General features: G+C 42.7%; 3 protein-coding genes across 4 annotated transcripts in view; 1 reads left to right on the top strand and 2 right to left on the bottom strand.

The window, feature by feature from the left end:
- Positions 1-5,949: 5,949 nt before the first annotated feature.
- On the bottom strand, positions 5,950-23,816 carry LOC139176417 (PRAME family member 12-like). Of its 2 annotated transcripts, none has more exons than XM_070768474.1 (5): positions 23,753-23,816; positions 22,497-22,723; positions 20,857-21,176; positions 19,848-20,423; positions 5,950-6,819 (listed from the first exon to the last, which is right to left on the bottom strand). In XM_070768474.1, exons 3-5 carry the CDS (start codon positions 21,141-21,143, stop codon positions 6,246-6,248), a joined length of 1,437 nt encoding a protein of 478 aa, XP_070624575.1. In that variant the 5' UTR covers positions 21,144-21,176; positions 22,497-22,723; positions 23,753-23,816; the 3' UTR covers positions 5,950-6,245. The 2 variants fall into 2 exon arrangements, with proteins under 2 accessions (XP_070624575.1, XP_070624576.1); XM_070768475.1 differs by having other exon boundaries at positions 22,670-22,723; positions 23,753-23,810.
- Positions 23,817-39,053: 15,237 nt separating this feature from the next.
- On the bottom strand, positions 39,054-53,861 carry LOC139176282 (PRAME family member 6-like). The gene is given in 8 exon segments (XM_070767685.1): positions 39,054-39,491; positions 47,064-47,343; positions 48,326-48,580; positions 48,625-48,810; positions 49,389-49,560; positions 49,563-49,684; positions 52,118-52,263; positions 53,832-53,861. Coding segments are annotated over 8 exon segments (1,629 nt in total).
- Positions 53,862-69,504: 15,643 nt separating this feature from the next.
- LOC139176259 (PRAME family member 27-like) overlaps positions 69,505-72,089 on the top strand; it is a 2,627-nt gene continuing 42 nt past the window's right edge. Inside the window, exons 1-4 of the mRNA XM_070767664.1 lie at positions 69,505-69,791; positions 70,234-70,307; positions 70,343-70,820; positions 71,801-72,089. The exon at positions 71,801-72,089 is cut by the window's right edge and continues 42 nt beyond it. Coding sequence (XP_070623765.1) covers positions 69,505-69,791; positions 70,234-70,307; positions 70,343-70,820; positions 71,801-72,089 — 1,128 coding nt within the window. The remainder of the gene's footprint in view (positions 69,792-70,233; positions 70,308-70,342; positions 70,821-71,800) is intronic.

The following is a 72,089-nucleotide window of genomic DNA, read 5'->3' on the forward strand; positions in this document are numbered from 1 at the left end:
CTTGGGTCTGCACACCAGCATGCAATGAAGCCAGTATTCTGACACTAGGATTGGTGAAGGAACGTGCAGGATTTATTGCAGATGCCAAGCAAAGATCAGAGACAACTATTGCTCAGAAGACCTAAATTCCTGGATAGCTATCAGGGAAAGACTTTAAAAGACAGGATGAGGGAGAGGCTTGTGGGGTGTGTGCTCATGGCCATCCTTCTGATTGGTTGTGCTTGTGCTCAGTCACTCGGTGGTGTCTGACTCTTTGTGGCCGCATTGACTGGAGCCCACCAGGCTCTTCTGTTCATGGAATTTTCCAGGCAAGAATACTGGAGTGGGTTGCCACTTCCTACTACAGGGGTTCTTCCCGACCCAGGGATCAAAACCCCATCTCTCGCATCTCCTGCCTTGGCCAGGAGACTCTTCACCACTAGTGCCACCTGGGAAGGTGGTGTTTAATTGAGAGTCAACATCATCAACTTTCTGCTTTCAACTGGCCTTTGGTCTACTTGCCAGTGGTCCGCATAAAATTAACTTCTCCCACCTGGTAGGGATTTCAATATCTGTAAAACATGTCATGATATTATCTATAGCCCCTGAAGATGTTTTTGTTTCTGATTTCTTTTTGTTAGGCAAAGAACTTTTGATTCTTTTTTTCTTTTTACTGGAGTATAGCTGGTTTACAATGTTGTATTAGTTTCAGCTGTACAACAAAGTGAATGAATAACACATATACATATATCCCTTCTTTTTAGATTCTTTTCCCACACAGATCATCACAGAGTATTGACTGGAGTTCCCTGTGCTATACAGTAAGTCCTTATTCATTATCTATTTTAATATAGTGTGTATATATCAATACCAAACTCCCAATTTATTCATCCCCCTTTCTTTCTGGTAACTATAAGCTTATTTTCTACATCTGCGACTCTACTTCTGTTTTGTAAATAACTTCATTTATACCCTTTTATAAGATTCCACATATAAACAATATCATATGATATGTCTTTTTCTGTCTGACTTAGTATGGCAATTTCTAGGTCCATCAACATTGTTGCAACTGGTATTATTTCATCCTTTTTATGATTGACTAATATTCCATCAAATATATGTACTACATCTTCTTTATCCATTCCTCTGTAGATGGACATTTAGGTTGTTTCTGTGTCCTGGCTATGGTAAAGAGCACTGCTATGAAGAGTTGGGTGGATGTAGCTTTTTGAATTATATAACAATCTTCTCCAGGACATGCACAGGCAGACTGTTGGATCATATTGTTGTTGTTTTTCAGTTACTCAGTTGTGTCCAATTCTTTGTGACCCCATGGACTGCAGCACGCCAGACTTCTTGTCATTCACTATCTCCCGGAGTTTGCTCAAACACATATCCATTGAGTCAGTGGTGCTATCTAACCATCTCATCCTTTGCCACCCACTTCTCCTCCTGCCCTCAATCTTTCCCAGCATATGGGTATTTCGATATGGTAGCTCTATTTTGAGTTTTTAAAGAAACTTCCATACTGTTCCACAGTGGTTGTACCAATTTACATTCCACCAACAGTGTGGGAGGGTTCCCTTTTCTTCATATCCTCTCTAGCATTTACTGCTTGTAGATTTTTTGATGATGGTCATTCTGAGGATGTGAGGTGATACCTCAATGCAGTTTTGGTTTGCATTTCTCCTATAGTTAGTGATGCTGAGCATATTTTCATGTGCTTTTTGGCCATCTGTGTGTCATCTTTGGAGAAAAGTCTATTTAGATCTTCTGCCCATTTTCTTGATATACACACACACACATATACATAAATATATATACACATACATGTATAAATAGAGAGAGAGAGCTGTATGAGAATTTTGTATATTTTGGAGATTAATCCTCTGTTGGTTGCCTCATTAGCAAATATTTTCTCCCACTCTGTGTGTTGTCTTTCTGTTTTTTGTTTGTTTTTTTATGGTTTCCCTTGCTGTTCAAAAACTTTTAAATTTATTTAGGTCCTATTTGTTTATTTTTATACTTTCATTACTCCAGGAGGTGGATCCAAAAATATTTTTAATTAATTTAAATTGGAGGCTAATTACATTAGTGGTTTTTGCCATACATTTATGGGTGTACATGAGTCCCCCATCCTGAACTCCTCTTCCACCTCCCTCCCCATTCCATCCCTCAGAGTTGTCCCAGTGTACCAGCTTTGAGTGCCCTATTTCATGCATCAAACTGACACTGGTCATCTATTTCATATATGGTAATGTACATGTTTCCATGCTATTCTCTCAAATCATCCCACCCTTGCCTTCTCCCACAGAGTCCAAAAGTCTGTTCTTTATATCTGTGTCTCTTTTGCTGTCTTGCATATAGGGTCATTGTTACCATCTTTCTAAATTCTATATATATGTGTTAATATACTTTATTGTTTTTCTTTCTGATTTACTTCAGTCTGTATAATAGGCTCATTTCATCCACTTCATTAGAACTGATTCAAACATGTTCATTTTATTAACTGAGTAATATTTCACTATGTATATGTACAACAGCTTTCTTATCCATCTGTCTGCCAATAGACATCTAGGTTGCTTCCATGTCCTGGCTATTATAAACAGTGCTGTGATGAACATTGGGGTACACATGTCTCTTTCAATTCTGGTTTCCTTAGTGTGTATGCCCAGCAGTGGAATTGCTGGGTCATATGGCAGTTCTATTTCCAGTTTTTTAAGGAATCTCCACACTGTTTTCCATAATGGCTGTACTAGTTTGCACTCCCACCAGTGTAAGAGGGGTCCCTTTTCTCTGCACCCTCTCCAGCATTTATTGTTTGTAGACTTTGATAGCAGCCATTCTGGTTTTGATTTGCATTTCTCTGATAATGAGTGATGTTGAGCATCTTTTCATGTGTTTGTTATCTATGTGTATGTCTTCTTTGGAGAAATGTCTGTTCAGCTCCTTGGCCCATTTTTTAATTGGGTAGTTTATTTTTCTGGTATTGAGCTGCATGAGCTGCTTGTATATTTTGAAATGAATACTTGCTATTATTGTCAGAGAATGTTCTTCCTATGCTTTCCTCTAAGAGTTTTACAGTATCCAAACTTACATTTAGTTCTTTAGTCTATTTTATTTTTTTGTTTGGTGTTAGGGAATGCTTGAATTTTATTCTTTTTATGCTGTCCAATTTTCCAGCACCACTTATTGAAAAGACTATCTTTTGTCCATTGTATATGCTTGTCTTCTTTGTCAGAGATTAGATGACAATTGATGCGTGGGTTTACCACTGGACTTTCTATCCTGTTCCATAGTTCTATATTTCTGTTTTTGTGCCAGTACCATACTGTTTAATTGCTATAGCTTTCTTGTAAAGTCTGAGGTCAGAGAGCCTCATTTTTCTGCCTCATACAGCTACATTTTTCTCTCTCAAAGTTATTCTGGGTATTCATGGTCTTTTTTGTGTCCACACAAATTGTAAAATTTTTGGTTCTAATGCTGTAAAAAATGCTATTGGTAACTTGATAGGGATTGTGTTGAATCTATAGATTTCCTTGTGTAGTATGGTCATTTGACCATATTGACTTTTCCAAAAAAAAAAAAAAAAATACATGGTCTACCTCTCCATCTGTTTGTGTTATCTTTTACTTCTTTCATCTATACCTTATAGTTTTCTGAGTATAGGTCTTTTGCCTCCTTAGATAGGTGTTATTTCTAGGTATTTTATTCTTTTTATGCAATACTAAATAGGATAATTTGTTTGATTTATCTCTCTGATATCCTATTGTTAGTATATAGGAATGCAACAGATTTATGTGTATTAACTCTGTAAACTTTAATATTACCAAATTCATTGATGAGGTCTACTGGTTTTCTAGTAGTATATTTAGGATTTTGTATTTATACAGTCATGTTATCTGTAAACAGTGCGAGTTTCACTTTATATTTTCCAAACTGGATATTTTTTATTTCTTTTTCTTCTCTGATTGCCGAAGCTAGGACTTTAAAAACTATGTCAAATAATAGGGACAGGAGTACACATCCTTGTCTTGTTCCTGATCATTGAGGAAATGCTTTCAGTTTTTCACTGAAATAGGGCACTGTTAAGAATGATGTTTTCTGTGAGTTTGTCATATATTTATTATGTTGAGACAAGTTCCCTTTATGCCTACTTCCCTGAGACATTTTTCATAAAAATAAGGTGTCACTTGTAACTTCTCCTTTTTCATTTCTAATTTTATTGATTTGAATCTTCTCTGTTTTTTTACTTAAAGTGTCTGGCTAAAGGTTTACCATTTTTGTTTGTCCTTTCATTCTAATCATAAATGGGTGTTGAATTTTGTCAAAAGATTATTCTACATCTATCGATATTTTTTCATAGATGTTTTTCATTCTTCAGTTGGTTAATGTGGTGTGTCATGCTGATTGATTTGCATATACTGAAGAATCCTTGCATCCCTGGGGTGAATCCCATTTGATCATGGTGTATGATCTTTTTGATTTAGTTGGGTTCTATTGATATCTGGTAGTGTTTTGTTAAGGATTTTTGTGCCTATGGTCATTGGTGATATTGGCCGGTAATTTTCTTTTTTGAGCGTATCTTTGTGTGGTTATCATGGTGTATGATCTTTTTGATACATTGCTGGATTCTATTGATATCTGGTAGTGTTTTGTTAAGGATTTTTGTGCCTGTGGTCATTGGTGATATTGGCCAGTAATTTTCTTTTTTGAGCGTATCTTTGTGTGGCTTTGGTATCGGGGAGATAGTGGTGCCATAAAATGAACTTGGGAGTGTTTCTTACTCTACAGCTTGATGAAAGAGGAGGAGGATAGGTGTTAACTCTTTAAATGTTTGATAGAATTCTCCTGTGGAGCCATCTGGTCCTGGACTTTTGTTTTCTGGAAGTTTTTAAATCACAGTTTCAAATTTTCAGTTTTCCTGGAGAAGGAAATGGCAACCCACTCCAGTACTCTTGCCTGGAGAATCCCATGGAGGGAGGAGCCTAGTAGGCTACAGCCCATGGGGTCGCAAAGAGTCGGACACGACTGAACGACTTCACTTTTACTTTTCAATTGTAGTGTTTGTGTTTGGTCTGTTCATGTTTTCTCTTACTTCCTGGTTCAGTTTTAGAAAGTTGTACCTTTCTAAGGATTTGTCCATTTCTTGTAAGTTGTCCATTTTACTAGTAAATAGTTGCTTGTGGGAGTCTGTCGATCCTCTGTGTTTGTGATGTCAGTTGTAACTTATCTGTTTTCACTTCTAATTTTATTGATATGAGTCCTCTCCCTCTTTTTCTTGATAAGTCTGGATAAAGGTTTATCAATTTTGCTATCAGTTTTTAGTCTCATTGATATAAAAAACAAAACTCACTGATCTCTTTTATTGTTTTCATTTCTATCTCATTTATTTCTGCTCTCATCTTTAAGATTTCTTTCCTTGTACTAACTTTTGTACTAACCGTGTATAACTAGTTTCTGTTAGTTTTTTATTACCAAGTTAACAATCCCTACTTGTCAAAGTAATTTTTATCCTTGGTCTGATCTATAAGCAAGTAGCCTAGGAGATCTGAGGCTCAGAATGTCTATCCCGAGAGTTAACTCCAATCTCTCCTGTGCATTCTCCAACCTTCCCAGCAGTGGCTGAGACTTATGGACACAGCAGGAGAAGCATGAGGACTGGTCATGTCCAGGATCATGATCTGAATCAGCAGTGAGGGCCCTACCAAGAGCTCTTCAATGGCTCATTGAACACTGAGTATGTTCCCCTTTCTGTGTATTACCCAGTGATCAGCCTCAGAAATAAGTGCAAAGGGAAGAGACAACCCAGAAAGAATACAGAACTTGATTAAATGGTAATGTTTCATATCATAGACAATTCAGTGCCTTAATCTTTTATCAGCGTCTGGAGACTCCTGATGTATAAAATGAGAAAACTGAATAATACCTCAGAGAAACAGCAGTAAGTTTACACTGAGAGCCTCTTTATTTTTGACCATATCTTTAGAAACATCCAACCATGGGTAACTTCATATGTCAAAAGCTCCAAATCCACCTAATGAATTTAGGTTCATCTTTCTGGCTCTTTAGGACACTTGTCCTCCAAGCCCCCTTTTCCTCTCAGAATCAACTTTTCCCTCTGCAATCCTGCACCTTTGCTGAATCACTTTTTCTTCTCATATTCACATTGAGAAGGTATCTGAAACCATGAGTTTCTATTCCCTTATGATGCAACTCTGTACTAGCTTTTAGTATCCAACAAAATTTGTCATATAGGCAGTCAACTAGGCAAGGATATTTCCCTGGTATATAATGGGCTCAGGATGATAGAATGCATGACCTTCACACTGTGGACAGGAGATAGAGCTAATCCAAATGGTCCTGGGACGTCCTAAATCCTTCAGAATCTCAAACAGTTCAGCCCGACACTGTGCAAGTCTCTGTGGTTGATGGAGTCCCCTAGAGAGCAAACTGTCCTGAGGTACAGGATACAGCTCTTTATTTAAACTGGGCAGTGCAGAGGTGTGTCGCAGCATCTTCTCCATGATAGCCATGGAGAGGAGGTTTCCACACATGCTGAAGGACTTGAGCTGGAAGCAATGGCTCAGGGCAGGCAGGATGGCTTCAAGATGGACGTCACTAATCCCACACATGTTTAAGTCCAGTTTTTCAAGTGTGCCTGCAACTTTCTCCAGCAGAACTGAGAGGCGCTCAGCATTGGCGTATGTCAGGAGGTCACCAGTCAGATCCAGGCTCTTTAGCTGACTGATGTTTGGACATTGGGACAGATGGGTCAAGTCTGAATCCGTAAGGAGAGAGTGAATTATAGCAAGGTTATCCAAGGGAGTCATCAGGCACCTGGGGAGAAAAATAGCTGTCTTTTAAAATCTGGGGTGGACTGTAACCTCAAGTTAAGAGATAAAAGATCTGTTCAAGGCCAAGTGTGGTCTGACCATCTGATAATGATCAAACCCAGAATGCCCAATTTTATTTCAACCAGAATCATTTCATCCTCCTTGTGTGACTGGATTAAATACATACAGTCTCAAATACTCTCTTTCATTAGGTGTCAAGAACAGTAAAACATATTCCACTTCATTATGAGGATGAATAAACATAATGGAATAGACTAAAACAAATTCAGGAGAGCCTGACATCTTGTTGCAACCAAGTACGTGCTGTGCTGTGCTTAACTGCAGTCAAGTCCAACTCTTTGTGACCACATGGTTTGTAGCCTGCCAGGCTCCTCAGTCCATGGGGATTCTCCAGGCAAGAATACTGTGGTGGAGATTGTCTCCAGGGGATCTTCCCAACCCAGGGATCGAACCCAGGTCTCCCACATTGCAGGCAGATTCTTTACCATCTGAGCCACTAAGGAAGCCCTAATAAAGTATGAGCATCACTGAATTTTGGTCGTAAGAGACATACTTAAGGGGCGGTCCTAAGATTGTAGAGCAATAGGACAGGGAGACCACTCTCTCCCCCACAAATTCATCAAAAGATTGTTTGAATGCCAAGCAACTTCCACAAACCAACTTCTGAACACTGCTGGAGGACACCAGGCACCCGGGAAGGCAGCCCATTCTCTTTGAAAGGAGGTAGGACAAAATATAAAAGACAAAAAGAGAAACAAAAGAGGGATGGAAACCTGTCCCGGGGAGGGAGTCGTGAAGGACAAGTTTCCAAACACCAGGAAACCCTCTCACTGGCAGGTCTGTGGGGAGTTTTGGAATCTCAGAGGGCAGCATAACCGAGAGGGCGGAAAAAAAAAATAACACTGAATATGCACCTAACTGCAACTCCCAGCAGAGAAGTAGCCCAGAATTTTGCATCCGCTACCACCGAGTGGGGGCTGAACAGGGAGGCGTGGACTGCATGCTTAGGGTAAGGACTGGGCCTGAATGCCCTGAGGACAATCTGAGGGAGCTAACTTGAGATAGCAACTGAAACTGTGGGATAGCCAGAAACAGAAAAAAAAAAGAGAGAGAGAGAAGGTACATTCCCTTGAAAAGTTCTAACCCAAGGTGCAGCCTGGCCTACTCACAGAACACAGGGCTGAGCGAACACCAAAGGAGAGCTAGCTGGCTGTGGACCGGCCCATCCCCTCGCCAGAGGAAGAGAGGCAGGCGGGCAACAGCCAGAGTCAGAAGACAAGGGGCAATTTCAGCCCCAGAGATGGCATCCTACACCAAACTGTGAGCAGGCTCCCAGTTGCTAACCAAGTCTTCCTGGGATCCTGGATGACTGACATCTGCCAGGAGGGTCTCAGCCAGAGATCAGCTCCCCAGAGGAGACACATGGCACACCTGAGACGGTGCTCTTGCAGTGCACCCAGGAAACTGAGCAGGGACCGGGGAGGTGATTAAGACACACTGGCCACCCGGGACAGTGCACTCACCAAGCATTGGTCGCCTGAGCTGCTTGGACCTGGGAAGGGCACAAAACACACGCCCACCTGAATCTGTGCCTTTGCGGCATACTTGAGAACCTGAACCTGAGCAGTTTAGCCCTCAGAAGTGCACAAAACCCAGGGCCCACTTAGGACAGTTCCCCTATAGAGCAACCTGGAGCCTGAGCAGTGTAGAAAGCACAGGCTGTGGTGAGCTGAGGCAAACCCAGTGTCGTCCATACACTGCAAATTCCCCACACACGCCAGTGATATTTGTTTACAGTGTTTCTCCCTCCCCATATCCCAACTGAACAAGTGAGCCTAAATAAATGATCACCTTCGCCCCCTTGTGCCAGGGTGGAAATTAGAAACTGAAGAGACTTGCAAACAGAAGAAGCCAAAATAAAGAAGAGAGACCCGCCCTGGAAGTGACAGGTGCAACAGATTAAAACCCTGTAGTTAGCATTGACTAAGCATTGGAAGGGGCCTATAGACCTTGAGAAGAAGTATAAGCTGGAACAAGGAACTATCTGAAACTAAACTGACTCCACACTGCCCTCAACAGCTCCAGAGAAATTCCTAGATACAGTCTCACTATTATCACTTTTTAATTTTTTAGTTCTTTATTACTCCTTTAATTTTCATTTTTAAAACTTACTATTACTTTTCAAAAGACCCTATTTTTAAAGCAAATTTCATATATATTTGTTATAGTTTTTGTGATTGATTTTGCTTTGTATTTTTAATATTGTATCTTTGAGAGTCTAACCTCTACTCTAGATTTTTAAGCTTTGCTTTTTGGTATTTGTTATCAATTTTGTACCTTTAAGAATCTATCTTCAGTACCCATTTTTACTTAGGGATATGATCACTGAATTGGTTGCTCTCTCCCCTTTTGACTCTCCCTTTTCTCCCCCGGGTCACCTCTTTCTCCTCCCTCCTCCTTCTCTTCTCTACTTAACTCTGTGAATTTCTCTGGGTGTTCTTCGCTGTGGAGAACACATAAGAGAACTGATTACTGGCTAGACTGGTCTCTCCCCTTTTGACTCCCCCTCTTCTCCTCCTGGTCACCTCTATCTCCCTCCTTCCTCTTCTCTTCTTTGTGTAACTCTGTGAACCTCTCTGGGTGTCCCTCACTGTGCAGAATCTTTTCACCATTAACCTAGATGATTTATCATCTGTGCTGTATAGATGGAGAAGTCTTGAGGCTACTGTAAGAATAAGACTGAAAGCCAGAGGCAGGAGGCTTAAATCCAAAACTTGACAACACCAGAAAACTCCTGACTTGAGGGAACATTAATCTACAAGAGCTCATCCGAAAGCCTCCTTATCTGCACTGAAACCAAGCTCCACCCAAGAGCCAACAAGTTCCAGAGCAAGACAGTGCCATGCTAATTCTCCAGCAATGCAGGAACAGAGCCCTGAGAGTTAAAATATAGGCTGCCCAAAGTCACACCAAAGACATAGACACTTCAAAGCTCACTACTGGACACTTCATTGCACTCCAGAGAGAAGAGATCCAACTCCACCCACCAAAACACCAACAACAAGCTTCCCTAAATGGGAAACCTTAACAATCCACTAGTCCAATTCCACTCACAAGGAGCAACCTCTACAATAAAGAGGAACCACAAACTTCCAGCATACATAAAGGCCACCCCAAACACAGCAATCTAAACAAAATAAAAAGGCAGAAAAATATCCAGCAGGTAAAGGAACATGATAAATGCCCACCAAACCAAACAAAAGAGGAGGAGATAGCGAGTCTATCTGAAAAGAATTCAGAATAATGATAGTAAAGATGATCCAAAATCTTGAAAACAAAATGGAGTTACAGGTAAATGGACTAGAGAAAAGGATTGAGAAGATGCAAGAAATATTTAACAAAGACCTAGAAGAAATAAAAAAGAGTCAATCAATAATGAATAATGCAATAACTGAGATCAAAAGCACTCTGGAGGGAAGCAACAATAGAATAGCTGAGACAGAAGATAGGATAAGTGAAATGGAAGGTAGAATGGTGGAAATAAAGGAAACAGACAGGAAAAAAGAACTAAAAGAAATGAGGACAACCTCAGAGACCTCTGGGACAATGGTAAACACCCAAACATTCAAACCATAGGACTCCCAGAAGAAGAAGACAAAAAGAAAGGCCATGAGAAAATACCTGAGGAGAGAGCAGTTGAAAACTTCCCTAAAATGGGGAAGGAAATAGCGACCCAAGTCCAAGAAACCCAGAGAATCCCAAACAGGATAAACCTAAGGCGAAACACCCCAAGACACATATTAATAAAATTAACACAGATCAAACACAAAGAACAAATATTAAAAGCAGCAAGGGGAAAGCAACAAATAACACCCAAGGGGATTCCCATAAGGATAACAGCTGATCTTTCAATAGAAACTCTTCAGGCCAGGAGGGAATAGCAGGACATACTTAAAGTGATAAAAGGAAATAACCTACAGCCCAGATTACTGTACCCAGCAAAGATCTCATTCAAATATGAAGGAGAAATCAAAAGCTTTACAGACAAGCAAAAGCTGAGAGAATTCAGCACCACCAAACCAGCTCTCCAACAAATGCTAAAGGATCTTCTCTAGACAGGAAACACAAAAAGGGTGTATAAACTCAAACCCAAAACAATAAAGTAAATGGCGACAGGATCATACTTATCAATAATTATGTTAAACGTAAATTGGTTGAATCCCCCAACCAAAAGACAAAGACTGGCTGAATGGATACAAAAATAAGACCCCTATATATGTTGCCTACAAGAGACCCAACTCAAAACAAGGGACACATACGGACTGAAAGTGAAGGGTTGGAGAAAGATATTCCATGCAAATAGAGACCAAAAGAAAGCAGGAGTAGCAATACTGATATCAGATAAAACAGACTTTAAAACAAAGGCTGTGAAAAGAGACAAAGGACAACACTACATAATGATGAAAGAATCAATCCAAGAAGAAGATATAACAATAATAAATATCAGTTCAGTTCAGTTCAGTCCCTCAGTCGTGTCCGACTCTTTGCGACCCCATGAATCGCAGCACACCAGGCCTCCCTGTCCATTACCAACTCCCGGAGTTCACTCAGACTCACGTCCATCGAGTCAGTGATGCCATCCAGCCATCTCATCCTCTGTCGTCCCTTTCTGCTCCTGCCCCCAATCCCACCCAGCATCAGAGTCTTTTCCAATGAGTCAACTCTTTGCATGAGGTGGCCAAAGTACTGGAGTTTCAGCTTTAGCATCATTCCTTCCAAAGAAATCCCAGGGCTGATCTCCTTCAGAATGGACTGGTTGGATCTCCTTGCAGTCCAAGGGACTCTCAAGAGTCTTCTCCAACACCACAGTTCAAAAGCATCAATTCTTCAGCACTCAGCTTTCTTTACAGTCCAACTCTCACATCTATACATGACCACTGGAAAAACCATAGCCTTGACTAGCCAGACCTTTGTTGGCAAAGTAATGTCTCTGCTTTTCAATATGCTATCTAGGTTGGTCAAAACTTTCTTTCCAAGGAGTAAGCATCTTTTAATTTCATAGCTGCAGTCACCATCTGCAGTGATTTTGGAGCCCCCAAAAATAAAGTCTGACACTGTTTTCACTGTTTCCCCATCTATTTGCCATGAAGTGATGGGACCAGATGCCATGATCTTTGTTTTCTGAATGGAGCTTTAAGCTAACTTTTTCACTCTCCACTTTCACTTTCATCAAGAGGCTTTTTAGTTCCTCTTCACTTTCTGCCATACAGGTGGTGTCATCTGTATACCTGAGGTTATTGAAATCATAGCGCATAGCATGGGCAGCCGCAACTGGCGCACATAGCACGGCCGAGATAAGCTACCCCACGTCCAAGGTCAGGGGCGGCGGCCAGGAGGAGCTACCCCACGTCCGAGGTCAGGGGCGGCGGCCAACAGTGCCAGGCTGTGACAGTGCAGGAGCAGCCGAGAGGAGCGACCCCACGCCCGAGGCCAAGGGCAGTGGCCGGGAGGAGCAACCCCATGTCCAATCAGCGGTGGCTTCACGGGTGCAGGAGGGCCTAGAGGAGCTATCCCACGTTCAAGGTCGGGGGGGCAGCGGTGAGGAGATACCCCTCGTCCAAGGTAAGGAGCAGCGGCTGTGCTTTGCTGGAGCAGCCGTGAAGAGATATCCCACTCCCAAGGTAAGAGAAACCCAAGTAAGACGGTAGGTGTTGCAAGAGGGCATCAGAGGGCAGACACACTGAAACCATACTCACAGAAAACTAGTCAATCTAATCACACTAGGACCACAGCCTTGTCTAACTCAATGAAACTAAGCCATGCCCATGGGGCAACCCAAAACAGGCGGGTCATGGTGGAGAGATGTGACAGAATGTGGTCCACTGGAGGAAGGAATGGCAAACCACTTCAGTATTCTTGCCTTGAGAACCCCATGAACAGTATGAACAGGCAAAAAGATAGGATACTGAAAGAGAAACTCCCCAGGTCAGTAGGTGCCCAATATGCTACTGGAGATCAGTAGAGAAATAACTCCAGAAAGAATGAAGGGATGGAGCCAAAGCAAAAATAATACCCAGTTGTGGATATGACTGGTGATAGAAACAAGGTCCGATGCTGTAAAGAGAAATATTGCATAGGAACCTGGAATGTTAGGTTCATGAATCAAGGCAAATTGAAAGTGGTCAAACAAGAGATGGCAAGAGTGAACGTCGACATTCTAGGAATCAGTGAACTAAAATGGACCAGAATGGGTGAATCTAACTCAGATGACCATTATATCTACTACTGGGGACAGGAATCCCTTAGAAGAAATGGAGTAGCCATCATGGTCAACAAAAGAGTTCGAAATGCAGTACTTGGATGCAATCTCAAAAACGACAGAATAATCTCTGTTCGTTTCCAAGGCAAACCATTCAATATCACAGTAATCCAAGTCTATGCCCCAACCAGTAACGCTGAAAAAGCTGAAGTTGAACAATTCTATGAAGACCAACAAGACCTTTTAGAACTAACAACCAAAAAAGATGTCCTTTTCATTATAGGGGACTGGAATGCAAAAGTAGGAAGTCAAGAAACACCTGGAATAACAGGAAAATTTGGCCTTGGAATATGGAACAAAGCAGGGCAAAGACTAATAGAGTTTTGCCAAGAAAATGCACTGGTCATAGCAAACACCTTCTTCCAACAACACAAAAGAAGACTCTGCACATGGACGTCACCAGATGGTCAACACCGAAATCAGATTGATTATATTCTTTGCAGCCACAGATGGAGAAGCTCTATACAGTCAGCAAAAACAAGACCAGGAGCTGACTGTGGCTCTGATCATGAACTCCTTATTGCCAAATTCAGACTGAAATTGAAGACAGTAGGGAAAACCACTAGACCATTCAGGTATGACCTAAATCACATCCCTTATGACTATACAGTGGAAGTGAGAAATAGATTTAAGGGACTAGATCTGATAGATAAGAGTGCCTGATGAACTATGGACTGAGGTTCGTGACACTGTAAGGGAGACAGGGATCAAGACCATCCCCATGGAAAAGAAATGCAAAAATGCAAAATGGCTGTCTGTGGAGGCCTTACAAATAGCTGTGAAAAGAAGAGAAGTGAAAAGCAAAGGAGAAAAGAAAGATATAAGCATCTGAATGCAGAGTTCCAAAGAATAGCAAGAAGAGATAAGAAAGCCTTCCTCAGTGATCAATTCAAAGAAATAGGGGAAAACAACAGAGTGGGAAAGACTAGAGATCTCTTCAAGAAAATTAGAGATACCAAGGGAACATTTCACGCAAAGATGGGCTCAATAAAGGACAGAAATGGTATAGACCTAACAGATGCAGAAGATATTAAGAAGAGGTGGCAAGAATACACAGAAAAACTGTACAAAAAAGATCTTCATGACCCAGATAATCACGATGGTGTGATCACTCATCTAGAGCCAGACATCCTGGAATGTGAAGTCAAGTGGGCCTTAGAAAGCATCACTATGAACAAAGCTAATGGAGGTGATGGAACCCCAGTTGAGCTATTTCAAATCCTGAAAGATGATGCTGTGAAAGTGCTGCACTCAATATGCCAGCAAATTTGGAAAACTCAGCAGTGGCCACAGGACTGGAAAAGGTCAGTTTTCATTCCAATCCCAAAGAAAGGCAATGCCAAAGAATGCTCAGACTACTGCACAATTGCACTCATCTCACATGCTATTAAAGTAATGCTCAAAATTCTACAAGCCAGGCTTCAGCAATATGTGAATCGTGAACTTCCAGATGTTCAAGCTGGTTTTAGAAAAGGCAGAGGAACTAGAGATCAAATTGCCAACATCTGCTGGATCATGGAAAAAGCAAGAGAGTTCCAGAAAAACATCTATTTCTGCTTTATTGATTATGCCAAAGCCTGTGACTGTGTGGATCACAATAAACTGTGGAAATTATAAATATATATGCACCCAACATAGGAGTACCACAATATGTAAGGCAAATGCTAACAAGTATGAAAGAGGAAATTAACAATAACACAGTAATAGTGGAAGACTTTAATACCCCACTCACACCTATGGATAGATCAACTAAACATAAAATTGACAAGGAAACACAAACTTTAAATGATGCAATGGACCAAGTAGACCTAATTGATATCTATAGGATATTTCACCTCAAAACAACGAATTTCACCTTTTTCTCAAGTGCATATGGAACATTCTCCAAGACAGATCACATCCTTGGCCATAAATCTAACCTTGGTAAATTCAAAAAATTGAATCATTTCAAGCATCTTTTCTGATCACGATGCGGTAAGATTAGATGTCAACTGCAGGGAAAAAAAAAACTAATAAAAATACAAACATATGGAGGGTAAACAACATGCTTCTGAATAATCAACAAATCACAGAAGAAATCTAAAAAGAAATCAAAATATGCTTAGAAATGAATGAAAATGAAAACACGACCCAAAACCTATGGGATTCAGTAAAAGCAGTGCTAAGGGGAAGGTTCATAGCAATACAAGCTTACCTCAAAAAACAAAATAAAAGGCAAATAAATAACCTAATTTTACACTTAAAGCAACTAGAAAAAGAAGAAATGAAGAACCTCAGGGTTAGTAGAAGGAAAGAAATCATAGAAACTAGGGCAGAAATACATAAAAAAGAAACAAAGGAGACTATAGCAAAAATCAACAAAACTAAAAGCTGGTTCTTTGAGAAGATAAATGAAATAGACAAACCATTAGCCAGATCCATCAAGGAAAAAAAGGAGAATAATCAAATCCACAAAACTAGAAATGAAAATGGAGAAATCATGACAGACAACACAGAAATACAAAGGATCATTAGAGACTACTATCAGCAACTATATGACAACAAAATGGACAACTTGGAAGAAATGGATGAATTCTTAGAAAAGTATTACCTTCCAAAACTGAACCAGGAAGAAATAGAAAATCTTGACAGACCCATCATAGGCATGGAAATCAAAACTCTAATCAAAAATCTTCCAACAAACAAAAGCCCAGAACCAGACGGCTTTGTAGGTGTATTCTACCAAAAATTTAGAGAAGAGCTAACACCTATCTTAATCAAACTCTTCCAGAAAATTGCAGAGGAAGGTAAACTTCCAAACTCATTCTATGAGGCCACCATCACCCTAATACCAAAACTGGACAAAGATGTCACAAAAAAAGAAAACTACAGGCCAACATCACTGATGAACATAGATGCAAAAATCCTTAACAAAATTCTAGCAAACAGAATCCAAAAACACATTTTAAAAAATCATACATCATGACCAAGCGGGCATCCCAGTAATGCAAGGATTCTTCAATATTCGCAAATCAATCAATGTGATACACCACATTAACAAATTGAAAGATAAAAACCATATGATTATCTCAATAGATGCAAAGAAAGCCTTTGACAAAATTCAACATCAATTTATGATAAAAACCATCCAGAAAGCAGGCATAGAAGGAACATACCTCAACATATTAAAAGCCATATATGATAAACCCACAGTAAACATTATCCTGAATGGTGAAAAATTGAAAGCATTTCCCCTAAAGTCAGGAACAAGACAAGGGTGCCCACTTTCACCACTACTATTCAACATAGTTTTGGCCCCAGCAATCAGAGAAGAAAAAGAAATAAAAGGAATCCAGATTGGGAAAGAAGAAGTAACTCTTATTACTGTTTGCAGATGACATGATCCTCTACATAGAAAACCCTAAAGACACCACCAGAAAATTACTAGAGCTAATCAATGAATATAGTAAAGTGGCAGGATATAAAATCAACAAACAGAAATCCCTTGCATTACTATACACTAACAATGAGAAAACAGAAAGAGAAATTAAGGAAACAATTCCATTCACCATTGCAACGAAAAGAATAAAATACTTAGGAATAAATCTATCTAAAGAAACAAAAGATCCATATATAAATGCTATAAAACACTGATGAAAGATATCAAAGATGACACAAATAGAAGAAATATACCATGTTCATGAATTGGAAGAATCAATACAGTGAAAATGAGTATACTACCCAAAGCAATCTATAGATTCAATGCAATCCCTATCAAGCTATCAACAGTATTTTTCAAAGAACTAGAACAAATAATTTCACAGTTTGTATGGAAATACAAAAAACTCAAATAGCCAAATCAATCTTGAGAAAGAAGAATGGAACTGAAGGAATCAACCTGCCTGACTTCAGGCTATAATACAAAGCCACAGTCATTAAGACAGTATGGTACTGGCACAAAGATGGAAATATAGATCAATGGAACAAAATAGAAAGCCCAGAGAAAAATCCACGCACCTATGGACACCTTATCTTTGACAAAGGAGGCATGAATATACAATGGAGAAAGACAATCTCTTTAAAAAGTGGTGCTGGGAAAACTGGTCAACCACTTGTAAAAGAATGAAACTAGAACACTTTCTAACACCATACACGAAGATAAAATCAAAATAGATTAAAGATCTAAATGTAAGATGAGAAACTATAAAACTCTTAGAAGGAAACATAGGCAAAACAGTCTCTGACATAAATCACAGCAGGATCCTCTATGACCTACCCCCCAGAGTACTGGAAATAAAAGCAAAAATAAACAAATGGGACCTAATTAAAATTAAAAGCTTCTGCACAATGAAGGAAGCTATAAGCAAGGTTAAAAGACAGCTTTCAGAATGGGAGAAAATAATAGCAAATGAAGCAACTGACAAAGAATTTATCTCAAAAATATACAAGCAGCTCCTGCAGCTCAATTCCAGAAAAATAAACGATACAATCAAAAAATGGCCCAAAGAACTAAACAGACATTTCTCCAAAGAAGACATACAGATGGATAAAAAACACATGAAAGAATGCTCAACATCACTCATTATCAGAGAAATGCAAATCAAAACCACAATGAGGCACCATCTCACACCAGTCAGAATGGCTGCTATAAAAAAGTCTTCAAAAAATAAATACTGGAACAGGTGCAGAGAAAAGGGAACCCTCTTACACTGTTGGTGGGAATGCACACTGGTACAGCCACTATGGAAAACAGTGTGGAGATTCCTTAAATAAATGGAAATATAACTGCCATATGACCCAGCAATCCCACTGCTAGGCATACACACTGAGGAAACCAGAATTGAAAGAGACCTGTATACCCCAATGTTCATCACAGCACTGTTTACAATAGCTAGGACACGGAAGCAACCTAAATGTCCATCAGCAGACAAATGGATAAGAAAGCTGTTGTACATATACACAATGGAATAGTACTCAGCTCTTAAAAAGAATGCATTTGAATCAGTTTTAATGAGGTGTGTGAAACTGGAGCCTATTATACAAAGTGAAGTAAGTCAGAAAGAAAAACACCAATACAGTATATTAATGCATATGAGTGGAATTTAGAAAGATGGTAACGATGAACAAAAGAGACACAAATGTAAAGAACAGACTTTTGGATTTTATGGGAGAAAGCAAGAATGGGATGATTTGAGAGAATAGCCTTGAAACATGTATATTACCATATGTGAAATAGATCACCAGCCCAGGTTCGATGCATGAGACAGGATACTCAGGGCTGGTGCACTGAGATGACAGGATAGGGAGGGGAGGTGGGAGGGGGGTTCAGGATGGGGGACACAGGTACACCCATGGCTTATTCATGTCAATGTATGGCAAAAACCACAACAATATTGTAAAGTAATTTGCTTCCAATTAATATAAATAAATTAAAATTTTTTTTAAAGAGACTTACTCAAAGTGCTTGCTATTCAAGCTTACTTAGGCACATGATTTGACCTGAGGCAGTCTTATCTCAGCTTTCCCAGGTGGCTCAGTGGGTAAAAAATTAGCCTGCAGTGCAGGAGTCATAAGAGAGGTGAATTCAATCCCGGGTTGGGAAAATCCTCTGGAGAAGGGCATGGCAACCCACCCCATATTCATGCCTGAGAATCCCATGGATAGAGGAGCCTGGCAGGTTATAGTCCTTAGGGTTTTAAAGAGCCAGGCACAACTGAAGTGACTGAGCTTGCACACACACCCTTATCTCAAGGCATCTGGGTGATATGCATAGAGAATCAGTTTGGGGAAGATCCTACAACATCCATTGGAAGTAACAGTCCACAGTGGCTCACTTACATCCCTACATTATTTGTAAGGCACCTACCAATTTTTAAGATCTCTTTTGACTCCTGCTCTATTATCATCATCTCCTGAATCATGCATTTACTATATGTTAATTACCTTATCTGGATAAAAAGATAACCTGTTACAGACTTGGAATTTGAGACAGGTTCCTTGCAGTCACAAAACTGGAGAGCATGGAACTTTCATTAAGAAATGCTCAGGACTAATGCAAATTTCCCTTTTCAAAGTCCCCCTTCCCTTATCTATTTTTCCAAAGTCATCTAGGAAAGATATCTCTTCCTAATGGAGAAATTGTGCTGTGCCCAGTCGCTTCAGTCGTGTCCAACTCTTTGCAACCTATGGACTGTAGCTGGCCAGGCTCCTCTGTCCATGGCATTCTCCAGGCAAGGATACTGGAGTGGGTTGCCATGCCTTCCTTCAGTGGATCTTCCAGACCTAGGAATCGAACCCATATCTCCGGTATCTCTTGCACTGCAGGCAGGTTCTATACCCACTGAGGCACCTGGGAAGCCCAGTGAAAAAATTACATATCTACTACCCGTACATCCTAACACTTAGTCTGTATCTTCCTAAAAGAGTGGCCCTTTCCATATCCTCCATCCTAGTTTGGGCCGCTACCTTGATTTGGGTGGTTATATGATATCACACTGGATGGCATCACCGACTCAATGCCCATGAGTCTGGGTGAACTCCGGGAGTTGATGATGGACAGGGAGGCCTGGTGTGCCGCAATTCATGGGGTCGCAAAGAGTCAGACACGACTGAGCAACTGAACTGAACTGATGATATCACAGTATCAAAGGGAGGAGTGCTTTTGACTTTCTAGTGTTGGGTACACTGTTACCAGGCCAGTGGTGCACACTCACCTGAGCATCTGGTTCAGGCAGCCTTCAAGGAAGGAGGGAGTCTCCAAATACAGATCCCGGAGGTGGTACAACCTGCGGAACTGAGAGGTAATTTGGACAGCATGGTGATACTCTTCCTCCTCTTCAAATGCTAGCCCATGGATGTGGGAGAGATGGAGTCTCTGTATATTACTCATTTGGCCCAAGAAAGGAGCAAACATGGCCAGAGTGGACAGATGCCAAATGCAACTCACTTCCACTTCCTGAATACAGTCCAGTTGCACTATACCCAGGACCTGCACAATATTTTCTAAGGACATTGAAGCGATCTTCAGCTTATTAGAGCACAGGTGTATGGAAGCTTTTCTCTGCTCCACCCACCTAATGAGGTAGATGAGGAAGTCATCTATGGTACTTTCCTTGAAATGCAGTTCTATGAACACCTCTAAAGGAGCCAAGGGCTGCTCTGTCCTTGACCTGACCTCAGCTATTGGTGTCATTGATGAGCTTGAGGACACATGGACACTTGATCCAGACCACATTTTCCAGAAGTCCTGGCCAGTATTCCTTAAATCCAGCACCCGCAGTTTGCACCTCCTGTGGGGAAACAGCAGATTGGCTGTTTGAAGGAAACCACAGAATAAAACCACAGACTTGGAATTGAGGCTACACTCTGACTTCCCACCTGAGATTATACTTGACATTCCTACAGCCTTGCCCTCTTCTTTCCTCTCTGCCTCACCTTCCTGCTTTTCCCCTTCCATCCTTCCTCAGTCTCTGCTTCCAGTACCCATAAGAATCACTAGAAGGATGTCAGGCATGTTCTTTTAGGTTTCCTGGCATCTTAGGCACTCCTCTCACTGCCAGGAGGCGTTTCCCCAAAGTGAGCTCAGCAATAGCCAAGGACTCTGAGAGTCTTCATTGGCATCATCAAAAGTTTCTGGTCCATCCTTTGACCATTCACTCTCATGACCCCAAGTGTTTCTTCATGATGTCTAGCAACCTACTGGGCTACCTGGATTTGACTTACTTGGAATGATTTTTCTGGGCAAGCAGGATATCAAGACCATCCAGAACTGCTTGTAAGGTCCCCAAGTGAGGCTTTTGCATCAGGCCCCCCAGAGGCAGACGGACAAAGGGCCAGGCATACACCATGGCCTTCAGGGTCTCACTTCGACTCCCACAGAAGGCTTCCATGAAGAGTGGGGGGAAGAGTTCGATGGGCAGATACTCCAGAGCTGTGATGGCCAAGGCCTCATCCCTCAGCAGGCTCACTGCTGCCAGGTTCAAGAGTCTGGGTCGGGTCTGGAGACTCATCCTGACTTGGTTCCAAAAGGAATCCTGTGGGTACTTCCAAGGAACAAGACATTTTTTTCAGGCAAATCAGGAACACACTTCAGTTTGTTTCTCCCCACCCTTGAGAGGAACCTACTCAGGGCCAAGGCCACTGCTCTAGTGGTGGTGGAATTGTTGCAGGAAGAGCCAATTCTCTCTCCAAAATAGATCTCTCTCATTGACTTGAATCTGTTGCTTTTGTTATTACAATCATACATAATGGCCTGCTTCAGGGAACCCTGGCCCTCTGCCTGAAGACTAAACTAAAAGCATCTTTTTTCAGCTCACAGGGAGATAATTTGCCCCTACCCAACTGTGAATGACTGCAAGAATGAAGAGATTAACACACCCCTTTCCCAAGGATGGACATTCCAGGAGATACTTGCAAGATATTATTGCCTTTCTACTTTACTTTCTCAACTCCTCCTCCTCTCTATTCTATAAAAGAATCTGGCACCCAGCCTCCAGCAAGATGGTTATTTTGAGACATTAGTTTGCCATCTTCTTGGTCAGGCTGTTTTCTGAATAAAAGTCATATTCCTTGCCTCAACACCTAGTCTCTCATCTCTTGAATTTATTGGCCTGTTGTGAGAGTGAGCAGACCAGGCTTGGATCTGGTGATAGAAGTGCCTTAGTGCCAGTTGCCTGTCACAAGTAGAGGGGGAAAAAATGCAACCACTGATTCATCCACTGCTTTGCTTAATAATGTTCCACTGGTGAGTAGTTACTGGGAGCTGGAGGCTGAGCTTCATCCTTTCAGAAAAAAAATGCTTAAAATATCACTTATAGCCTTAAAAGTATGGGAATAAAAGCATCATGTGGACCACACAGCTTCCATCTTGAGTTCCCACAGTTAACTGGGGTGGGAAAGGTGAGGAGATACCCCTAAAATGAATGCTGTATGTGTACAAATTAAATATTTTAAATTTCAGGAAATAAAATTCCAAGCAAACATCTTTCATTAAAAGGGGCATCTGCTTGATTAAGACATTTAAAAATGATATAAACCAAAGCACCAATCCAAATATTTGGGATTAAGTCTAAACTACTTTAGAGGCCAAACCAAAACCTTAAATGAGTACACCTGAAAATATACTTTTATTCATTTATTTTTATTTATTCATTTTGGCCACATCACCTGTAGGATCTTTGTTCCTGGACCAGAGCTTGAACAAGTTCCCCCTGCAGTGGAAGAGCAGAACCTTAACCACTGGAGCCCCAGGGAAGTCTCAAGAAATACTTTTTAAAAGCTCTCCTGCCATCCCAAGGTGCATGCCACCATTCAACACCAGTTGATCATGGGTAAAATGAAGGTGTCTATAGTCCGTAACTCACCAGCTCTGATGTGGGTGGCAGGCTACTCAGATCTCAGACATGATGGAGAGCCCAGGTGGTGCCTCTGGAGCTGGAAGATTCTGTATCCTTTCTTTAGTACTGAGGGCTTTTATAGACTTTTCTAATCACATCTTATTCTTTCCTACTACAAACAGCCAATCAGAAAATGATACCTGATAATGTTTCACACTGCCCCTCTGGTTAATCCTGATTGAGTCTTTGTCAATCTGCAGAGGAATGAATGGAATCAGATTACATTCAGGGAAGATAAAGAATGAGGGAGGGCTATTGAAGTCAAAGGCTCCTTCCTAGGTTCATTCTAGAAACATTGATTGGGCTTTACCAATACCAGTAGTAGTAGCTGTGGGTGTGAAACCAGGAAGGAGTTATTGATTTGTGACAGCAGATAAGATGAAACTTTAAAGCATCACTGGGGATCTTTGGCATTAAAAATTATCAAAATGTCCAAGAATTAAAGCTACTTCACAAAGACAGTAGTGTTGTTCTGAAAAGAAGTAAAATAAGCTATCCACTTATCAAGTGTCACTTAGATATTGTGTGACACATGGAGATCAGGAATCTATTCAGGAAGGAAAGTGAAAAGTGAAGTCGTGTCTGACTCTTTGCGGCCCCATGGACTGGGGGCCCACCAGGCTCCTCCATCCATGGATTTCTCCAGGCAAGGGTACTGGAGTGGGTTGCCATTTCCTTCTCCAGGGGAATCTTCCCAACCCAGGGATCAAACCCGGGTCTCCCGCATTGTAGGCAGACACTTTACCATCTGAGCCACCAGGGAAGTCCATTCAGGAAGGAAAGGGAAGTGCTTTGGGAGATGTGATTGGTTTTCCAATCTTAGGTCAAGACTTCTCTGAAGGAGATCAGTTCAAAATCACATTGAGAAGGGTGGAGGCTAGGTAGTTGGAACTGGGCATTTCAAAACTGAAAATGTAACTCAAATAGTGTAAAATGAACTTTCTTTTCCTCTCTCTTGGGGAAGAAGAAGATTTAAATCCTTTTCTCTGGGTTGTGTTTGTAAATTAAAGGGAGTGACTAAAAGGAAACTGTGTCACTTTTGAGGGTGTTCTCTCCCAGAAATTTGGTATCACCACAAATTGGCTTGAAAACATTATTTGCTTTCATTTTAAAATTTTTAAATGAGAAATTGAAACTGAGTGGGGCCCTGTGGGTCTCCCAAGCACAGAGGTCTTTCTGTCTCCCCTTTCTTGTAGGCAAAACTTAAGCCTCCATGAGCTTACCTGAGTTCCCAGGGATGGATTCCAACAGTTGCTAATCAAGGGAGGATCAGGCAAGAAATCACCTAAGGAAAGATTAAAGGGACCTTAGAAGCTCATCAAGTTTAGGAGACCAGAACACCCTAGACCCTGCACACACCCTAATCTTATCAGAGACCCAACCTTTGACTCACTGTTATCAAAACTCTCATCAAGTTCTCTGAGTTTAAGACACATCATAGTTTTTGAGGCAGAAGCCTGGTGTGTCTACCTTTGCCTAACAAGGCAATAAAGCTAGGTTTTTCTACTTCACCCCAAACTCTTCCTTCAGGATTTCAATGTCATGTTGGAATAATAGCAGATCATGAGCCTGTTAAGGGAGCAAAGGCAGTGCTTTTGGGGATATGGTTGGGTCCCTAGGGTTTAGTCATGGCTTCTCTGATGGATAGCAGATCAAAATCACAGTGAGTAGTGAAGGAGGATTCAGGCAGTCTGGAGCCAGGGCATTCCTAAAGGGACCCTGTAATGACTCAAAACAGTTTAAATTATGATTGTATTGTATTCTTCGGGAGCGACCGGCGCACTAAGCGCGGGCGGCTGCGACCGGCGCACTAAGCACGGGCGAGAAGCGACCCCACGTCCGAGGTCAGGGGCAGAAGCCCAGAGGACCTCATGCCCGAAGGGCGGCAGCCAAGAGGAGTTACCCCACGTCCGAGGTCAGGGGAAGTGGCCGAGAGTGCCAGGCTGTGACGGCGCAAGAACTGCCGAGAGGAGCTACCCCGTGTCCGAGGTCAAGGGCGGCGGCTGGGAGGAGCTACCCCGCGTCCGAGGTCAAGGGCGGCGGCTGGGAAGACGAACCCCACGTCAAAGGAGTGGTGGCTGTGTGGGCCCAGGAGGGCCTAGAGGAGCTATCCCATGGTGAAGGTCAGGAAGGGCGGCAGTGAGGAGATACCCCTCGTCCAAGATAAGGAGCAGCGGCTGCGCTTTGCTGGAGCAGCCATGCAGAGATACCCCGCGTCCAAGGTAAAAGAAACCCAAGTAAGACGGTAGGTGTTGCAAGAGAGCATCAGGGGGCAGACACACTGAAACCATACTCACAGAAGACTAGTCAATCTAATCACACTAGGACCACAGCCTTGTCTAACTCAATGAAACTAAGCCATGCCCATGGGGCAACCCAAGATGGGCGGGTCATGGTCGAGAGATCTGACAGAACGTGGTCCACTGGAGAAGGGAACGGCAAACCACTTCAGTATTCTTGCCCATCAGATCAAATCACATCAGTCACTCAGTCTTGTCCGACTCTTTGAGACCCCATGAATCCCAGCACGCCAGGCCTCCCTGTCCATCACCAACTCCCAGAGTTCACTCAGACTCACGTCCATCGAGTCAGTGATGCCATCCAGCCATCTCATCCTCTGTCGTCCCCTTCTCCTCCTGCCCCCAACCCCTCCCAGCATCAGAGTCTTTTCCAGTGAGACAACTCTTCGCATGAGATGGCCAAAGTACTGGAGTTTCAACTTTAGCATCATTCCTTCCAAAGAAATCCCAGGGCTGATCTCCTTCAGAATGGACTGGTTGGATCTCCTTGCAGTCCAGGAGACTCTCAAGAGTCTTCTCCAACACCACAGTTCAAAAGCATCAATTCTTCGGCGCTCAGCCTTCTTCACAGTCCAACTCTTACATCCATACATGACCACAGGAAAAACCATATTCTTGACTAGACGGACCTTTGTTGACAAAGTAATGTCTCTGCTTTTGAATATGCTATCTAGAATGGTCATAACTTTCCTTCCAAGGAGTAAGGGGCTTTTAATTGCAGGGCTGCAGTCACCATCTGCAGTGATTTTGGAGCCCAAAGTAATAAAGTCTGACACTGTTTCCACTGTTTCCCCACCTATTTCCCATGAAGTGATGGGACCAGATGCCATGATCTTCGTTTTCTGAATGTTGAGCTTTAAGCCAACTTTTTCACTCTCCACTTTCACTTTGATCAAGTGGCTCTTTATGTTCCTCTTCACTTTCTGCCATAAGGGTGGTGTCATCTGCTTATCTGAGGTTATTGGTATTTCTCCCGGCAATCTTGATTCCAGTTGTGTTTTTTCCAGTCCAGTGTTTCTCATGATGTACTCTGCATATAGGTTAAATAAGCAGGGTGACAATATACAGCCTTGACGTACTCCTTTTCCTATTTGGAACCAGTCTGTTGTTCCATGTCCAGTTCTAACTGTTGCTTCCTGACCTGCATACAAATTTCTCAAGAGGCAAGTCAGGTGGTCTGGTATTCCCATCTCTTTCAGAATTTTCCACAGTTTCTTGTGATTCTCACAGTCAAAGGCTTTGGCATAGTCAATAAAGCAGAAATAGATGTTTTTCTGGAACTCTCTTGCTTTTTCCATGGTCCAGAGGATGTTGAAAATTTGATCTCTGGTTCCTATGCCTTTTCTAAAACCAGCTTGAACATCAGGAAGTTCACGGTTCACATATTGCTGAAGCCTGGCTTGGAGAATTTTGAGCATTACTTTACTAGCGTGTGAGATGAGTGCAATTGTGCGATAGTTTGAGCAATCTTTGGTGTTGCCTTTCTTTGGGATTGGAATGAAAACTGACCTTTTCCAGTCCTGTGGCCACTGCTGAGTTTTCCAAATTTGCTGGCATATTGAGTGCAGCACTTTCACAGCATCATCTTTCAGGATTTGAAATAGCTTAACTGGAATTCTATCACCTCCACTAGCTTTGTTCATAGTGATGCTTTCTAAGGCCCACTTGACTTCACATTCCAGGATGTCTGGCTCTAGGTCAGTGATCACACCATCGTGATTATCTGGGTCATGAAGATATTTTTTGTACAGTTCTTCTGTGTATTCTTGCCACCTCTTCTTAATATCTTCTGCTTCTGTTAGGTCCATACCATTTCTGTCCTTTATCGAGCCCATCTTTGCATGAAATGTTCCTTTGGTATCTCTGATTTTCTTAAAGAGATCTCTAGTCTTTCCCATTCTGTTGTTTTCCTCTATTTCTTTGCATTGATCGCTGAAGAAGGCTTTCTCATCTCTTCTTGCTATTCTTTGGAACTCTGCATTCAGATGTTTAACTCTGCATTCAGATGTTTATATATTTCCTTTTTTCCTTTGCTTTTGGCTTCTCTTCTTTTCACAGCTATTTGTAAGGCCTCCCCAGACAGCCATTTTGCTTTTTTGCATTTCTTTTCCATGGGGATGGTCTTCATCCCTGTCTCCTGTACAATGTCACGAACCACATTCCATAGTTCATCAGGCACTCTATCAGATCTAGGCCCTTAAATCTATTTCTCACTTCCACTGTATAATCATAAGGGATTTGATTTAGGTCATACCTGAATGGTCTAGTGGTTTTCCCTACTGTCTTCAATTTCAGTCTGAATTTGGCAATAAGGAGTTCACAATCTGAGCTACAGTCAGCTCCTGGTCTTGTTTTTGCTGACTCTGTAGAGCTTCTCCATCTTTGGCTGCAAAGAATATAATCAATCTGAAATGGAGTAGCGATAATGGTCAACAAAGAGTCTGAAATGCAGTACTTGGATGCAATCTCAAAAACGACAGAATAATCTCTGTTCGTTTCCAAGGCAAACTATTCAATATCACAGTAATCCTAGTCTATGCCCCAACCAGTAACACTGAAGAAGCTGAAGTTGAATGGTTCTATGAAGACCTACAAGACCTTTTAGAACTAACACCCAAAAAAGATGTCCTTTTCATTATAGGGGACTGGAATGCAAAAGTAGGAAGTCAAGAAACACCTGGAGTAACAGGCAAATTTGGCCTTGGAATATGGAACAAATCAGGGCAAAGACTAATAGAGTTTTGCCAAGAAAATGCTCTGGTCATAACAAACACCCTCTTCCAACAACACAAGAGAAGACTCTCTACATGGACATCACCAGATGGTCAACACCGAAATCAGATTGATTCTTGCCCATGGACAGTATGAAAAGGCAAAATGATAGGATACTGAAAGAGGAACTCCCCAGGTCAGTAGGTGCCCAATATGCTACTGGAGATCAGTGGAGAAATAACTCTAGAAAGAATGAAGGGATGGAGCCAAAGCAAAAAAATACCCAGCTGTGGATGTGACTGGTGATAGAAGCAAGGTCCGATGCTGTAAAGAGAAATATTGCTTAGGAACCTGGAATGTCAGGTCCATGAATCAAGGCAAATTGGAAGTGGTCAAACAAGAGATGGCAAAAGTGAATGTCAATATTCTAGAAATCAGCGAACTAAAATGGACTGGAATGGGTGAATTTAACTCAGATGACCATTATATCTACTACTGCAGGCAGGAGTCCCTCAGAAGAAATGGAGTAGCCATCATGGTCAACAAAAGTGTCCGAAATGCAGTACTTGGATGCAGTCTCAAAAATGACAGAATGATCTCTTCGTTTCCAAGGCAAACCATTCAATATCACAGTAATCCAAGTCTATGCCCCAACCAGTAACACTGAAGAAGCTGAAGTTGAATGGTTCTATGAAGACCTACAAGACCTTTTAGAACTAACACCCAAAAAAGATGTCCTTTTTGTTAAAGGGGACTGGAATGCAAAAGTAGGAAGTCAAGAAATACCTGGAGTAACAGGCAAATTTGGCCTTGGAATACGGAATGAAGCAGGGCAAAGACTAATAGAGTTTTGCCAAGAAAATGCACTGGTCATAGCAAACACCCTCTTCCAACAACACAAGAGAAGCCTCTACACATGAACATCACCAGATGGTCAACACCGAAATCAGATTGATTATGTTCTTTGCAGCCAAGGATGGAGAAGCTCAAAAACAGTTAACAAAAACAAGACCAGGAGCTGACTGTGGCTCAGATCATGAACTCCTTATTGCCAAATTCAGACTGAAATTGAAGACAGTAGGGAAAACCACTAGACCATTCAGGTATGACCTAAATCAAATCCCTTATGATTATACAGTGGAAGTGAGAAATAGATTTAAGGGCCTAGATCTGATAGATAGAGTGCCTGATGAACTATGGAATGAGGTTCATGACATTGTACAGGAGACAGGGATGAAGACCATCCCCATGGAAAAGAAATGCAAAAAAGCAAAATGGCTATTCCAAAGAATAGCAAGAAGAGATAAGAAAGCCTTCCTCAGCGATCAATGCAAAGAAATAGAGGAAACAACAGAATGGGAAAGACTAGAGATCTCTTCAAGAAAATTAGAGATACCAAGGGGACATTTCATGCAAAGATGGGCTCTATAAAGGACAGAAATGGTATGGACCTAACAGAAGCAGAAGATATTAAGAAGAGGTGGCAAGAATACACAGAAAAACTGTACAAAAAGATCTTCACGACCCAGATAATCACCATGGTGTAATCAGACCTAGAGCCAGACATCCTGGAATGTGAAGTCAAGTGGGCCTTAGAAAGCATCACTACGAACAAAGCTAATGGAGGTGATGGAACCCCAGTTGAGCTATTTCAAATCCTGAAAGATGATGCTGTGAAAGTGCTGCACTCAATATGCCAGCAAATTTGGAAAACTCAGCAGTGGCCACAGGACTGGAAAAGGTCAGTTTTCATTCCAATCCCAAAGAATGGCAATGCCAAAGAATGCTCAAACTACTGCACAATTGCACTCATCTCACACGCTAGTAAAGTAATGCTCAAAATTCTCCAAGCCAGGCTTCAGCAATACGTGAACTGTGAACTTCCTGATGTTCAAGCTGGTTTTCGAAAAGGCAGAGGAACCAGAGATCAAATTTCCAACATCCTCTGGACCATGGAAAAAGCAAGAGAGTTCCAGAAAAACATCTATTTCTGCTTTATTGACTATGCCAAAGCCTTTGACTGTGAGAATCACAAGAAACTGTGGAAAATTCTGAAAGAGATGGGAATACCAGACCACCTGATCTGCCTCTTGAGAAATTTGTATGCAGGTCAGGAAGCAACAGTTAGAACTGGGCATAGAACAAGACTGGTTCCAAATAGGAAAAGGAGTATGTCAAGGCTGTATATTGTCACCCTGCTTATTTAACTTATATGCAGGGTACATCATGAGAAATGCTGGACTGGAAGAAACACAAGCTGGAATCAACATTGCCGGGAGAAATATCAATATCCTCAGATATGCAGATGACACCACCCTTATGGCAGAAAGTGAAGAGGAACATTAAGAGCCTCTTGATGAAAGTCAAAGTGGAGAGTGAAAAAGTTGGCTTAAAGCTCAACATTCAGAAAACGAAGATCATGGCATCCAGTCCCATCACTTCATGGGAAATAGATGGGGAAACAGTGGAAACAGTGTCAGACTTTATTATTTTGGGCTCTAAAATCACTGCAGATGGTGACTACAGCCTGAAATTAAAAGCCACTTACTCCTTGGAAGGAAAGTTATGACCAACCTAGATAGCATATTCAAAGGCAGAAACATTACTTTGCCAACAAAGGTCCGTCTAGTCAAGACTATGGTTTTTCCTGTGGTCATGTATGGATGTGAGAGTTGTACTGTGAAGAAGGCTGAGCACCAAAGAATTGATGCTTTTGAACTGTGGTGTTGGAGAAGACTCTTGAGAGTCCCTTGGACTGCAAGGAGATCCAACCAGTCCATTCTGAAGGAGATCAGCCCTGGGATTTCTTTGGAAGGAATGATGCTAAAGCTGAAACTCCAGTACTTTGGCCACCTCATGCAAAGAGTTGACTCATTGGAAAAGACTCTGATGCTGGGAGAGATTGGGGGCAGGAGGAGAAGGGGACGACAGAGGATGAGATGGCTGGATGGCATCACTGACTCGATGGACGTGAGTCTGAGTGAACTCTGGGAGTTGGTGATGGACAGGGAGGCCTGGCGTGCTGCGATTCATGGGGTCACAAAGAGTCACACAGGACTGAGCGACTGATCTGATCTGATAATGGAATATTACTCATGTGTTAAAAGGAATGAAATAAGGCCATTTACAGCAACATGGATGGACCTAGAGAGTGTCATACTGAGTGAAGTAAGTCAAACAGAGAAGTAAGTCAGAGAAAGAGAAATATCATATGACACTCCTTATATGTGGAATCTAAAAAGAAATGATACAAATAACTTAATTACAGAACAGAAAAAGACTCACAGACCTAGAAAATGAACTCAGGGTTGCAGAGGGGAGGGATACTTAAGGACTTTGGAAAGGTCACCGTATACACTGCTATATTTAAAATGGATAACCAACAAAAACCTGTTATATAGCACATGGAACTCTTCTCAATTTTATGTGCCAGCCTGGATGGAAGGGGAGTTTGGGGAAGAAGGGATACATGTATATGTAAAGCTGAGTCCCTTTACTGTTCACCTGAAACTATCAAAACATTGTTAATTGGCTATACCCCAATACAAAATGTTTTTGGTGTTAAAAAAATTAAAAATAAAATTTTAAAAAGAGAAAATGTCAGAAATTCCTTCTTTTTATGGTGTGTGTGTGTGTGTGTGTGTGTGTGTGTAAAATGCCATTTTCTCCATCATCCATAGATAGACACTTAGTTTCCATATCTTGGCTTTTTAAAATAATGCTGCAATGAACACGGGAGTGCAGTATCTTTTTGAAATAGCAATTTCATTAAATTCAGATATAAATCCAGAAGTAGATTGCTTGATAATATGATAGTTCTCTTTTTAATGTTTTGAGGAACTCCCATACTGTTTTCTCGGAGAAGGCAATGGCACCCCACTCCAGTACTCTTGCCTGGAAAATCCCATGGATGGAGGAGCCTGGTAGGCTGCAGTCCATGGGGTCACTAGGAGTCGGACATGACTGAGCGACTTCACTTTCACTTTTCACTTTCATGCATTGGAGAAGGAAATGGCAACCCACTCCAGTGTTCTTGCCTGGAGAATCCCAGGGATGGGGGAGCCTGGTGGGCTGCCATCTATGGGGTCGCACAGAGTCAGACATGACTGAAGCGACTTAGCAGCAGCAGCAGCATACTGTTTTCTACAGTGATTAGACCAATTTAAATTCCCACCAACCATGCACAAAGGCTTCCTTTGCTCCACAACCTCCTCAACACTTGTTCTCTCATCTTTTTGATTGCTGTCATTCTAAAAGATATGAGGGGATATCTCAAGGAGGTTGTGACTTGCATTTATCTGATTAGTGATGTTGAGCATCTTTCATGTAACCTATTGATCACCTATATGTTTTCTTTTCTGGGATTATATTTAGTATGAATCCTGAGATCACCTTTAATTTGCCAGCATATAGAGAAATAAGAGTTGCAGCTAAACCTGAAGTGGTTTTTGTAGGTTCAGGCAAACCTAGGGTCTGGGGTGGAGAATAGCTCCCCCAGGAAGCCTCTCAACATCGGGATCCAATAGAATGCTTTCCATCACCTAGTCCCAACCCAGGCCACACAGCCAGCCTTGTGGTACCTTAACTGGTCATCTGCATTGCCATTTCATTATTGTGGTTTACACTTGGAACACACACTACCTCCTGAAATGCCACCTAAAAAACCAAGTCAACAAATGTCACAGGGGTCTTGGGAAGTAAGAGATGTTCCTTGTACTTCTAAGGAGAAGCGCACCTTCTCAACTTTATAACTGGTGTTTCCTCATCAGCAGCCCTGGTTCTCACTGTGCACAGTCATGGAAGTCACCTATGAACTCTTCCCACCCATATTCATTATATAGTTCTTCAGACCTTGGAAAAGTGGACACATAGGGTGGACTGAGATCCTGCAATTGTGTGTTCAGGGCCCAGTCAGCCCCAAATTTCCAAAATGATTCCCATCAGAGTCACTGACCCCCTGTGTAGTAATCCAATGCCACTTCTGTCTCCAGGAGCTGCCCACACCCGGCCTCTACCCATGGAAGAGACCACCTGCAGGAAGGAGCTGACTCAGAGTCCAGGTCCCAGGAGATTCACTGATAACACTCAGACACAGCCTCTCCTGCCCATGTTGGACATAGGTCTGTGATTGAGCTTAAACACTTCTGAAGGCAACTGTTCTCCATTTCCATTACCCAGCAAGTAGGTGCGTCTCAGGGAGGACTGAAGTAGACTTCTCTTTCCAGTCGCACTTGTGGTCTTCTCCTAAGCTTTTGCTTGTGGACAAAGAATGCCACCTGCCATTTCATATATGATGAATGCTTCAGCCAGAGTTTTCAGCCACTGCAGCTCCTCCAACAGAGCACCCTGAGGGGAATTCAGGATGGAGAAACAGGATACTGGCCCTAGATAGTTAAGATGCGTATCAAAGGAATGGATTCAATAAGCCCAGACTGTTATACCTTCCCATACATAGAAAAGTGTCATAATCACTAATTTGAGATATCTGGTTTTTGTGATTAGCAATAAATTTTTGATGTTTGACTTTTTTTTTTTTTTTTTTTCCCATCAGGGTCTCCTATATACCCTGACTCCTCCCTTACCTCTTTGAAACAGTTCCTCAGAACTATTTGAGATTTCTCCCTGAACTGTAGTTCTCAGTAAGGCCACTATATAAAACGTAATTCTCAACTTTCAGGCTGTGTACATTTTTACAGGAAACAGTTTTGGTGACCATGAAAGGAGCCAGAACTGACTTCTCTCCTTCACCTAACTCTACAAAGAAGCAGAGCCTTGGTACCAACAGAGTCCCCTTTTACAAGATACTTTCTGGAAGACTTCAGACTATGTTGGATTACTCTCTTCTGATTCTCAGATCCTCAATTATTGATTCATGATCCTGACTTTTATATGATGGTTAATAGCAGGCACTTGGCCCCACAGTTGAAAGATTCTGAGGGAGTCCAATTGGAAGACACTGGGACTTACTTAATTGAAAGACACTGAGCAGTCTTGGCTGAGTGGTTAAGTAGGAGGCTGACCTGACCTCTTTCCTCAATTTGGCTGTCTTAATATAAGTGTTTGGGGTAAAAGTGAAAACAACACATGAGCATTTTGCTCCAATTAAGAGGAAGGAGATTCTTCCCAGTTGGTTAGAGTGTTCTCAAGTGACTCAGAGACTGAGGGGAGTGGTGGAGGCAGAGTATTCATACCTTACTGTTGTCCCACGGGGAAACCCACTTAGTAATTAAAAGACTTGCTTGTCCTGGGATGAGGTAGAAGAATTGGACATCAGTCAGCTGAGCACCCACAGCATTTTTAATTGGCTGGAGGGAGCTGCTAAGTCGCTTCAGTCGTGTCCGACTCTATGTGACCCCATAGACGGCAGCTCCCCCATCCCTGGGATTCTCCAGGCAAGAACACTGGAGTGGGTTGCCATTTCCTTCTCCAATGCATGAAAGTGAAAAGTGAAAGTGAAGTTGCTCAGTCGTGTCTGACTCTTAGCCACCCCATGGACTGCAGCCCACCAGGCTCCTCCGTTCGTGGGATTTTCCAGGCAAGAGTGCTGGAGTGGGGTGCCATTGCCTTCTCCGGGCTGGAGGGAGAATCAGAGACAATTCAGAGAGCTGCAGTGTCTTCAGGGTGACACCTAGTGGAGTTAAGCTTGCAAGGAGCACACTGACCCACCACACAGTTTAAGTTTCATCCTTAACAAATACAATTTGATAGTAGGTTTCTCTGGTGGTTCAAATGGTAAAGACTCTGCCTGCAATTCGGGAGACCCGGGTTTGATCCCTGGGTCAGGGAAATAACCTGGAGAAGGGAATGGCTATCCTCTCCAATATTCTTGCCTGGAGAATCCCAGGGACTGTAGCTTCGCAGTCCATGGGATCGCAAAGAGCCAGACACGACTGAGTGACCAACACTTCCTCAGTTCCACTTTAATAGTAAACAGAGTCTCTCAAACAGAGAAAAGAGTGGTGTCAGAAAGCCAAACTGTAACATTCCAGCTTAATTTGTGTCCAATATATATGGAGCATATGCTTGTAAGTATTTACTGGACAGGGGAAATAATACTAAAGGAAATTTCAGCTTGAAAACAGCCAATTTGGGATTCTTTTGATATTCCATAAGTGGTAGCATAATGCTCACAGCTATATACACCAGGCTTGAAAAAAAAATCTTTTTTTCTTTTTTTTTTTCCTTTTCAGAATTCCGACCTTAAAGATACAAAAGCCCTTCTAGAGGGAACTTACATTTCTCTCCCAGTGTCTGTGAGGTGTAAATGTTTTATCTGAACATCTACGGCATTTTTATTTTCCTGAGTTTGAGAGCTTGGTCTCTGCCATCGGAAAGGTACACATATGGTGTATGCTTGGGATTCTGAACAGTCCTTTTGGCTGTACCAATTGTCAGGAGCCTTTCTCATCTTAACCTTTGTTACAGCCACCTGTGCAATGAAGGTACTTTCTTAGATTATTTTTTGGAGCAAACTTGTCAGATTTTGTGAGGATTCCATATAACCTTTGCATTTTCTTGTGAGGATATCTCTTGTGTCTTATAGGTTTAAATCACTACTAAAATAATACTTACAAATGGCCAAAGAGTGGATACATTAAGTTGGAGGAAATTCTAAAATGAAAAATTTTATAGAGAGCTCTCAGCATAAACAACTAATTTATCGGTAACTATGGGAAAGAGTGGCAGAGGATGAGACAGTTGGATAGCATCATGGACTATTGAATATAGAACATGAACTTGGGCAAACTTTGAGAGACAGTGAGAGACAGGGAACCCCGGTGTGCTGCAATCCATAGGGTCGCAAAGAGTCAGACTGAACAACAACAAATGGGAAAAATCAAAATAGAAAGAAAGGGAAAATATATGTATAACTATGGGTGGTTCAGCTGGTAAAGAATCTGCCTGTAATGCAGGAGACCGGGGTTCAATCCCTGGGTCAGGAAGATCCCCTGGAGAATGGAATGGCAACTCACTCCAGTATTCTTGCCTGGAGAATTCCACCGACAGAGAAGCCTGGTGGCCCCCAGTCCATGAGATTGGAAAGAGTTGGAGATGACTGAGTGACTAATACTTTCACTTTCATTAACCTAATAACTCACATATTTTAAAACAAATAAAAAACCAGTTTGGGAAGCCTCACTTATTATTTCAATTTCTCCTCAATTTGTTTCATAGATGCTAAGAAAAACATTAGGCTCATTAATGTTAATTAGATTGATTAACAAGGAAATTTTTTTAAAAAGATAGAAATTCTAAAGACTTCTTGCTGCTGCTGCTGCTGCTAAGTCGCTTCAGTCATGTCCGACACCATAGACGGCAGCCCACCAGGCTCCCCCGGCCCTGGGATTCTCCAGGCAAGAACACTGGAGTGGGGTTGCCATTTCCTTCTCCAATGCATGAAAGTGAAAACTGAAAGTGAAGTCGCTCAGTCATGTCCGACTCCTAGCGACCCCATGGACTGCAGCCCACCAGGCTCCTCCATCCATGGGATTTTCCAGGCAGGAGTAGTGGAGTGGGGTGCCATTGCCTTCTCCGAAAGACTTCTTAACAAGCTGGAAAATTTAAAGGTATTCATCTCCCCAAAATAAAAATCTTTAGATGATCATTAAGACACGGAATAAGGAAAACAAATGTTAATGGGGGTTAAAATGTTCTGACACAACACTTTCCAAGGTGGGATGGGTAAAAGGGAGACACCTACGTTAAATGACCTCATACAATTCTGCTCTAATCATTCAGGTTTAAATATGCACATATACACTGGCTGAATCCCTGGCAACTTTTTATACAAAAACAGATAAAGTGGTCAGTGGATAAAACGAAAGGAAAGCTTCTAGGACTCCTTATAAAACCAAGGCTTGTTGATAGGGTCCTAATGGAATCGGAAATTAAAGTTGTAAACTTGAAAAAAATGGAGATAAAATTTCATTAAAAATTGTGTACTTAAAATAGGCTATATATAAGATGGCTATATCTCTTTTCCCTTATTATATTATGGAATAGACATTATATCTCATTAGGAATTGCTTCCTTAGTATAAGGCAGAACCTGTGAATCTGCCCCTCAGAAAGATTAGTTGAAAACACTAAAGGAAACTGATGTTACCTGAACCTGCCCAATACAAAGTAAAAATTAGAGAGCAAATATCCAGGGGCTAATAAAAATAATGATAGAGGGTTCTTTTTGTTGTGGTTGTTCTGGGTTTAACTTGCACAATCAAAAAGAGAGCCTTTGATGAACGCCTTGTGCCAGTTTTGAGGGCATCATAAATTGAACTCTCAAATTCTAGAATGTAGAACTCTTGACTTTCAGTTTACTTAGAAATCTTCTCACTTGCATATAAAAAAGAAAGTTAATGACTATATGGTTTGAAAAATCAATCATTTCACATCATTTCCCTGGCAGATCAGTTCTTCAGGGAAATAGAAGCAACTGCTTTGTTTTGCATCTCTGCAAATCCGAGAAATAAACACAGCACACAATAATCTGAGGCTGAACTCTATCAACTCAATCAAGTAAAACCTAAAACTAGTTGAGGAGTAAAAAGGTGGGAAAAGAGGCCTTTTTAAACTGCTGGAAAGGCTCCCTTACCCCAAATCTAATTCATAGCCTCTTAAAGGATTGTCAAGCAAAAATACAAAATCTTAAAAAAGTTTTTCCCCCCCAAAAAAAAAGAAAAAAAAAGTTTTTCCCACATAGTAAAGCCTTAGTCATCTGAGAAAAAAATTTTTTAACTTTTTCCAAATGTTATTTATAAATGGTAAATTAACATTGTAATACCTGATTCATAACTGTTGAATTGAAGCTATGAGTTCTCTAGTTTTGTCTGTTTATATATTCTACGTACATTATACATATGATATATCTCTACCTCTAGTTAATATTAAGATAAATAAATTTATAATAAACCTAAAAGTATGTACAAAGTAAATATTTTAAATATGAAGGAAACTGAGTAAGAATTTTAGGTTTATGTGACCTAAGAAATATTCAGTGACTATTCAGAAATATTCAACCCATTAAAATAATATCTGATATTAAATCTAGTTTAAAATTGTTGGTTTAATCAACACAGACATGCCTTAGTTCTTTTTTAGCTTTTTATTCTATATTGGAGAATAGCCAATTAAAAGTTGTGAAAGTTTCAAGTGGACAGCAAAGGAATTCAGTCATACATACACATGTATCCATTCAATCCCCAAACTCCTGTTCTATCCAAGCTACCACATAATGCTGAGCAGATTTTCCTGTGCTATACAGCAAGACCTTGTTGATTATCTATTTTAAATATAGCAGTATGTGCCTGTGAATCCCAAACTCCCTATCTCTTTCCCCCATTATTCCCCCTGTAAGATCAACTCTGAGTCTGTTCCTATTTTGAAAATAAGGTCATTTGTATCATTTCTTTTAAATTCTGCATATATGGGATGTCATATGATGGTTCTCTTTCTCTGTCTAACTTACTTCCCTTAGAAAGACATGCCTTACTTTTATTGTTCCTAGGTTTTCTGAAGGTCAATAAGTTCATGTTAGTTCTATTGCAGAGTTTGCCAGCAAGAGAAAATAACTTGGCAAAATGATGATATTTTCTTAATTTATAGAGTAAAGGTAGTATTTTTCAGGTAAATGTTAGAAATAATTATGTTTTGGGTATGTCTATCTAAAACAGTTTCTCCAGATTTTTGATAACTTAAAACTTTAGAATTTTGCAAAATTAAGTTAAATGATCGTTATTCACTGAGTATCCATTCAAGTAACATAAAATACAGAAACATTAATTGCTAATGAGGTCCTGGTTTATTTAATTTTGTCTTCTTACCCAAGGAAATCTAAAGATTTTGGAGTTTATTAAACACATTAAGCCCGGAGAAGGCAATGGCACACCACTCCAGTACTCTTGCCTGGAAAATCCCATGGACGGAGGAGCCTGGTGGGCTGCAGTCCATGGGGTCGCTAGAGTCGGACACGACTGAGCGACTTCACTTTCACTTTTCACTTTCACACATTGGAGAAGGAAATGGCAACCCACTCCAGTGTTCTTGCCTGGAGAATCCCAGGAACGGGGAAGCTTGGTGGGCTGCTGTCTATGGGGTCGCACAGAGTTGGACACGACTGAAGCGACTTAGCAGCAGCAGCAAACACATTAAGGAATGAAACTCTGCTATGAGAAAATACATGGTTCTAGAGGCTACAATCTCTTCATGGCTGCTCCAGCAGAGTGCAGCCGCTGTTCCTTACCTTGGACGAGGGGTATCTCCTCACTGCCGCTCTTCCTAACCTTTAACGTGGGATAGGTCCTCTAGGCCCTCCTGTGCCCGCGAAGCCACCGCTCCTTGGACGCGGGGTAGCTCCTCTCCGCCGCCGCCCCTGACCTCGGACGTGGGGTAGCTCCTCCCGGCCGCCGTCCCTGACCTCGGACGCGGGGTAGCTCCTCCCGGCTGCCGCCCCTGACCTCGACGAGCAGTAGCTCCTCTCGGCCGCCGCCCCTGGCCTCCGACGCGGGGTATCTCCTCTAGGCCGCCGCCCCTGGCCCCCGACGCGGGGTAGCTCCTCCCGGCTGCCGCCCCTGACCTCGACAAGGAGTAGCTCCTCCCGGCCGCCATCCCTGACCTCGGACGCGGAGTAACTCCTCCCGGCCGCCGCCCCTGGCACCCGACGCGGGGTAGCTCCTCCCGGCCGCCGCCCCTGACCTCGACGAGGGGTAGCTCTTCCCGGCCGCCATCCCTGACCTCGGACGCGGGTTAGCTCCTCCGGGCCGCCGCCCCTGGCCTCCGACGCGGGGTATCTCCTCTAGGCCGCCGCCCCTGGCCTCCGACGCGGGGTATCTCCTCTCGGCCGCCGCCCCTGGCTTCCGACGCGGGGTATCTCCTCTAGGCCGCCGCTCCCGGCCTCCGACGCGGGGTAGCTCCTCTAGGCCGCCGCCCCCGGCCTCCGACGCGGGGTAGCTCCTCTAGGCCGCCGCCCCCGGCCTCCGACGCGGGGTAGCTCCTCTAGGCCGCCGCCCCCGGCCTCCGACGCGGGGTATCTCCTCTAGGCCGCCGCCCCCGGCCTCCGACGCGGGGTATCTCCTCTAGGCCGCCGCCCCTGGCCTCCGACGCGGGGTAGCTCCTCTAGGCCCCCGCCCCTGGCCTCCGACGTGGGGTATCTTCTCTAGGCCGCCGCCCCTGGCCTTGGACGCGGGGTAGCTCCTCTCGGCCACCGCCACTAACCTCGGACGCAGGGTAGCTCCTCCTGGCCGCTGCCCCTGGCCTCGGACATGGGGTTGGTCCTCCCGGCCGCTGCCCCTAGCCTCGGGTGTTGGGGAGCTCCTCCCGGCCGCCACCCCTGGCCTCGGGCATGGGCACGTGGGGTAGCTCCTCCCAGCCGCCACCCCTGACCTCGGACGTGGTGTAGCTCCTCTCAGTCACCCCTGACCTCGGACGCGGGGTAGCTCCTCCCGCCGCCGCCCCTGACCTCGGACGCGGGGTAGCTCCTCCCGGCCGCCGCCCCTGGCCTCGGATGCAGGGTAGCTCCTCCCGGCCACCGCCCCTAGCCTCGGGTGTGGGGTAGCTCCTCCCGGCCACCACCCTGGCCTCGGACACTGGGTAGCTCCTCCTGGCTGCCGCCCCTGACCGCGGGCGCAGGGTAGCTCCTCCCTGCCGCCGCCCCTGGCCTCAGACACGGGGTTGGTCCTCCCGGCCGCCGCCCCTAGCCTCCGGTGTGGGGTAGCTCCTCCCGGCCGCCACCCCTGGCCTCGGGCATGGGCGCGTGGGGTAGCTCCTCCCAGCCACCACCCCTGACCTAGGACGCGGTGTAGCTCCTCTCAGCCGCCCCCTGACCTCGGGCACGGGGGTAGCTCCTCCCAGCCACTGCCCCTAACCTCAGACTTGGGTAGCTCCTCTCGGCCGTTTCTGCGCCGTAGCAGCCTGGCACTCTCTGCCACTGCCCCTGACCTCAGATGTGGGGTGACTCCTTTGGCCACCGCCCTTTGGGCATGGGGTACTCCCGGCTTCTGCCCCTGACCTCGGACATGGGGTAACTCATCTTGGCCGCTGCCCTTCAGGCATGGGGTCCTCCTGGCTTCTCCCCTGACCTCGGACGTGGGATAGCTCCTCTCAGCCGCGCTTAGTCTGCTGGTCACAGCCACCCACTGGTCAATCTAATCACACTAGGACCACAGCCTTGTCTAACTCAATTAAACTAAGCCATGCCCGTGGGGCAATCCAAAACAGTGGGTCATGGTGGAGAGATCTGACAGAATGGGGTCCACTGGAGAAGGGAATGGCAAACCAGTTCAGTATTCTTGCCTTGAGAACCCCATGAACAGTATGAAAAGGCAAAATGATAGGATACTGAAAGAGGAACTCCTCAGGTCAGTAGGTGCCCAACATGCTACTGGAAATCAGTGGAGAAATAACTCCAGAAAGAATGAAGGGATGGAGCCAAAGCAAAAATAATACCCAGTTGTGGATGTGACTGGTGATGACAAGGTCTGATGCTGTAAGGAGCAATATTGCATAGGAACCTGGAATGTCAGGTCCATGAATCAAGGCAAATTGGAAGTGGTCAAACAAGAGATGGCAAGAGTGAATGTCGACATTCTAGGAATCAGCGAACTAAAATGGACTGGAATGGGTGAATTTAACTCAGATGACCATTATATCTACTACTGCAGGCAGGAATCCCTCAGAAGAAATGGAGTAGCCATCATGGTCAACAGAAGAGTTCGAAATATAGTACTTGGATGCAATCTCAAAAACGACAGAATGATCTCTGTTCGTTTCCAAGGCAAACCATTCAATATCACAGTAATCCAAGTCTATGCCCCAACCAGTAACGCTGAAAAAGCTGAAGTTGAACGGTTCTATGAAGACCTACAAGACCTTTCAGAACACTCAAAAAAGATGTCCTTTTCATTATAGGGGACTGGAATGCAAAAGTAGGAAGTCAAGAAACACCTGGAATAACAGGCAAATTTGGCCTTGGAATACGGAATGAAGCAGGGCAAAGACTAATAGAGTTTTGCCAAGAAAATGCACTGGTCATAGCAAACACCTTCTTCCAACAACACAAGAGAAGACTCTACACATGAACATCACCAGATGGTCAACAACGAAATCAGATTGATTATATTCTTTGCAGCCAAGGATGGAGACGCTCTATACAGACAATAAAAACAAGACCAGGAGCTGACTGTGGCTCAGATCATGAACTCCTTATTACCAAATTCAGACTTCAATTGAAGAAAGTACGGAAAACCACTAGACCATTCAGGTATGACCTAAATCAACTCCCTTATGATTATACAGTGGAAGTGAGAAATAGATTTACGGGCCTAGATCTGATAGATAAGGTGCCTGATGAACTATGGAATGAGGTTCGTGACCTTGTACAGGAGACAGGGATGAAGACCATCCCCATGGAAAAGAAATGCAAAAAAGCAGAATGGCTGTCTGTGGAGGCCTTACAAATAGCTGTGAAAAGAAGAGAAGTGAAAAGCAAGGAGAAAAGGAAAGATATAAGTATCTGAATGCAGAGTTCCAAAGAATAGCAAGAAGAGATAAGAAAGCCTTCCTCAGCGATCAATGCAAAGAAATAGAGGAAAACAACAGAATGGGAAAGACTAGAGATCTCTTCAAAAAAAATTAGAGATACCAAGGGGACATTTCATGCAAAGATGGGCTCTATAAAGGACAGAAATGGTATGGACCTAACAGAAGCAGAAGATACTAAGAAGTGGTGGCAAAAATACACAGAAGAACTGTATGAAAAAGATCTTCACGACCAAGGTAATCACAGTGGTGTGATCACTCACCTAGAGCCAGACATCCTGGAATGTGAAGTCAAGGGGGCCTTAGGAAGCATCATTATGAACAAAGCTAGTGGAGGTGATGGAATTCCAGTTGAGCTATTTCAAATCCTGAAAGATGATGCTGTGAAAGTGCTGCACTTAATATGCCAGCAAATTTGGAAAACTCAGCAGTGGCCACAGGACTGGAAAAGGTCAGTTTTCATTCCAATCCCAAAGAAAGGCAATGCCAAAGAATGCTCAAACTACCACACAATTGCACTCATCTCACATGCTAGTAAAGTAATGCTCAAAATTCTCCAAGCCAAGCTTCAGCAATATGTGAACCGTGAACTTCCTGATGTTCAAGCTGGTTTCAGAAAAGGCAGAGGAACCAGATATCAAATTGCCAACATCTGCTGGATCATCAAAAAATCAAGAGAGTTCCAGAAAAACATCTATTTCTGCTTTATTGACTATGCCAAAGCCTTTGACTGTGTGAATCACAAGAAACTGTGGAAAATTCTGAAAGAGATGGGAATACCAGACCACCTGACCTGCCTCTTGAGAAACCTATATGCAGGTCAGGAAGCAACAGTTAGAACTGGACATGGAACAACAGACTGGTTCCAAATAGGAAAAGGAGTACATCAAGGCTGTATATTGTCACCCTGCTTATTTAACTTCTATGCAGAGTACATCATGAGAAACGCTGGACTGGAAGAAACACAAGCTGGAATCAAGATTGCCGGGAGAAATATCAATATCCTCAGATATGCAGATGACACCACCCTTATGGCAGAAAGTGAAGAGGAACTCAAAAGCCTCTTGATGAAAGTGAAAGTGGAGAGTGAAAAAGTTGGCTTAAAGCTCAACATTCAGAAAACGAAGATCATGGCATGTGGTCCCATCACTTCATGGGAAATAGATGGGGAAACAGTGGAAACAGTGTCAGACTTTATTTTGGGGGGCTCCAAAATCACTGCAGATGGTGACTGCAGCCATGAAATTAAAAGACGCTTACTCCTTGGAAGGAAAGTTATGACCAACCTAGATTGCATATTCAAAAGCAGAGACATTACTTTGCCAACAAAGGTCCGTCTAGTCAAGGCTATGGTTTTTCCTGTAGTCATGTATGGATGTGAGAGTTGGACTGGGAAGAAGGCTGAGTGCTGAAGAATTGATGCTTTTGAACTGTGGTGTTGGAGAAGACTCTTGAGAGTCCCTTGGACTGCAAGGAGATCCAACCAGTCCATTCTGAAGGAGATCAGCCCTGGAATTTCTTTGGAAGGAATGATGCTAAAGCTGAAACTCCAGTACTTTGGCCACCTCATGCAAAGAGTTGACTCATTGGAAAAGACTCTGATGCTGGGAGGGATTGGGGGCAGGGGGAGAAGGGGATGACAGAGGATGAGATGGCTGGATGGCATCACTGACTCAATGGACGTGAGTCTGAGTGAACTCCGGGAGTTGGTGATGGACAGGGAGCGCTGATGTGCTGGGATTCATGGGGTTGAAAAGAGTCGGACATGACTGAGCGACTGAACTGAACTGAACTGAGAGGGTACAAGATAGATACCTTATTTTGCCAATGAGGATTGTTGGTGTGTTCAAAATTCCTTGCTTCTTGGCTTCTGCTGGAGATTTGGGTCTTTAAGAGTTGAGAATTCTAACTGAAATACGTAATTAAAGCTACAAGAAATATTAAGGGAAACATTTCAGTGTGCAAGGAAAGTAAGATGTGTGTTTTCAGCCAAAAGAAAAAGAAAAAAGATATGGGGAATAGAAATGTATTTTTTTTAAAAGGAAAGAAAGTTATTTTGTACTAAAGCTGGTTGTTTCTCGACAGGAAAGAGAATAAAGAATAGACTACTATACATACAGAAAGCCGTGTAAAGTTTATAAACAGAGACCCCTAAGAAAAGATTTTTGTACAAAGTGAGGGTGTAATCAGATTGAATTTAATTAAGTAAATGAAGTTTGTCATTGAGAGTGGGCTGGTACAGGTCTGCATTTTACTGTTCTCTTTCTGTTAAGAGAACAGAGGATTTTTTGTTTGTTTTTTAAGTTGAATTATTTTTTTATAACAGACTGTGAGCTTCTTTGCTTTCTAATAATCTGTATTTGCCTTAAAAAATCTTCTATTGTCATGTTGGTTGAATGAATAAATATTGTTTCACAGTGACCTATGCTTCTCTATGACCACATTTGATACATTTGGATACCTTTGACATATTTTCCCATGTCAAATTCTAAATAAATTTCTTTTGACCTCTAGGTAACTTTGAGCTGCTTCCAAAGGCCCCAGAAAAGTCCCAAAGAGAAATATTAAACACATTAAATGTATTTGGTATGCTAATTCCGTGGAAACATCACATAGGTGGTGGTAAACCCTTCTTGGGTTATATTGTGTGGGTGCTGCTGCTGCTACTGCTGCTAAGCCGCTTCAGTCGTGTCCGACTCTGCAACCCCGTAGACGGCAGGTCACCAGGCTCCCCCATCCCTGGGATTCTCCAGGCAAGAACACTGGAGTGGGTTTCCATTACCTTCTCCAATGCATGAAAGTGAAAAGTGAAAGTGAAGTCACTCAGTTGAGTCCGACTCTTCGTCCATGGGGTTTTCCAGGCAAGAGTACTGGAGTGTAAGTGTCATTCATACAGTTAGTCGCTCAAGTTGTGTCTGACTCTTTGCGACCTGCCAGGCTCCTCTGTCCATGGGATTCTCCATGCAAAAATACTGGAGTGGGTTGCCATTTCCTTCTTCAGGGTATCTTGCTGACTCAGGGATCGAACCCGAGTCTCCTATGTTGGCAGGCGGGTTCTTTACTGTCTGAGCCACAGGGAAGCCTGTCATTAATACAGATATTCTAAAATATATGTGGACTTTCTAAAAACCTGATATGTGCTGGTACAATGTTATCAGTCATAATTCTAGTTCTTATCTTGAAATGTTGTGTGTCACCGAAATACCCAAGTTTCCTTTCAATTGCATCATAATCAGATCTTTAATCCTACCACTTGAAGTCTTTTGTTATTTATCAACAATAATTGTTTTGCTCTGATACTTTTATAAAAGGAAAATCTTTGAAAAGATTCATAAAGAGAACTTTTAGGCAAATATAAATTTCTGGTGATTTTAGACCATTCCATTGAACTGGGTAAGAAATTATAAAACTAATGGAAAACCTGATGACTTCATTCAGATCAATAGGAAATAATTGGGAATGGAATGAATGAACTGAAAATATGATTTATAATTTTATGATTTATTTTGAAATACATTGGCTTTTTGTATTTCTTTTCCAGAAAATCTTTCCTCTTTGCTAACTATGACTTACAACAAGTTGATAAATTATTCTTTTGTAAACAACAGTGAAGCATTTATCCACTTCTCTCTTCCTGATACTTTAGAATTGGGCTTCTCCATCTGACTCCCATCTGGACTTGATGGTTTATTACAACCAGATTATAATTAGTTATGCTAACCATTGTGTTAATTTATTCTCTCTTGCCGTTTTCAACTTATTTCTACCTTGTGCTTCTGCTGTACTCAGACTTTATTAATATTATTAGTAGTATTACTTATATCTTGTCTATTTTATAAGGCTGTCATCTGTCACATTACTCAATCGTTAACCAGGCCTCCAACAAAGTAATGATGACTGTGTGCTCAGTTGCTTTATTTGTGCCCAACTCTTTGAGACTCTATGGACCATAGCTCACCAGACTCCTCTGTTCATGGGATTCTCCAGCCATGAATACTGGAGTGAGTTGACATGCTTTCCTCCAGGGGATCTTCCCTACCCAGGGATCGAATCCAGGTCCCTGAATTGCAGATTCTTTTATCACTGAGCCACCAGGGAAGCCCTGCGTGTGTGTTAGTCACTTAGTCATGTCCAGCTCTTTGTGATCCCATAGACAGCAGCCCACCAGGCTCCCCCGTCCCTGGGATTCTCCAGGCAAGAACACTGGAGTGGGTTGCCATTTCCTTCTCCAATGCATGAAAGTGAAAAGTGAAAGTGAAGTCGCTCAGTCGTGTCCAACCCTCACAACCCCATGGACTACAGCCTTCCAGGCTCCTCCATCCATGGGATTTTCCAGGCAAGAGTACTGGAGTGGGGTGCCATTGGTTTTCACTGAGGATCCCTTTATTTCTGACCATTTCTTAACAACCTTAACAACATTTCAGTCAACTCAGGTATGACTCTAACAAGAGTATCTCAAGCCCTTTTCCCTCAAAGAAATTTAGGTTCACATTTCCAACTGTATAGGATACATGGCCCCCAAAGTCATATCAAGTCCCCAAGCCAACATTTCTGCCTGCAATCCTGCACCTTTACTGGATCACCTTAACTTTTCCCACTTGAAGTAAACAGATGTGAAAAACCATTGATCTCTGCTCCTATACAATGCCACTGTAGCCTCATTTTAGTTTCCAAGGAAGCTTTTGATAGAGGCATCAAATAGGCAGAACTATTGCAGTGGTCGGTAATAGGCTCCATGTGATAGAGCATGTCATCACTGCAGTGAAGAAAGGGGCTGGAGCTAAGCCAGATGGTCCTGGGCTGTCCTAAGACTTTCAGAATCGCCTTCAACCCAGCCTGAAGCTGAGCAAATCTCCCTTGGAGTAAAACTCCTTGAGACCTATAACTCTCCCGAGGGGCAGAATAAAATTCTTTACTTAAATTGGGCAGCCCAGCAGTATGGAGAAGCAGCTTCTCCGTGGCAGCCATGGATAGGATGTTCCCTCACAGACTGAGGACCAGAGCTGGAAGCAGAGGCTCAGGGCAGGCAGGATGGCCTCAAGTTGGGAGTCCAAGATCTCACAGTCATCTAAGCCCAGTTCCAGGACAGTGGCTGCTACTTTCTCCAGCCGAATTTGAAGGATCACAGGCCTAGAGTTGGTCACAATGACCCCACTCAGATCCAGGCCCTTTAGCTGACTGATGCTCGGACACTGGGACAGATGGATCAAGTCTGATTCCGTGAGCAGGCAGTGCATTATTGCGAGGTTTTCCAAGCTGGTCTTCAGGCACCTGAGGAGAAATCTAGAAATTAGGTCTGAGAAATCGGGGAGTCAAGTGACCTCCAGGTGGGAGACAAATGATTTGACTAAAGTCAAGGTCTTTCTAACCACCTTCAAGTCAGCACCCAGGATGTCGTCTCATTTTAGCCTGAGTCCCTTCACTTTCACTGTATGACCAGGTCAAATTCCCAGAATCTGGAAAATTCTTTTCCTCATCTCTCAAGCAGAGTACAACATATTCCACTTCTTTAAGAGGATGAATCAAGATAATGGATTTTCTATAACAAGCTCATAGAAGAGCCTGACACCTTGTCTCAATAAAGAGTAGACATCACTGAATTGTTTTATTGGGGGGGAAGAAAAAATTCTCTCAAACCAGGCTTTTCTTCAATCATTTCTTGGTCCGAAGGCTTCCTTATCTCTTGGTCAGATAAGGCACCTCAGTGACATGAATAGAGAACCAACCTAGGCAAAACCCACAACATTAGCTAAGGTTGACAGTTAGCAGGGGCTCACTTACATCCCTGCATCATCTGTAAATCACCTACAGATTTTTACTATCCTTTTGGCTCCCATCATTTCCAGAATCTTTATTAAGACATATGGAGCAGAAAACAATCTTTTGAAGGCAGGCGATATGAGACAGGCTCATTGTGGTCCCGAAGCTAGTGAGCATAGAGCTTCTCTTTAAAAACATTAAAGTCTAATGTGGTCTCTCCGTCTTTCACTTTCCTATGTTCTTAAATCATCTGAACACAGATATCCCTTCCTAAGGCAGAAATGACAAACCCTCCATCAGCAGATATGAACTCCCCAATCTGTAGCGCCTTAGTAGTGTGTCCCTTTCCAGAGTCTGGATCCAAGTTTGGCCTCCTACCTTGATTTCTGTGGTCGTGTGATACCACACTTCAGGATAGAGCTGCAGAGGACAACATGCAAATAACATGCTAGCGTGGTGTTCACTGTTACTTGGTCAGTGGTGCCAGTCTCACCTTAGCATCTGGTCCAGATGGCCACTGAGGAAGGAGGGACATTCCATAGAGAGATCCTGGAGGTGGTGCAGCTTGAGGAACCGAGAGGTAAATTGGACAACCTTCTGCTCCTGCTCCTCAAAGGCAGACACAAGAATGGGGGAGAGGATGAGTCTCTGTACGCTCTGCATCTGACCCAGGAGAGGAGCAAACAGGGTCAGGGTGGACAGCTGCCAGATGCAATTCACTTGCACCTCCTGGAGACTGCTGCTGCTGCTGCTGCTAAGTCACTTCAGTCATGTCCGACTCTCATCAAATGCAGAAACTTCATAAGGCTTTTGATGGGGATTGAATCAATAGTCAGCTTCTTACAGCACAGGTATATCAAATCTTTTCTATCTGCCATCCACAAGATGAGGCAGGTGAGGAATTCACCCATGGTCCTTTCCTTGAGACAAAGTTCTATGAACACCTCCAAGGGAGCCAAGGGTATTCCTTTCCTTAAACTGTCCTCAGACATTGGTGCCATCAGTGAGCTTGAGGACCCATGGTCCATGTCTCCAGATCACATGCTCCAGCAGTTCTGGCCAGTATTCCTTAAATCCAGCACCTGCAGTTTGCACCTCCTAATGGGAAACAGTAGATTGAGTGGGATGGTTTAAGATACATATTGAATGAAACCACAGTCTCCAAATTGAGGCAATACTCGGACTTCCTACTTGTGCTTGTACTTCACCATTCTAACATCAGCAGCTGCCTTGTCCTCTTCCCTCTCTGCCCCACCTTCCTCTGTCTCCTTTTCCCCTTCCATCCTCCACTTTAGATAGCTTTTCAATTTCCACTATCTTTAGCATCCCTGGGAGGAAATGGGGGTATATTCTCCTAGGCTCTCCTGCATCTTAGGCACTCCTACACTTCCTGAAAGCATTTCCCAAAGTGAGCTCAACTATGGCCAAGTCTCTGTGTTTCTTCGTTGGCATCATCAGAAGCCTTTGGTTCATTCCTTGGCCATCCACTCTCCCTGACACCAGCAGTCTCTTCAGAGAAGTCTTTAAACTTGCCAATGTACCTGGATCAGACTCACCTTAGGTGAACCTTGTGGGTAAGCAAGGCATTAAGTCCATCCAGGATTGCTTCTAAAGTTCCCTTGTGAGGCATGTGCATCAGGCCCCCCAGAGGCAGATGGACAAAGGGCAAGGCTCGCACCATGGCCTTCAGAGTCTCTGGGTGTCTCCCATAGAAGGCCTTCTTAAACTTGGCAGGAAGAGCTCAGTGGACAGAAACTCCAGAGCAGCGATAGCCGAGGCTTCATCCTTCAGCAGGCTCCCTGCTGCTAGTTACAGGAGTCTAAGTGGGGTCTGGACACTCATTCTGACTCTCCTTCAAAAGGAAATCTGTGAAAACTGTCAGGGAACAAGGTATACTTCTTAGGCCAAGCAGGAACACACATTAGTCTGTTTCCCAGCCTTCAGAGGAACAAACTCAGGGCCAAAGTCACTGCTCTGACAGGGGTGGAAGAGCCTCAAGTTTTCCCAGTTCCACTCTAAGCTCAGTGGACACAATGCCGTAACCCTGCCTCTCCTGGCATCAGAACAAGTATCCCACAAGTACCGAGGAGGGAGAAAGGTAACCACTGTTCATCTCCTTCCACTGTTTTGTGAGTTATGTCCCACTGAGAAGTGGGTACAAAGGAACCTGAAACCTGATCCCCATCTTTTTGCAGGTAAAACTTTCAGTCCATCACTTAGGGCCATAACTCTGGGAAGGGAGCTATCATGTGGACCAATGCAGCCTCTTTCCTCAGTTTCCAGTTAATCTGGCCCGTAAAGATTAATAAGATAGCTCTAAAATGAATGCCATTTGTGCACCAAGTATTTTTTAAAATGTATTAGATGTCAAGAAATAAATTTCAAACAGATAGGTTGTTTTCCTTAAAAAGAATATCTGCTTGGTTAAGATATTTTAAATGATATAAACCAAAGTCCAAATCAATATTCTGGGGATTACAGCAACAGTAAACTGAAAGGCAAAACCAAAGCCTTAAATCTGTTCATCTGAAAAGAAAGAAAAAGAAAAACTCAAAAAAAGAAAAAGAAAAACTCTCCCTTCCATCCAGAGTTGCCTGTCACCATTTGAGACCTGCAGACCGTGGATAAAACGAGAGTGTCCTTTTATGAGGCTGATAACTTACCAGCTGTGCTATGGTTGGTGGGGTGCTCAGATCTTAGATCTGGTAGAGAACCCAGGAGTCACTCCAGAGGGAGAAATCTCTGCATCTCTTCTTCAATGCCTGAGGTTTTTATAGGCCTTTCTAATCACATTGTCCCTCTTTCCAACTGTTTACACCTAATCAGAGACAAATGCATCATTAGATTCCAGAGTGTCCATCATGTTAATCCTGATTAGATCTTAGCCTATATCCAGGTGAAGTGATTGAATCAGATATTCATTCAGGAAAGAGTATGGAGAAGGGATGGATTCAAAGAATAATTCATTGATTCACTCCACAAATCTTGATTGAGTTTCACTAACAGGAATAGTTTCAGCCTTGAGTGTAAGAGACAAAGAAGGGTTTAAACAGTTTCTGAGATTATAAATAAAAACCAAAATGAAAATTATCATTATTGAGGGATTTTTGGCCATATCAAAATTATGAAACTGTTCCAGAATTGAAATAGTTTCCAGACAGTTGTGTCATTCCCCAAAGAAGCATCACAAAGTTGTCCCCATATCAGAATGTCAATTAGGTGTTATGTAGGTAACATAGTAGATTGTGAGCTAATTCAGGAAGCAAAGGAAATGAAATTGGGGTTGTGGTTAGTCCTCCAGAGTTAAGTCAGGCTTCTTGAAAGCAGGTCAGGTCAAAATCACAATGAGAAGTAAGGGTGAGGGCTGGACATTGTGGAGCAGGGCATTCCTAAAGGTGTATTGAATCTTTTCTATCTGCCATCCACTGGCAGAATGACTCAAGTGTGAAGTGTGGCATCACATGACCACAGAAATCAATGTAGGAGGTCAAACTTGGATCTGGACCTTGGAATGACTCAAGATAGTGTATAAAATTGGGTTTATTTTTCTTATTACATTTTTACCAAAAACCCATGTTTTGCAAAACTAAAACAAAAAAGTAATGTGAATTGTATCATTTTAAAAATGTAACACCTTTTATTGTTGTTGTCCAGTCACTCCATCCTTTCTCACTCTTCATGACCCCACGGACTGTGGCACGCCAGGGCTCCCTGTTCCTCACAATCTCCTGGAGTTTGCTCAAGTTCATGTCCATGTAACATCTTTGTTGGGATATAATTTACTACTATGCAGTTCATCTTTTTCCTAATTTAATTTTTATTTCATATTGAGTTATATTTGATTTACAACAGTGTTCATTTCAGATGTATAGGTAATTGATTCAGTTATCCATATACACATATCCATTCTTCATCCCATACAGGTTGAATCTTTTCCTATAAAGGAATATTATAGAATATTGAGCAGAGCTCCTCCTCTACCCAGGACTCTGGCCTGACTTCCAGGTGCAAGAAACCCAGGAGGACTTGAAGGAAACCTACTGTGAACTCAACGGAAGGGAAGGGGACAGGAGATCAACCCTCCCAAAATGTACCCCCAATTGCCAAATGCCTCTGGTCTCCTTGTGGATTTTGGACCCAGGTGGGTTCTGGGTCCTCTCCTACACGAGGCCAGGTACAACTGTCCTGCAACTGAGACTTCTCAAGAGCAGGGACACAGGACTGTGTGAGCACACCTGAGGCAGCGGGGCCCTGACTCTGCACCTGATAGACGGATAGGGCTCACCTGCACTGCAGGCCCTGGGATGGTCCTGGTCTCAGCCCCTCCGTCTCTCCCTCCCAGAGATCCAGAGTCCTGTAGGTGTGGTTCTGCCCTTGATTTCTGTTGATCCCATTGGAAGTTGCCCCAGCATTGCAGTCAGGCCCCAGGTTCTAGAAGAGGATACACTGGTGGGCTGGAGAGAAGGCTCTGAGCTGGCTCATGCTGGGAGAGGGGGCTGGATGCACAGAAAGAAACATTCTAAATGTTTTTGTGTGGGTGTAGATTCCAATTCATTCAGGGAGAACAAAGAAGTAAGATTGCTGCATAGTATGATAACAGCATGTATTACATTTTTATTCCTTGACAATCTCACCTGTTGGCAGAGATTGGCCCATAGGGCAGGAACTGTCTCTCTGCCACCCTGTGGTCCCACAACCGAACATGGACCCTGGTGCCATAGTAAGCGCTTTTAACTGCATAGTGAATGGAAATCATTACCATCAGTTTATAACCAAATGTTACCTTTTCCTGAAATGTAAATTTGGGAAAAATCAATTTTAAATGGCTATCAATAATTTAAAAATTTGGATATGAAAAAAAAATAGCATTTGTGATGAATATATTTGTATATGAAAGAAAACCTGATATGTTTTCCAGGTTTTGCTGGTTTTGCCCAAGTAAGACAGGCCAACACTCAGGGTAAAATATCCCAATAATACATTTAGAACAAGCACCTTCCCTGAAACTCCTCCTCATCCCAGGTTCCCCTCCAGAAAATTGGGGGGGGCAGTGTAGCTTACCTTCTAGACCTCTCTGTGACTTTCTACACATTTATATTAGCATATAGAAATGTCTGCTTTCATCTTTCTTGTAGAAACTGCCATTGTGGTTTTGGTAATCTTGTTTATTTTCACTTGAGGATAGGTCTTAAAGATCTATCCTCATTGATGTCAGCTGGCATCTAGTATTCAATAAAATGAATGTCTCACAGTTTAACCCTTTGCTTATGCATGTACATTTGATTGTGACTTCTTCTTTTTTTTGTTTGTTTTTTTGCTGTTAACACCCACAGACTCCCTAGGTAGTACTAGTGGTAAAGAATCCACCTGCCAATGCTGGAGACACAAGAGACTGGAGTTTGATCCCTGAGTCCAGAAGATGCCCTTGGAGAAGGCAATGGCAACCCACTCCAGTGTTCTTGCCTGGAGAATTTCTTGGACAGAGGAGCCTGGCAGGCTACATCCATGGGGTCATACAGTCCATGGGGTCATAAAGTCCATGGGGATAGTACTTTCACTTTCACTTTAAAGAGGAAACACTTGTCAACTAACTTTTTCATCAATAGGGGAACCCCTTTTATTTGTAATGAACTTTCTTCCAAGATTAGCAGTTTTCAAAATTTTGAGCTCCCCTGCCACCTTGGTTTCTCAGATCTAATTGTGTATTTTCTCCCCAGGTGCCTGAAGACCCCACTGGTAAACCTCACAGTAACTAACTGCTGGCTTACAGAATCAGATTTGATCCATCTGTCCCCGTGTCTGGACATCTGTCATCTCTAAGGCCTGAATCTAAGTGGTGTCACCATGACTGAAATTAGTTCTGGGCTCCTCCAAGCTCTACTGAAGAAACTTGCAGCCACCCTCCAGAAACTGCACTCAGAGCAGTGTGGGATCATGGACTTTTAATTCGATGCCACCCTGCCTGCCCTGAGCAACTGCTTCCAGCCTAAGGCCTTTACCTTCTGTGGGGACCTCCACTCCATGGCCATCTTGGAGAAACTGCTGAGTCACACTGCTGGGCTGCTCAGTTAAAAGGAAGAGTTTTATCCTGCCCCTTGGGAAACCTATAGCTTTCATGGAGCCCTTCATTGGGCAGACTTGCCCAGCTTCAGGCTGAGCAGATTGAGACTGTGAGGGGCTTTGGAGGTCCGAGGGCCATCTGACTTAACTCCAGTCCATGTCCTTGCTGGGGCAATAATATATTCTATCATGAAGAGCCCTTTCTATGCCACTGCAATTCTCCTGCCTAATTGGGTACATCTATCAAGAGCATTTTCCTGGGCAGTTGAAAACTGAAATCTAGGACACAGGTGTATGGTGAAGGGAACAGAGACCCATGTTTCCAGATGTCAGCTCAATTTGAATGTGAAAAAGAAAGATGATTTGTGTGTGTGCGTGCATGCTCAGTTGTGTCCACCTCTTTTGCAACTGCGTGGATGGTAGCCGCTAGTCTCCTCAATTGATGGGATTCTCAAGGCAAGAATATTGGAATGGGTTGTCATATTCCAGTGGATCTTCCCGACCCAGGAACTGAACCCACATCTCTTGCATCTGCTCCATTGGCAGGTGAATTCTTTACCACTGTGCCATCTGGGAAGCCCACAGGTCATTTAGAAGGTTTGCAGAACTGCTTTGGAAAATGTTGACTAGGAGAGTTGATGGGACTTTCTGGGACATGTATTTACAATCAGAAGCATGAACTTAAGGTTCTGGATGTAAATGTGGGCTTGTGATATGTTGCAATAGTCCCTAAGTCCCTAAATCACAGCAAGATCCTCTATGACCCACCTCCCAGAGTAATGGAAATAAAAGCAAAAATAAACAAATGGGACCTAATTAAACTTAAAAGCTTTTGCACAACAAAGGAAACCATAAGCAAGGTGAAAAGGCAGCCTTCAGAATGGGATAAAATAGTAGCAAATGAAACAACTGACAAAGAATTAATCTCCAGAATATACAAGCAGCTCATGCAACTCAATATCAGAAAAATGGGCCAAAGAACTAAACAGACACTTCTCCAAAGAAGACGTACAGATGGCTAACAAACACATGAAAGAATGCTCAACATCACTCATTATCAGAGAAATGCAAATCAAAACCACAATGACATACCGTCTCACACCAGTCAGAATGGCTGCTATCAAAAAGTCTACAAACAATAAATGCTTGAGAGGATGTGGAGAAAAGGGAACCCTCTTACACTGTTGGTGGGAATGCAAGCTAGTACAGCCACTATGGAGAACAGTGTGGAGATTCCTTAAAAAACTAGAAATAGAACTGCCATATGACCCAGCAATCCCACGGCTGGGCATACACACCAAGAAAATCAGAATTGAAAGAGACACATGTACCCCAATGTTCATCACAGCGCTGTTTACCATAGCCAGAACACGGAAGCAACCTAGATGTCCATCGGCAGATGAATGGATAAGAAACTTGTGGTACATATACACAATGGAATATTAGTCAGCTATAGAAAAGAATGCATTTGAGTCAGTTCTAATGAAGTGGATGCAACTGGAGCCTATTTTACAGAGTGAAGTAAGTCAGAAAGAAAAACACCAATACAGTATATTAATGCATATATATGGAATTTAGAAAAATGGTAATGACAACCCTATATGTGAGACAGCAAAAGAGACACAGATGTAAAGAACAGATTTTTTGACTCAGTGGGAGAAGGCAAGGGTGGGATGATTTGGGAGAATAGCATTGAAACATGTATATTACCATATGTGAAATAAATGACCAGTCCATGTTTGATGCATGAAACAGGGCTCTCAAAGCTGGTGCACTGGGACAGCCTAGAGGGATGGGATGGGGAGGGAGGTGGGAGGCGGGTTTGGGATGGGGGGACTCATGTACATCCGTGGCTGGTTCATGTCAATGTATGGCAAAAACCACCATGATATTGTAAAGTAATTAGCCTCCAATTAAAATAAATAAATTTAAAATAAAAGAAATGGTCAGAAATAAAGAGACCCTCAGTGTAAACTGACTGATGCCTCCATGATATATCGTATTGTTTTCTCAGTTTATACCTCAGGAATCTCCAGCTACTAATAAATAATTTTAAAGAGGCAGTTAGTTGTCTGTGATCTGAAACCCAAACATTCCCAACTAGTCCTTTATTCTGTCTAAAGCATGTCTTACCTGCCTACTTATTTCTGTGACTGTTCACTGGATCAATACACACAAAGGGGAACATTCTCAGTGTCCAGTGAGCCATTGGAGTGAAGAGCTCTTGGCAGGGCCCTCACGGCTGACTCAGGTAATGACCATGGACATGATAATTCCTCTTGGTCCCCCTGGTGGGTCCATTAGTCTCAGTTCCTGGCCTTTCTGTGTGCTGGGAAAGGGCTTCACTACAGAGTCAAGGCCCCCAGTTCTGGAATGGGTCATCATACTGCAGATATGCCTGTTTCTTGTTCTCACCAACTCATGACTGTCATGAATGGGTAGTTGTCTTTCTTGTATTAAACAAGCTGTCCCCAATAAAATCATTAAGATTCCTTTAGGAAAATACTAAAACCATATAGGCATGTAACACTGTCTTAGCATTTCTAAGCCACATTTGAAAAATCATATCCTTTGGCGGGGTAGGTAATGTCATGAGAAATGGATATTATTTCTATAAAACCCACTATGTCATCTTATCAGGAAAGACTAGTGTAGTATAGCATGTCTTATCATGCAGGACATATAACAAACACCTCTTTTTTTTTTCTATTTCAAAATTTTATCTTATTTATTTATTTTTGGCTGTGCTAGGTCCTCACCACTGAACTGGATTTTTTTTTTTCTTTCTCTAATTGTGAGTGGGGGCCACTCTCTAGCTATGGTGCACAAGCCTCTCACTCTGGTGGCTCCTTCCGTTGCAGAGCACAGGCACAAGCAGCCAGGGCGCTTGGGTTTAACAGTAGTGGCTTCCAGGCTCTGGAGCACAAGCTCAGTAGTTGTGGTGGATGGGTCCAGCCTCCCCGTGACATGTGGAATCCTCCCAGACCAGAGATGGAAACTGTGTCTCTCATATTGGCAGGCAGACTCCTCACCACTGAACCACCAGGGAAGCCCTAAACACCTCTTGTTACTGTTGCTAAGTCATGTTGTTGCTAAGTTGCTAAGTCACGTCCTACTCTTTGTGACCCCATGGACTGCATAATGCCAGGCTTTCCTGTCCTTCACCATCTCCCAGAGTTTGGTCACACTCAGTCTATTGAATTTGGTGATTCCATTTAACCATCTCATTCTCTATCACCCTCTTTCCCTCATGTCCTCATTCATTCCTAGCATCAGGGTCTTTTCCAATGAGTCAGTTCTTCATATCAGGTGTTCAAAGTTTTGGAGTTTCAGCTTCAGCATCAGTCTTTCCAATGAATATTCAGGATTGATTTCCTTTAGGATTGACTGGTTTGATTTCCTTGCTGTCCAAAGGACTCTCAAGAGTCTTCTCCAGCACCACACTTCAAAAGCATCAGTTCTTTGGTGCTCATCCTTCTTCTAACATCTGTACATGACTATTGGGAAAACCATAGCTCTGACTAGACAGACCTTTGTCAGCAAAGTGATGTCTTTGCTTATTAAAACTCTGTCTAGGTTTGCCACAGCTTTTCTTCCAAGGAACAAGTGTCTTTTAATTTCACGGCTACAGTCACCATCTGCAGAGATTTTGGAGCCCAAGAAAATAAAATCTGTTGCTGTTTCTACTTTTTCTCCATCTATTTGCCTTGAAGTGATGGGACCAGATGCCATGATCTCAATTTTTTGAATGTTGAGCTTTAAGCCAGCTTGTTCACTCTCCTCTTTCACCTTCATCAAGAGGCTCTTTAGTTCCTTTTCACCTTCTGCCACTAAAGTGGTTTCATCTGCATATCTGAGGTTGTTGATATTTCTCCTGGCACTCTTGATTCCAGCTTATGATTCATTCAGCCTGGCATTTTACATGATGTACTCTGGGCTTCCCTGGTAGCTCAGCTGGTAAAGAATCTACCTGCAATTCAGGAGACCCCAGTTCAATCCTTGGATTGGAAAAATCCCCTAGAGAAGGGATAGGCTCCCCACTCCAATATTCCTGGGCTTCCCTGGTGGCACAGACAGTAAAGAATCTGCCGGTAATGTGGGAGACTTGGGTTCAATCCCTGGGTTAGGAAGATCCTCTGGAGGAGGGCATGGCAACCCACTCCAGTATTCTTGCCTGGAGAATCTCCATGAACAGAGGAGTCTGGCCAACTACAGTCCCTGGGGTCACAAAGAGTCGGACATGACTGAGCGACTAAGCACAGTACTCACATATAAGTTAAATAAGCAAGGTGACAATATACAGCCTTGATGTACTCCCTTCCCAATTTGGAACCAATCAGTTTTTTCATGTAAGGTCCTGTTGCCTCTTGAACTGCATACAGGCTTCTTAGGAGACAGGTAAGGTGGCCTAGTATTCCTTTCTCTTTAAGAATTTTCCACAGTTTGTTGTGATCTACGCTATCAAAGCCTTTAGCATAGTCAATAAAGCAGAAGTAGATGTGGGGGTTTTTTGGAATTCGATTACTGTTTCTATGATTTCTATGTTAGCAACTTGATTTCTGGTTCCTTTGCCTTTTCTAAATCCAGCTTATACACCTGGAAGTGCTCAGTTCACCTATTGTTGAAACCTAGCTTGAAGGATTTTGAGCATTACCTTGCTTGCATGTGAAATGAGCGCAATTGTATGGCAGTTTGAACATTTTTGGCATTGCCTTTCTTAGGGATTAGAAGGAAAACTGATCTTTTCCAGTACTGGGGCCACTGCTGAGTTTTCCAAGTTTGCTGGCATATTGAGTGCAGCACTTTCACAGCATCATCTTTTAGGATTTGAAATAGCTTAGCTGTAATTTCATTACCTCCACTAGCTTTGTTCATAGTGATGCTTCCTAAGACCTACTTGACTTCACATTACAGGATATCTTGCTCTAGGTGAGTGACCATACCATCCTTGTTATCCAGGTCATTAAGACCTTTTTTGTATAGTTCTTCTGTGTATTCTTGCCACCTATTCTTAGTCTCTTCTGTTAGGTCTTTACCATTTGTTTCCTTTATTGTACCCATCTTTGCCTGAAGTGTTCCCTTGATATCTCCAATTTTCTTGAAGAGATCTGAAGTCTTTCCCATTCTGCTTTTTTCCTCTATTTCTTTGCATTGTTCACTTAAAAAGACTTCCTTATCTCTCCTTACTATTCTCTAGAACTCTGTATTCTGATGGGTATACCTTTCCCTTTCTCTTTTCCCTTTCATTTCTCTTCTTTTTCTCTTTTGCTATTTGTATGACCTACTCAGACAACCACTTTGCCTTCTTGCATTTCTCTTTCTTGGGGATGGTTTTGGTTACCACCTACTGTACAATGTTACAAACCTCCGTCCATAGTTCTTCAGGTACTCTGTCTACCAGATCTAATCCCCTGAATCTATTTTTCATCTCCATTGTATAATCTTAAGGGATTTGATTTAGGTCATACCTGAATGGCCTAGTGCTTTTCCCTACTTTAATGTAAGCCTGAATTTTGCAATAAGGAGCTGATGATCTGCGCCACAGGCAGCTCTAGGTCTTGTTTTTGCTGACTGTATAGAGCTTCTTCATCGTCTGCTGCAAAAAAATATAATCAATCTGATTTCAGTATTGATCATCCAGTGATCTCCATGCGTAGAGTCTTCCCTTGTGTTTATGGAAGAAGATGTTTGCTATGACCAGTGTGTTCTCTTGGCAATATTCTGTAATCCTTTACCCTACTCCATTTTGTATCCCTAGACCAAATTTGCCCGTAACTCCAGGTATCTCTTGACTTCTTACTCTTGCATTCCAATCACCTATGATGAAAAGAATCTTTTTTTTGGTGTTAGTTCTAGAAAGTATATAAACACCACTTATATACCAGTTAAAACTCATAGTCATCCCTCTCTTTACTCACATTCATATCCCACAATTCAACCAACTATAGATGGTGAAGTACTGTATTTACCATTGAAAAATACCTACATGAAAGTGCTCATGGTCATCTCTGTATACAGACATATCTCAGAAGGTATTTATTATGGGAATGGGCTCGCACAGCAATTACAGATGCAGAGGAGTCCCATAGTCTCTTTTCTGTTAGCTAGAGAACTAGCAAATCTGCTTTTATAATTCAGACTGATGTTTAAAGCTTAAAACCAGGAGAGTTAAGGAAATAACCCCATGCCTGAAGCCAAATGCCTGAGAACCAGAGGACCACTGGTGTTAAGTCCTTGAGTCTCAAGTCTCAAGAGCTAGAAGATGCTATGTTCATGGGCAAGAAAAGAAAGAGGGATAAAAAATGCTGTTTTCTTCCATTCAAATGGCCCCCAGGCAATTGGATGATGCCCACCTACATTGGGTGAAGGCAGTTGATGAATTCAAATGCTAATCTCTTCCAGAAACACCATCTCAGAAACATCTAGAATCAATGCCACATAAAATTAATGAGCACTGAGTCCATAAACACGAAACACCCAAATGAAGGCCTCTTCCTGCAGATTTAAGATCTGGTATTATTGGCTCTGGGGATGGAGTGGACATTGGGCTGGGGAGAATCTTAGGGGAAGAGGCACAGCTTCTCCATAAAATACAGGTAACACTGTACGTACAGCACGTGGTGTTTCTGTAAAGTCAATCAGACGATGCATGCTGAAGCCTTAAAACTGGATCTGGAATATCGGAAGAATACAATAAATGAGTCCTTTCCTTCTTTTCCCTTTCTAGCAGACACCCCCTGGAGAAAGCAATGGCACCCCACTCCAGTACTCTTGCCTGGAAAATCCCATGGATGGAGGAGCCTGGTGGGCTACAGTCCATGGGGTCACTAAGAGTCGGACATGACTGAGCGACTTCACTTTCACTTTTCACTTTCATGCATTGGAGAAGGCAATGGCACCCCACTCCAGTATTCTTGCTTGGAAAATCCCATGGATGGAGGAGCCTGGTGGGCTACAGTCCATGGGGTCACACAGAGTCGGACACTACTGAAGCAACTTAGCAGCAGCAGCGGCAGACATCCCCAGGATTCTTAATTTCTCAAGCTTATCCTCTATTCCTGCAACAGGAAGGAAAGAAGGAGAACACATCATTTACATGAGGCCATGAATGAATTGTGGGCTTCCCAGGTGGGCACTAGTGGTAAAGAACCGGGCTGCCAAAGCAGGAAGCTTAATAGAGGTGAGTTTGATCCCCATGTCAGGAAGATCCCCTGGAGGAGGGCATGGAAACCCACTGTAGTATTCTTCCCTGGAGAATCCCATGAACACAGGATCCTGGAAGGCTACAGTCCATAGCGTTGCAAAGAGTCGACACAACTGAAGCGACTTAGCATGCATGCACACATAAATAAACCATAACTCACCGAAGCTGCTTTAGCATCACCACTGGGAAGTTCAGCGGGAGGTCACAGGAAAGATTCCACTCCTCTCTAGTGATAGACATTGTGAGCCTCAGGACTCCTAGGCCACCCAATGGTAGATCAAACTAGATGACATAAAGTAGTGTTGTAAGCAGGTCTGTAGGGTTCAGCATCCTATAAATATCATGCTTGTTTAGTATAAATATTTGTGCTATGAGTTATGTAAATATAGAATATATAAGATGCTTTTTTAAAAATAAAAAAAGTTAGTAAGTTTAAAGAATGCATGCAAACACTGAAAAAAAGAAGTTCAACTTTGTTTGGAGCCTCCAAAGAAATGTGTCTTTAAAACTGATTTTAAAGATCATGCAAAAAAAAACATTTTCTTCTTTAAAAATATTTAGAATAATAAAATTTCAGAGCTGGAAGCATTACAATTATACTTTTTAAAGTAGACATTATATTTAAGAGCAGTTTTTGTTCAAAGTAATATTGAGCACAGGTAAGAGAGTTTCCATTTAAATTCCTGACTCCAGCACATGCATCGCCTCTCTAGCTGTCAACATTCCCTTCTGGATTGGTTTATTTGTTATAATCAATGAATCTACATTGACATATCATCATCACCAAAGTACACAGTTTATATATTGTTGTTGTTGTTGTTGTGTGTGTGTGTGTGTGTGTATATATATATATATATATATATATACACTTTATTACCCAAAGTTTATAATGAGGTTCTGTATTGCTATTGTGAGTTCTATGAGTTTTGGCAAATGTATCATGACAGATATCCACCATTGCAGTGTCATGCAGAGAATATTCACTGCCCCCCAAAATCCTCTTTGCTCTGCCTATTTATCGTTCTTCAACTCCAAGCCCTGGAAACAACTGATTTTTTCACTGTTCTCAGAGTTTGCCTTTTCCAAAATGTCGTGGAGTTGGACTAATACAGTATTGATTCTTTCAAATTAGTAGTAGACATTGAGGGGTCCTTCATGCATTTTAATGGTTTGGTAACATTCCATTGTCTGTATATATCACAGTTTAATGATTCTTTCATGTACTGAAGGACATCTTAATTGCTTTCAAGTTTTCATGATGATAAATAAAGCTGTATGTGCTTGTATTTGTGTGGACAGACTGAACTCACTTAGACAGATACCTAGAAGTGAGAATGTTGGATTGTAGGATAACAGTGTGTATTAATTTTTTCTCAACAATCTCTTCTATTAGACAGATATTGTCCCACCAATGGAAAGAACAGTGTCTCTGTCACCCTGTGATCCCATAACTGACCTTGCAGCCTGGCATGGCAGTAAACAATTATGACTGATAGCCCATAGAATATTCTGCCATCAATTTTATAGTCAAATACTATTTTCATTAAAGTGCCCATTTGGGGAAAATCAATGTTATATTATTGACCACCAATAATATAAATATATAAGATATTGAAGAAATAGCACTTGTGGTCAGTAATATGTTAGTGTAAATTATCTATGAAAGAAAAATCCATTGTTTTCCAAGGTTTTGTTCAAGTAACAAAGAACAACATTTTTGTGTAAAACATTTTAATAATACAGGTAGAAGAAGTATCTCCTCTGACATTCCTCCTCATTTGTGTGCATATATATATATATATATATATATATATATATATAATGCAATAACAAGGACATCCTACCATATTCCACACATATACACACAAAAAAAGGATGGACTTTGGGGGGAATCATGCTAAGTGAAATACGTCAGAGAAAGATAAACATTGTATGTTCTCACTCATATGTTGGCTGTAAAAAAACTGATCTCCTCTTCTTTATTCATGAAAGTTTTGTAAATTCTGTCTCTTTATTTCTCCAATTCACTTTAGATTGTCTCTTGACTTTTCAAGATGGCAATATCTTTATTCTCATCACTGGTTATGAAAAAGTCTGATAATAGAAAATGCTTAATACAATTCAGAAAATTGAGTGGACATATAATCAAAATCGCCAGAACTTTACAATCACCAGTTCTTTCATAATAGATCACCCCCTGGACATCTCAGCATAGTGATCTAAGATGCTCAGAAGTATGAATTACAATATTCTGTTACTGAACAGATTTTATTTGCCTAATGGTCAGCAAGCCAAATACCAGGATTCCAAGGTCATTTATCTACAAGGCAGTTATGGGAGAAGACAGGAGAACAAGTCGGTCTATCACGTCAAAGGCAGGGAGCAGGGATATTTATGGTAGAAAAGTGTAGGGAGATTGGAGGTGCAGGGAAAGGTGATTGAAGGCAGGATAAAGTGAGGTAATTGCTGCCCTGAGCAGGTGTATCTCTGTTACTTGGTACTTCATGGGATGCACATTTAGAAGATGGCGGCTTTAGCATGATCTCAGGATGGAGCTTTTGGCCTTCTCACATCAAATGGTTATCCACTGTACAATCACCCAGGCCCAGTTGAAACACAATGTTGTGCTTAATTTCCACTGTGCAGCAAACTATATATATATATATATATATATATATATATTGCTGCTGCTGCTGCTGCTGCTGCTAAGTCGCTTCAGTCGTGTCTGACTCTGTGTGACCCCAGAGACGGCAGCCCACCAGGCTCCACCGCCCCTGGGATTCTCCAGGCAAGAACACTGGAGTGGGTTGCCATTTCCTTCTCCAATGCATGAAAATGAAAAGTGAAAGTGAAGTCGCTCAGTCGTGTCTGACTTCGCGACCCCATGGACTGCAGCCTACCAGGCTCCTCCATCCATGGGATTTTCCAGGCAAGAGTACTGGAGTGGGGTGCCATTGCTATATATACTTTTTCATATTCTTTTCCATGGTTTATCACAGGATATTGACTCTAGTTCCTTGTGCTATAGAGTGTGTATGTGTGCGTGCGCGCGCACACACACGCGCGCGTGCATGCGCACTTCATCGTATCCCACTCTGTGACCCCATGGACTGTAGCCCAGCAGGCTACTCTGTCTATAGAATTGTACAGGAAAGAATACCTGAGTGGGTTACCATTTCCTACTCCAGGGGATCGCCCGACCCAGGGATAAAACCTGCGTGTCTTGTTTCTCCCGCATTGGCAGGCGGATTCTTTACCTCTGTGTCACCTGGGAAGCCCCTGTGCTATACAGTATGACCTTGTTTAAGCATTCTGTATATGAACGTTTGCATCTGCCAACTGAATACTCCCCGTCCTTCCCTCCCTACGCTCCTCCCCTTGGCAGCCACAAGTTTGTTCTCTATGCCTTTGACTCTGTTTCTTTTTCATAGATTGGTATATTTGTGTTGTATTTTTGACTCCACGTATGGACACGACTGAGCGACTTCACTTTCACTTCTCACTTTCATACATTGGAGAAGGAAATGGCAACCCACTCCGGTGTTCTTGCCTGGAGAATCCCAGGGACGGGGGAGCCTGGTGGGCTGCCGTCTATGGGGTCACACAGAGTCGGACACGACTGAAGCGACTTAGCAGCAGCAGCAGCATATGCGATATCGGGCTTCCCAGGTGGTGCTAGTGGTGAAGATCCTGCCTGCTAATGCAGGAGAGGTAAGAGAGACATGGGTTTCATCCCTAGGTCAGGAAGATCCCTTGGAGGATGGCATCACAATTCACTCCATTATTCTTGCCTGCAGAATCCCATGGACAGAGGAGCCTGGCAGGCTACAGTCCATAGAGTCGCACAGAGTGGACAGGACTGAAGTGATTTATCACAATATGTGATATCATATGGTGTTTGTCAATCTCCTTCTGACACACTTCATCAGTATGATCATCTCTAGGTCCATCCATACTTCTACAAATAGCATTATTTCATTCTTTTAACACATACACACACCACATCTTCTTTATTCATTCTTTTGTCGATGAGCAATTAGGTTGTTTTCACATGTTGGCTATTATTAATAATGCTGCTATGAACATAGGGGTGTGTGTATCTTTTTTTCTTGAATAATTTTATTTAGTTAGTTATTTTTCGCTGCACTGGGTCTTCTTTCTTGTGTGCAGGCTTTCTCTAGTTGCTTCGAGCTGGGGCCACTCTCTTACTGCGGTACGTGGGCTTCTTATTGCAGTGGCTTCTCTTGTTACAGAGTTTGGGCTCTAAAGCCCGCAGGCTCCAGTAGCTTCAGTGAGTAGGCTCACTAGTCGTGGCACATGGACTTAGTTGCTCTGCAGCCTGTGGGATCATCCCGGAACAGCAAGTGAACCCATGTCCTCTGCATTGCAAGGAAGACTGTCAACCACTGGACCACCATGGAAGCTCCATGTATCTTTTTGAGTTCTAGTTTTACTTGCAATGCAGAAGACCTGGGTTCAGCTCCTGGGTTGGGAAGATCCCCTGGAGAAGGGAAAGACTACCCACTCCAGTATTCTGGCCTGGAGGATTCCATGGACTCTATAGTCCATTGGGTCGCAAAGAGTCAGACATGACTGAGTGACTTTCACTTTCACTTTTTGTCTGGTTATATGTTCAAGAGTAGGACTGCTGGATCATACGGTCACTCTATTTTTAGTAACTTGAGGAAACACCATACTGTTTTACTTAGTGGCTATACCAATTTACATGCTCACCAATAGTGTGAGAGGGAAAACAGCTTCTCATAGAAGCTGTGATCCCTTTCAACCATCCCTGGCTTAGACTCTGCAATTTCTGAATTTCCCTAAAATAATGTGAAGTCTTTCAGTCAGTTCTTCTCAATATTTAGGGTGTTTGGAAACTTGGGGGTCCTTCGGATCCCCTCAGCTAAATATTCTTTATAGAAATTGGCAGATACGTCTATCTGAAAATAACCTTGGTTCACCAAAGAATGGAGAAAATTTGAGTGAATTTTAGGTGTTCCCTGAAGGTTATCTGAAGGAGTAAATGAAAAGTGCCCACACTGCTGCTCACCCAGCTTGCGTTTAATAACAGAGCTATTTATGATTATCATTGTTACTAATCTCACTCTGTTGCAGGTATTTATAAAAGAGATGGATGGCCTGGGACTTAACATATCTATTGAGTAGAATCCAATTCAAACTTTTTTTTTATGCAAAGGTCATTTATAATCCTGAGAGAAGTATGGTGAAAGGGATCTTTGTCAAAGTGAACAAGGAGGTGAACACTCTTCAAAGAATCCTCACCTTGGTGGCCAAAGGTATATAGGAAAAGTTTGGGCATCAAATAAATGGGATGGGAGAGAGGCATGGGAAACTCCGAAAGATGGAGAAAGGGTCTCCTTTTATTTCTTAACTTAAACTTCAAAAGATTCCCCCTGTGGTGCAGGTGGTCACTCCTGATTGTGGCAGAACCTGAAACCCCAATACGAGCTTCTGCATTTATATGGGAAAGGCATTGGTTTTTTTATGTGTTTGTTTTTACTTTTGCATTTTTTAGTTTTTACTTTTATTATGATGATCATTTCATTTTAGTTGTGTGTGTGTGCGTGTGTGTGTGTGTGCCCACTGGGTCTTTGTTGAGGCACAAGGGCTTAGTTAACCAGTGGCATATGAGGTCTTAGTTCCCAAACAGGGATCAAATATCTCTTGCATTGGAGGGCAGATTCATAACCACTGGACCACCAGGGAAGTCCCTAGAAAGGTGCTGGTTTTAATGAAGAGATAAATACATTTTATTTCTGTGCCTTTGATGTTACCCTGATCATCATCTATACTGAACTTGGTTAAGTTTGAAGAATTAGAAATTATCTATATTTACTTAGAAAGGTCAATCCTAAAGGAAATCAAACCTGAATATTCACTGGAAGGACTGATGCAGAAGCTGAAGCTCCAATACTTTGGCCACCTGATGTGAAGAACTGACCCATTGGAAAAGATTCTGATGTTGGCAAATATTGAGGGCAGGAGAAGAGGGTGACAGAGGATGAGATGGTTGAATGCCATCACAGATTCAATGGACATGAGTTTGAGCAGACTCTGGGAGATAGTGAAGGACAGGGAAGCCTGATGTGCTGCAGTTCATGGGGTGACAAAGAGTAGAACATGACTTAGCGACTGAACAATAGCAACAAATCAGAAAGGAGCCAATAAGATTATTGTTGGCTTCCAAGACCCCTAGAAAATGACTGGGGCTATTTCCATCTGGAAGGTGTCCTCAATGAGAAAAAAATTTTAGGAAAACCTCTCCTGATAGCACGTGCCTCTGGGTGACAGGGTTATTTGCCAGTGACCCACACTTATTTTTCTCTGATGCTTTGTTCTCAAAGAGCTCATAGTGCCCACCTTCAGTGGCTGTCAGTGTGACAAATGTCTGATCCCAGGCCTCACACTCCTCCATCTTCTCACAACTTAGATTTAATCTTTTCATGTGGCTTTCTGGGCTGACCCCAAATTTCTGGGGGGAAACACCCTCAACGATAACACTGTCTTTTGTAAGTCACCATATTTTACTTTCTAAATATTACCCAGAATAACATCTTTAAATCTCCCTGTTTCCTGCTGCTGCTGCTAAGTCACTTCAGTCGTGTCCAACTCTGTGCAACCCCATAGACGGCAGCCCACCAGGCTCCCCCGTCCCTGGGATTCTCCAGGCAAGAACACTGGAGTGGGTCGCCATTTCCTTCTCCAATGCCTGAAAGTGAAAAGTGACAGTGAAGTTGCTCAGTCGTGTCCAACTCCTAGTGACCCCATGGACTGCAGCCTACCAGGCTCCTCCGTCCATGGGATTTTCCAGGCATGAGTACTGGAGTGGGTTGCCATTGCCTTCTCCCCCCTCTTTCCTAAAAGAAAAAAAAAAAAAAAAAAAACTTTACACTGTTGTAATCATTCACATGGTCTGTCTGGGAATGCCCAGCTCCAAACTGTCCTGACACAGTCTTACATCTCACTGAAATTTTGACCTGTTCACCTTCAGAGAAGGCTTGGCTTAAGCCTGGAAAACCATCCACATCCCCCAAAGCTCTTCCTTTGCTGCCTGAATAGGCTCACAATCCCCTGTGTTTCCTACATAACACCTGAGTGACAAGCTGATACAGGGGTGCATGTATTTTGTTTACTTTGGGAACAACAGGATTGTTTTCATGAAGCTGTGTTAATTGAGGAACATTTTGATAGTTTTTATATGGGCAAAGTTCCCTCAACAATAATGCTTTCAAGTTATGTTTTTTCTTGTTCAATGACTGAAACCAATAATTTTTTGCCCAACCAAACCCAGGAATATAACTGAGCGTATTGGTCAATATCAACCAAGGTTTGTGGAGTGAATCCATCAATGAATCTTTGATTCCTTCTCCATCATTCCTTCTGTTCCCCGTATGTATATCTGTTTCAGTCACCTAAGGTGGAGAAAAATGAAGATCCAATCAGGACCAAGGACCAAGGGCCATCTATAATCTAATCAGGTACCCCTTTCTGATTGTGTTAATCACACAGAGAGATGATGAGATCAGAAATGTCTATAAGATTCTCAGCCTCTGAAGAAAGGATGCAGGATCTTCTGGCTCCAGAGTCACTGGCTGGATCTTCCATAGAGTCTGTGGTCTGAGTCCCACACCAACCACATCACACAAGTAAGTTATTGTCAGTACTATTCTTATATGGTGTTAACTGACCTTACAAGTAGCCTGTAACTCCAGATGGCATGGAGAGTTTTTCTTTTTTAATTATTTTCTTTCAGATGAGATTTCAGGTTTCCATTTATCTCTCAATGTTGTTTTCCCTGAGTCCCAAATATTTTGATTTGTACTGTAGTTGAAGTAATTTTTAAATGTCTTTACTAGGAAGATATTTATAATAAAATGTCTATAATATTAGCTCTCAAAATTTAAAATACTTCTTTTATGTACACATGACATGTCCTGAGTATTTCTTTCATCTTTACCATCCAGCTTAACTAAGGATGGGGACTCGCTGCTTCACATGGCAGTCCTCTTTCCATAGACTCAAGGCTCTAAATGACTATCTAAAAGTCTTCCCAAAATAAAGCTTGAGGTCAGCTTTCAGGACCTTGGTAACTTTCCCAGTGGGACATGATTTAAGCAAAGCAGCAGATGGATTTCAATGTGCTAGTGGTTGAAATGCTTGTTCTGAATCCAGTAGGGGAAAAGTTACAGCTTTGTGCTCACTGAGCCCACAGTGTCATATGGGCCAAGTAAGATGCTTTCACCCTTGCCAGTGCACAGACCTTGGCCTTGAGTAGGTTCTTCTGAAGGGGAGGGAGACAGTCTAAGGTGTGCCTCTGCTTGGTCTGAAGCCAATGCCTTGTTCTCTGACAGTTTACACAGTATTCCTTTTGGCATAGAGTAAGCATGAGTGTACGGACCCCACCCAGACTCCTGGACCTGGCGGGAATGCACCTGCTGAGGGATGATGACTTGGCCTTTTCTGCTCTGGAACAGCTGCCCGTGGAGCTCTTCCCACCCCTCTTCACTGAGGCCTTCAATGGGAGACACACTGAAATTCTGAAGGCTATGGTACAGGCCTGGCCCTTTGCCCACCTGCCTCTGGGGAGCCTCATTGACCTGCCTCATGTGGGGCCCCTACAAGCAGTGCTAGAAGCCCTTGATGTCCTGTTTGTGCAGAAGGTTTGCGCCAGGTGAGTCTGACTTAGGTAACCTGGCAAAATCCAGGGTGTCTCAGGGGAAACACCTGGGGTGATGAAAAACTGGGTGGGAAAGGGATGGACCAGAGGGATCTGAAGAAGGCAATGTAGAAGCCTAGAGGCCTTGCCTCACCAAGGGAAACACGTTTGGGAAGTGTAGGTGTACCTACAATTAAAAAAAAAAAAAAGCCTAAAGAACATGCCACACCTCCTCACAATGATGCTAAAAGTTACTAGAAGTGGGGAACCAGAAAAGAAGGGAGGGGTAAGGGAGATGGAAGAAATTGAGTCAGAGAGGGAAGAAGGCACGGCAGCAAGTGATGTCAGGAATCTGAAGTTACAGCACAGTTGGGAAGTCTGTTTTCAAATTTGTAGACCAATGTTTCATTCTGGGTGGATTTTAATGCTTCCCCACCAATCTTCTTTTTCTCAATAGGAGATGCAAACTTCGGGTGCTAGATTTGCGGGACACTGGTCATAACTTCTGGAGCATGTGGTCTGGAGCATGTGGTCTGGAGCCAGTACTCACAGATGCACAAGCTCAGGAAGAACACCAGTAGCTGAGCCCAGGTCAATGACAAAGCAGCATGTGGCGCCACTGAAGGTTTTTATAGACCTTTCCTTGAAAAAGAGGACCCTGGACAACTTCCTCACCTACCTCCTTAGGTGGGTGGAGCAGAGAAAAGCTTCCATCCACCTGTGTTGCAAGAAGCTGAAGATTGTCTCAATGCCAATGGGCAATATCGTGAAGGTCCTGAGCATGGTGCAGCTGGTCTGTATCCAGGAGGTACAAGTGAGTTGCACCTGGAATCTGTCCACCCTGGCCACATTTGCTCCTTTCCTGGGCCACATGAGTAATTTGCAGAGATGCTGTCTCTTCCCCATCCAAGTATCTGCCTTCAAGAAGCAGGAGCACGATCACGTTGTACAAATTACCTCCCAGTTCCAGAGGCTGGGCCACCTCCGGGATCTCCATCTGGAGTCTCCCTCCTTCCTTGAAGGCTGCCTGGACCAGATAATCATGTGAGTGTGGACCACTGGCTAGGTAACATTGAACATAGCATTAGAATATCAAATGCACTCTCTCCTGAAGTGTGATATCCTGTAACCACACAAATCAATTTGGGGGTAAATTGGTGTAATGGTTCTTGAAAGGGACACTCCACTGTGGAGGTACAATTTATTGACTGGAATGGTTGATCTAGCACTAAAGGGATTATAATTTCTACCTTCAGCAGAGGTATCTATGTTCAAATCACTTAAAATATAGGAAATAAAGAGGGCACTGAAGTGGGGAAACCACAGCAAACCAGAGCAATTCTGAAGAGAAGCTCTATGCTCATCAGATTACTGATCAAAATGAGCCTGTCTTAAATCCCCATCTGTAAAATATTTTTATTTTTTGCTCCAGATACATTAATTCGTGTATGGGAAAAGTATGATTCTGGAGATGATGTTAATCGAGCTGAGAGAAAAGGGTAGTAGAAAGTGGTAGAAAGTTAGCAGGGATGTAAGTGAGCCCCTCTGGACAGGCATCACATTTGATGTTGTGAGATCTTGTGTAAGTTGCTTCTTTATGCATGTCTCCCTAAAGCCTCGGTGGCCAGAAGTATTGGCCTCTGAAGCCCAACTTTGGATTGAAGGAAGCCTTAGCTGAAACCATTTTCTATCTCATCACCTAGTACTAAAAACCAGTGATGTCTATGCTTGATTGACACTCCGTGTCCAGCTCCTCTGAGTACATTCTAGGGCATTCCATTATATTCATTCATCCTCATAAGGAAGTAGAGTATGTTATAGTTTGTTTGATAAATGAAGAAGAGACCTTTCAATGTTCTATGAATTGACTCAGATACATAGTGAAAGTGACAAGACTAGCCTAGAGAGATACTGGGCAATCAATGTATTGACCCTCATCAGACTTAACATTAGCCCTGTAGAAACCATTTTTATATCACCTGTAGACATCAGTTTTAAGAACTGATTTCTTGGTTTCTCCCCAGGTGCCTGAAGACTACCTTGGACAACCTCTCAATAACGAACTGCCAGCTTACAGAATCAGACTTGACCCATCTGTCCCGTTGTCCGAACATCTGTCAGCTAAAAAGCCTGGAACTGAATGGTGTCACCCTAATGGACTTTAATCCTGAGCTGCTCCAAGTTCTGCTAGAGAAAGTTGCAGCCACCCTCCAGGAACTGTATTTAGACCAGTGTGGGATCCAGGACTCTCAGTTTGAGGCCATCCTGCCATCCCTGAGCCGCAGCTCCCAGCTCAGGTCCTTCAGCCTGTGT

The sequence above is a fragment of the Bos indicus genome, chromosome 16, assembly GCF_029378745.1.
Source record: "Bos indicus isolate NIAB-ARS_2022 breed Sahiwal x Tharparkar chromosome 16, NIAB-ARS_B.indTharparkar_mat_pri_1.0, whole genome shotgun sequence".
Taxonomy (NCBI): domain Eukaryota; kingdom Metazoa; phylum Chordata; class Mammalia; order Artiodactyla; family Bovidae; genus Bos; species Bos indicus.

What these genes read in the sequence shown, in the direction of transcription:
- LOC139176417 (XM_070768474.1), bottom strand. Translation starts at nt 21,143, where the DNA reads ATGAGTCTCCAGACCCGACCCAGACTCTTGAACCTGGCAGCAGTGAGC. An exon ending in GCCCAGAAAAATCATTCCAA is followed by an intron (nt 20,424 to 20,856) that starts GTAAGTCAAATC and finishes GTTTCCCCACAG; the next exon opens with GAGGTGCAAACTGCGGGTGC. An exon ending in TGCCTGAACCAGATGCTCAG is followed by an intron (nt 6,820 to 19,847) that starts GTGAGTGTGCAC and finishes TTTTCTCCCCAG; the next exon opens with GTGCCTGATGACTCCCTTGG.